General features: G+C 35.4%; 4 protein-coding genes and 3 long non-coding RNA genes across 8 annotated transcripts in view; 2 read left to right on the top strand and 5 right to left on the bottom strand.

Moving 5' to 3' along the window:
• The window catches only part of LOC114285599 (polygalacturonase At1g48100-like), a 5,922-nt gene extending 1,582 nt beyond the window's left edge, over positions 1 to 4,340 (bottom strand). Inside the window, exons 1-4 of one of the 2 annotated variants that reach the window (XR_014327709.1) lie at positions 3,451 to 4,340; positions 3,038 to 3,147; positions 2,523 to 2,610; positions 480 to 647 (exon numbers count right to left, since the gene is read on the bottom strand). Coding sequence is in view for 1 of the 2 variants with exons in the window: in XM_082866617.1 (XP_082722743.1) it covers positions 480 to 647; positions 744 to 851 (276 nt within the window). In the remaining variant the exon portion in view is untranslated. Of the gene's footprint in view, positions 1 to 479; positions 648 to 743; positions 1,077 to 2,522; positions 2,611 to 3,037; positions 3,148 to 3,450 lie in introns of those variants that run through there. The other variant, XM_082866617.1, reaches the window with a different exon arrangement.
• An 11,635-nt stretch (positions 4,341 to 15,975) lies between these two features.
• Positions 15,976 to 21,091, bottom strand: LOC145788633 (protein NEN1-like). The gene is made up of 6 exons (XM_028228641.2): positions 20,532 to 21,091; positions 19,805 to 19,962; positions 19,054 to 19,100; positions 18,315 to 18,378; positions 17,308 to 18,032; positions 15,976 to 16,385 (listed from the first exon to the last, which is right to left on the bottom strand). Exons 1-6 carry the CDS (start codon positions 20,809 to 20,811, stop codon positions 16,151 to 16,153), a joined length of 1,509 nt encoding a protein of 502 aa, XP_028084442.2. The 5' UTR covers positions 20,812 to 21,091; the 3' UTR covers positions 15,976 to 16,150.
• Positions 21,092 to 23,077: 1,986 nt separating this feature from the next.
• Positions 23,078 to 26,106, bottom strand: LOC114285585 (uncharacterized). The gene is made up of 3 exons (XR_003637274.2): positions 24,003 to 26,106; positions 23,830 to 23,890; positions 23,078 to 23,717 (listed from the first exon to the last, which is right to left on the bottom strand). It is a non-coding gene; the product is annotated as an uncharacterized LOC114285585 (long non-coding RNA).
• Positions 26,107 to 29,430: 3,324 nt separating this feature from the next.
• Positions 29,431 to 31,381, bottom strand: LOC114285627 (pentatricopeptide repeat-containing protein At5g66520). The gene has a single exon (XM_028228694.2). It carries the CDS (start codon positions 31,322 to 31,324, stop codon positions 29,666 to 29,668), a length of 1,659 nt encoding a protein of 552 aa, XP_028084495.1. The 5' UTR covers positions 31,325 to 31,381; the 3' UTR covers positions 29,431 to 29,665.
• Positions 31,382 to 36,206: 4,825 nt separating this feature from the next.
• Positions 36,207 to 38,840, top strand: LOC145824145 (uncharacterized). Its single transcript, XM_082923752.1, has 3 exons — positions 36,207 to 38,071; positions 38,192 to 38,558; positions 38,652 to 38,840. The coding sequence occupies exons 1-3, from the start codon at positions 36,207 to 36,209 to the stop codon at positions 38,838 to 38,840; spliced, it is 2,421 nt and encodes an 806-aa protein (XP_082779878.1).
• An 11,785-nt stretch (positions 38,841 to 50,625) lies between these two features.
• On the bottom strand, positions 50,626 to 55,780 carry LOC145789606 (uncharacterized). The gene is made up of 2 exons (XR_014327704.1): positions 53,364 to 55,780; positions 50,626 to 52,048 (listed from the first exon to the last, which is right to left on the bottom strand). It is a non-coding gene; the product is annotated as an uncharacterized LOC145789606 (long non-coding RNA).
• Positions 55,501 to 56,359, top strand: LOC114315121 (uncharacterized). Its single transcript, XR_003647665.2, has 2 exons — positions 55,501 to 55,721; positions 55,773 to 56,359. It is a non-coding gene; the product is annotated as an uncharacterized LOC114315121 (long non-coding RNA).
• Positions 56,360 to 72,089: the final 15,730 nt, after the last annotated feature.

Below are 72,089 nucleotides of genomic sequence, written 5' to 3'. Positions count from 1 at the left end.
ACTTTTCAATTAAGTGTGATTATATATATACATTTTTTAATCACACTTTTTAATTAACATGTGATATATTTATTTTTTATGTCACTTTTCAATTAAGTGTCATTATATATATAAAAAATATATATGTGATTATATATATATTTGAATATATTTATTTATATAAAAATATATCCAAAATTGGCGCCTTTTCCTCTTCTACTACTCTATAGCAGACATAACTTCCTCCATTAATTTCCAAACATATATCAGACTCTTCCTTTTCCAATTCGTTTTGCCTCTCTTTTTGATTCAAGAGCCCTAATTTGGTTTGCAACTCCAGATAAATCAGGTAGAGATATTAAGCAAAGTGACTCACTTACAATTGGACTATAAGATGGTCCTGACAATGTGGTTCTGTTAGCTCCCTGTGTGCACATATAGCGGATTAGTGAAGTTCTTTTAACAACGAAATCATTCGTTAATAAACTGAACAGTAATACCTTGTGGGGTTTGCAGGGAAGATCCCCCCATTTCTTTCCTCTCCCATCTATTAGACCGCCTCCTTGCAGTGATATTTCATTGATTCTGTAGAAGATAAGCCATTGGTGCTTACTGTTACTATCTAGCCACAAATCAGGTCCATCTGGTGGCATAAGAGTGCCATCAACCTATAAAAGAATGTAAGTACCAAAAGACATTAGTCTTTTTTACCATTGGAGTCCTGAAGAAAGTTTCAAGAGGAATAGAATGACAACATTAATTACTTGGAACACAAAACCACTCTGACAAGGACCAGTGAAAATTGTGGATTGAATCATAAAGGAATAACGGTAGGGAACAAGGAGGACCCCTGACTCAAATAAGCAGCCCATGTCCCACGCTGTTTTGAATGCCTCTGTGTCATTTGTTATTCTATCCCCCACAGCACCAAATTTTCATACATAAAAAATGCCAGTACTTGAATTGTAAGAAGTCCCACCAGTAGTTGGGTCGGAAGGTTCAGGTGGAGGAGAAGGGGGTTGTGAAATTTGGGATAGTGGGGGAGAATGGTGTTTGCGTTTCAATCTAGTTTGGCTGCTGATACTGAACAACCAAAAGAAATGTAAAGAACTAGAAACGACACAGTGTAATGAACCATTATCAGCTTAACTATGCTCAAACAGCTAATCTAGAACAAGTTGATATTGAACAAAGAGAAATCAATCAATAGTACCAGAAATGTACTTTCAATTGTAGCTTGAGAATATAAACAGTTGAAACAGCTTTGTCACTATCAATAAGTGGATGAAATGATTGAGAATTGAGTACATCCCATGTTTAATGGATGAAAAAAATCCTTTTGCTCTCCACATTATGAGCATTTTTTTTAAATATTATTTTTTGATCTTGGAGTGCAATGACCACAGTTGTTTGTTTGTATTAATTTGGACTGACTAATATTATTTTGCGTTAGATTGTGGCTGATTCTTACTAATCTCTCATGTTGAAATTGTGGAGATTTTAGGTATATAGACATCTCTCAACCACATTGCCCGAAGCAATCTCTCCTGTTTGAGGATCAATCATCTGATTTCGCATTTTAGATTTCTCTCTCTCTCTCTCTCTCTCTCTCTCTCTCTCTCTCTCTCTGCATTAACATTTTCATCATTTGAAGCTGGTTCTCTGTTTTTTACTTCATTTTTCTGTGCTTCTTATCTCTCAATTGTCTGGTTTTTACCGATCTATTCATATGTTTTTGGTTTATTGATTTATTTCCATGTCTTAGAATCTCTCCATCTATTCCTCAGAAATGCCATACATTTGTATAGGTGAATTTGTTTTATTAGTTGGGGGGGGGGGAGGGGACTCTAAAAACTCTAAAAACTAACAGTTTAACAGTTTTGCTTTTGTTAAGAGTATATTTGACATGAATCATGTAGTAGTGAAGAGAATATTGATCCTTGCATTAGTGGTAGGCATCAAGGAAAAAAAAATTCATTGAGGAAAACAAAAGGCTCAGAACCATACTGCTATTCTAATCAAAATCACCCAAGGCTAACAAATCAATAGACACAAAAAGCACATTGCAGCAGATCAAGAACCAAGTCCAGACCAGAAGAAATACTGCTCCTGCTGCTCTTCCAGAACAAGGTCAATACCCAAACACACCAGACACCAAGCACACTGCTGCTGCTCTGCTATCTTTAATGACTATATGCACACCAATCCCATTTGATTTAAATAATAAAAAAAGATCCCAAAAATGCTATTTTCTTCAAATTAGCTTCAATTTTTGCTACAAATCTCTCTGAACAGCTCCATGGTTTCATCATACCTCCAAACATGTAAACATAATAACCATTGATGCTTCTATTCTTGTAATACTACTTTGTTACATGTTTTACCCTCCAATGATTTAATTTCCTTTTGCAAGAGCTTCAAACCAATCAAGTTCATTAAAATATTTGTAAGTAGTAAAACAATAGAGCAATTGACTTGTTTATGTTAAATAAAAATAAACAAATAATAATAATTGAAAACTGACCAAGTGAAGAGAAACATACCTTAAAGCCTTTAATAATTTTAAAAATGCACTAGAAGCAACAATTCCAAATAGTCAATTACTCTTTGGTTATTCTAATACCAGTATTCCTGCAACACCAGATAAATCCATTTCAGACAGTTATTTTCAGTACCCAAGAATGTTTAAAACAAAAAATAGGATCACCATATATGCATTATAAATATGGTCCCCTGTCTGGATCTGGTTTGATGTAAATTTCTTGTTCCCAAGCATCCACAAATAAAGATCACTTCCACTACAAATTGATTGAGAGAATCAATAGAATTCACTTCCATTTCCCAAGAAATCATGAAATAGAAAACAAAATCACCATACATGATAGTGATGAGTAAAGAAATGTTTTTGGGGCAAAAGAAAATTTTATTAATAAGTAATACAGGGGTCCCAACTTGGAAACAAAATTCTTTATAAAAAAAATTATAAGAAATCATTGCAAAACTTTCTTGATACCTCTAAATTAATCTCAAAACCAAATTACAATTTATACTTCCTTACCAGATCTATGTAAGTAATAAAGTTGTTAATTGAGTACTCCTTTATCTCCTTATAGTCCTTCACCCGGTGCATTTTTCTCACTAGGATAATGTCTACAACTTCCTTTCATTCTGCAATTTCATTGTTAGAAACAGAGTTATTGCACTGAATCAAAAGACTGATTAAAAACTGTGTAGAATAGTGACTCCCTAATTAATTTCTTTAATCCATTCATTTTAAATCCAAATCACCGTCTCATCAACGTTTTCAAATCAACAAGACATATTAATAATAACCCCACCATTTTAAACAAAAACTCCAAACCTTCATGAAATGGACATAAAAGCTATTTCTCGTAATTAACAAATCACAAGCAACAAAAAACTTGGACTTTAGATGGAATGAAGGATTTCCAAATGAGTTTGAATACTAACCTTGAGAGACCTTATGAAGCTTGATGATGACTAAAAAATGAAGCTACACAATATTAACCATTACATTCCCAAGTCCATAACATTTTATCCTTTGCCTCTAATCTGGGGCCAAAATTAGAAATTAATGTCTTTGTCATCATTCTCCCTTTCCCAAGTAAAAAGATCCCTTCAATATTCTAATCTCAAAACCCAACCATCATAACCACGAAAATGCATGCAAGAATATAAAAATTTAATTACGAGAACAAAACATGGATTTATAAATGATGAAAAATAAAGGACGGGATCTGGGCATATTGTTATTTAAAAAAAAAAAATCTAAATTCATATAGAGGGAAGCTTGAAAGCATAAACAAAGTGCCCAATGTATCATGAAACTTAGTTGTACAAGCAACACAAGCATACATCACCTAACTAGTTCTTTTGGGGGGAAACAAAAGAGTCAGTACCTGCTCGATCTGTAGTTGGTTTCTAACATTTAAACTTTTTTCCCTGAGTTTTCCCGAAAATGTAAATAGGAAACAAAAACAAAATCAAACAAGAGCAACCATCTTTTTTATATCTGCCACAGGGAAATTTGCTTGTGAATAAATGAGAAATCAAGTACTCTAATGTTCTAGATGTTGCAACCTTACGAATTTCTAATATGGCCTCCATAAGAAGAAGAATTGAAACTAACAATAACAAATCCTCATCTCTAATAGATATGATTGATTGTAAACCTGCAACCATAGATGATCCAATCTAGTCCACATCAAAATTGGCTATCACTCTAGTAGACATCGTGACAAACTTGATTGGGTTTTGGCTTCAAGGTATTTATTTATTTAGCATAGGCCTCTCAACAGATTGATCCATTACTCAAAGGTATTTATTTATTTAGCATAAGCCTCACAGATCGCGCTAGATGCTGCGAAGGGTATTGAATATATTCACGATCACACTAAAAAAAAAAACAATTTTATGAGAATATATTGGATGACCTTCGAAAAAAAAGAAGGTACAGATTTTGATGATCAAGACTATACATACCTTGTTTGCCCACATAAGCCCACATGCCTTGCAGAGTGTCCTTGGTCCAACTGGGCCACGACGCATTGCAGGAGTAGAATTTTCACCAACACCACAATGTTGACATCTTCGAACACTGGACAATATTGCAGAAAATGATATTCACTGTAAAGATTAATTAGGAGGAAGATAGTGAAGTATCGGTCTATATATTTAAAACAACAATTTGAGATTCAGGTTGCCACTCACACAGTTTCTGGACGAGGTGTGCCATCTCCTTGAAGGCAACTCTTAGTAGAATCCCAACTAGAAGAGGCTGAATTTTCTTTCAATAAAGCAAACTGACCATTCTTCTGATGCATCATATTAGGATAATACATACAGAAGGAAAAGTTATACTCACAAACGGTAACACCTCTTACATCAGAATAATCTTTTCTATTTTCTTTTTCTTTTTTTTCTTTTTTTCTTTTTTTTTTGGGTTGTTATTGTTGTTGCTAGTTACACTAAAATAATCATTTCACATTCAAATTTCGAACCACTAAAAATCCTATCAAAATAATTGTAACCAGGGGCAAATTGAATGTTGTAAGGATTTTACCAAAATGATTGGGATTGAGGGTTTTGGAAGAAAAGTTCTTCTCATACCAAATATAACCCTACTAAATAGAGGGTTTGCTCATATATTTATGTTTATCCTTAACTTGGAGTATCTAAATCTCCCAAATTTCTTATATATTCCAAATTATTTTGACCAAAATGCACTAACCAATATATAGAACATTTTATGGGACCACAAAAATATGACCTATAGAAGGTAAAAAGTTCTACAGATGTAAAAGGATATGATAATACAATGGCATAAACAGTGTAACCTAACTAGCTAAAGCAACAATCTCAATTCCATATAAACATGAAAACTAACAAATCTATGAGTACATACATACACATACATAACCATGAATATACCCAAAATAAAAAATAAAATAAAAATTAGGCATTCGGCGCTGCAGCCCAGCGATGCTATGCCGTTGGCATTCGGCGGCGCGAGAAAGCAAGAGGGAGAGGGAGAGGGAGAGGGACTACATTCAGAACATCAGAGATAGAGAAGAGAACAGAGCAGTGATCCAAAAAGAGGGTCCCGATTTGCTGCCGCCCAGTGTTGCTGCTGTCGAGCACTGCTGTGCCTTTCGTATTCAGCGGCGCGAGAGAGTAAGAGGAAGAGGGAGAGAGAGAAGAAGAAGAGGAGAAGATGAGAAGAAGAAGAGAAGAAGTACATACCTGATCTGTGTTGTGCCGTTTCAAATGGATGAGAAAATGTGAAGAAGTTAGGTCAATTGTTTGTTTATTCCCTTGTCAACAATTTTTGGCAATAAAAAATTAGGGTAAAGACAAATAATTTATTGGCAACCAAATTAATTTGGTTGCCATAAATGTTATTTAGATTTTTAGGCGACCAAGTAATGTTTGTCGCCAGACAAATATAATTGGCGACTAAATTTTCCGTTGCTATAAATTAATTTGGTCGCTGAAAAGTTTTTTGCGCTCCCGCGTCAGAAATTCACTTGGCGCCAAAATTAATAGTGACCAAAATCATAAATTCGTCGCCAAAAGTTTATTTTTTAGTGACCACAAATATTCTGTTGCCAATTATGTATCTTTGGCAACTAAATTTTTGTCTGGTTACTAAAAGTGTCGCCAAAAATGCTTTTTGTTGTAGTGAAAGCCTCAGTCAGACTGAGCCCTTCAAGTCTCAGCAAGACTGAGCCTAAAGAGCTCAACCAGACTAAGCCTAGCAAGCCTTAGCCAGAGTGAGCCTAAAAAGCTCTGCCAGAGTGAGCCTAGCAAGCCTCAGCCAGATTGAACCCTCCAAGCCTCAGCAAGACCGAGCCCAAAAAGCTTAGCCAGACTGAGCCTAGCAAGCCTCAGCCAAACTAAGCCTAAGGAGCTCAGCCAGACTGACCCAAGCAATTCCTAATTAAGTCACAATCAAAATTAAGTCTACTATGTCTTCCGATTATTGCATGATGTATATACAATGACAATCACCTGTTTATTTGGGCAATCTTCCCATTCACAAATTTATTTTTTATACAAATCACATCTTTTTATTACAAAGATTGCTTTCATAGTCCCTAAAAATCAATCTTTGTTCTTTCAAATAAAACAACAGACAAAACAGTTCATTTTTACAAAAGACAACAAAAACAAAAACAATTTATTAATCCACCAACTAACAGACCAAGCCTTTATAATTCGACACAAAACTTCATACAAACTCTAAAAATTCTTTACACAAGCACAAGTTAAATATTTACAAAAGAAAATTATAACCAAACAAAGTCTATACGACTGTTTGACAACATAGCTACGTCTTCACTCCTCTGCACCTCTATTTCCTTCTTCCCCACTGGATACTAAATCTTCTTCCTTAATACCCTCATCCAGGGGAGTCTGCGTGATATCTCCATCTCCTGGCCTCAAAAGCTTGGCGTTGATGTCTGGGAAGAGCTCTGTCACTCTCCGTTGACAACTTACCCACCCACTATCCCAGTACATGCTTATAATAGTCTGACCGTTGAATGCTCTCGATTATTTCTCCTTTGGTCTTCCCCTCTACCAGATCGACAACACCCATGTTCGACGGCCTAACACCACCTTCCCCCCTTTCTGGCTAAGCTCCTTACCACGGCTGCGTCAGCTGCCATTTGAAACTCAGCGGATAGCTTAAACTGTTCTACCATAGCAGTGCACAGATCTGGGTAAGCAGCCCTCTCTGATGCCATCATCCTACCTAATTTTGCTGACTTTGCCCTTTTTTCCTCCAAGGCCTTCACCAACTCTGCCACCTGTGCGTCCACCTCTCCCGTCTCCTTCAGAGACGCCTCACGCAGCTCTTCATTGTTGAGTAAGGAATCTTCTAATCTCTCATTTGCAGTTTCACAAGTTGCCTGGCTTTATTGGGCTTGTCTCCGCTCTACAACTAACTCCGCTGCCTTCTCGCCCAACTGTGCCCTGGCCTCTGCCAGCTGTACCTTGGCTTCGTCCTCCCCTTCCTTGGTGCGTTCTGCTACGAAGCCCTGAACTACTGCCAACACCTCAATCTTCTTGGCCTTTGCACATGCTTTAACCCTTGGTAGCAAACACTTCGCGCCGCTTTCTTCCAGCACACGCACTCCACATTCTTCCTCCCCAACTCAGCCTGGGCTTTTCCCAACTGCGCTTTGAGTGGGTCTATCTCCATCTTTGATCCCACGCCCTTTCTTACCAACGCGGCTGTTAATGTCAACAAATTCATTTTGGCCAAACAGAATGCTCTCATCAGGTCAGCCTCCCCAAACCTGGAGACGTCTCTGACTACTGTATCTTCTATCGTTCCCAACAAGTGTTCTGCTACCACTCGTGTATTACTCAACACGTTGGTAGGCTCCTCTCCCCCTGTTGGCGGCAACCCAACTACTGCTCTTAAATAACGAGCAGTCGTTCTCCTGACTCCAGCCATTATGCTTGGTTGGGCAGGGCTCTTCTCTCTGACCTTCCTCTCTGTTATACTCTTTTTCTCTCTCATTCCCTCTAATGCCAAAACATTGCCAGTCTGTTCCTCCTCCTGCCCTTTCTTCATCCTTTGCACCTCCACCATCTCTGTAATCGGGGGTTCAGATTCTTCCTCAACCACCATCTCTTGCCTAGACCCCACTTTCGCTACTCCGCTCGCCACCACCTTCGTTTCTCTACTTTTCTTCCGAGTGGCACCTTTCTCTCCATCCTTTGTCCCTATCTTTCTTTTTTTCCTTAACATCTTCTCTACCTACACCTTACTCATCTCTTTCAACGGGTCCACAAGCACTTTCAATGGCTCAAAAGTACTCAGGTCCTTGCCTACTAACGACTTAGGCCTTGGGCGTGCCACCCTTTCTACCACCCCCTTCGGCGCTGGTCCCAATTTCTTTTCCTTGTACTTCTTTACTGCCACCAGGATCGTCTTATCCTCTGTCTCCTGACCCATCCTTCTCGTCTCCACCTCTTCAGGCGTTGGATCTTCCTTCGCAGGCTCTACACCCAAGCCCAGAGCACATAGAGCAAAGGGTTTCACCAAGTCATCCCACTTCACCTCCTCCTTCTCCCTTCACTGCCTCACCTACTTTACCCTATCCTCCGCTGCAGCGTCCAACTTCAATTCCAGCGAGTTGGTCGGGACTTTTCACATTGTTTATATTCTCCTCCCTCGTTCTTCGATACAAAAAACCACTTCGTCCGCCACCCTTTGACCGACGAAGGCAACCCCGCAACCAACTCTCTACCCGTCACTGTTTGCCAAGTTACCCACGTCTCATGCTGACCAGACGCCTTGTAACAAGAGAATAACTCCTCCACCAACATCGTTCCCCCCTCGGTCGCCCGAGGCCAGGAGATCACACATTCCATCAAAATCTTCCGTGCATTGGACATCAACTGGCCAAGCGCCACATCTAGTCGATTTATCACATCCATGACAATTTGGGGAATTGGCAACCTCAAACCCCCACAAAGTGCCTCTTCATACAGCGTAAACACTTGGGGCCTCACGTCTGACGCCTTCTCTATCACCAACGCCACTCTCAATTCCACATTTGCGAGAATCTGATACTTAATCCGCAATCCCTCAAGATCCCCCACTGTTAGCATCGACCTATCCGCCTTGGTATGCTAATAGTCGGGGGCCATTTGGCTCAACGGTTGGATGGCTGATATCATTGTGGCCATGACAGGCCATGGCGGCCTTTCCTCCCTTCTCCCCTCTACCCTTTCTATCCTATACTTCTTCACTAACGCAATCCCATCATCTTCGTCTAAAGCGTCTGGCATCAAGGTAGGGGCTCTCTTTTGTGCCATCTCTCTCACGTTCTTATAAATTGCCTCAGTCGTGGGAAGCAATAAGCTTGAAATATGAAACAAGGGAGAATCACACACGATGAATGAAGAAAAGTCTAGGATCTATCGATTTCTCACAATTAGATACGTAAATCGCACAAGCCCAAATGCTCACGGTTTGCCTATGTTCCATGAATCGTGATTGAACTTTGCCAGTTTGAAACCCAACAACCAAGATAAAACCTCCACTTTTTTGAAATCCTCTGCTATAAAAAAACTCTTCAGCTATCCATCGCCTGTACCATATCTTAATTAACGGAACAGATTACTCCACGCGTATACACGTGCTACGCCACCACCATTAATGTCATCCTGACGATTAGCCACCCTTCTCGGTCGGTCGTTCACCACGCTCGGCCATTCGCTAGGTCAGCCAGTCTGACGATCGACCACCCTTCTTAGTCGATCGCTCAACACACTCGATCATCTCCTAGGTCTACCAGCCTGACGATCGCCCACCCTTGTCGGTCGGCTGTCTATCACGCTCGGTTCCCTTCTAGGTCGGCTAGTCTGACGATCGACCACCCTTCTCGGTCAGTCGTTTACCACGCTCAGCCACCTCCTAAGTTGGCCAGCCTGACGATCGCCCACCCTTCTCGGTCAGTCATTCCTCATGCTCGGCCATCCCCACTCTCCCAGAAGTGCCTCTCCCCTCTACCCCTAACCCCTTTCCGGTCTTGGGGGATTACCTCCAGTATTCTTATTTCCTTCTTTGGACTAAAGCTGTATTTGGGAATGGAAAACTACTGATATTGACGGGCACCTAAGAGGGCCCAGTTCACGGATCAGGGCCCAACTCATGGACCAGGTATTAAAGCCCAGTAGCTTTGAGATATCAATGCTCGGTGAGGACCAATAACATTCAAACACTTGTCAGACAGAGAATTAGCCACTTAAGCAAACAAAGATCCTGCAAAGTTATTGCACTCATGCATCAGCCATTTAATGAGGCCCTCGTAGCATTAAATATGATAAACCCTTCACGCCGGAGGAGGCAGACTCACCATGAACAATGTCAACTAGGCTATAGACTTTCGGCCAACAAGACAGCTTGAAATGGACAAAGAAATGATGAGCAAAGGATACAAGAAAGCTTTCAAGATACGTCGAGGTTAAGTTTTTACCCTCTTTACGTCTCTCTCTCTCTCTCTCTAAAATCAATTTACCCTAACCTAACTTGATCGTTGGAGTGTTCGTTGGGGGACTATCTCCCCCTTTAGACCTTTTTACAGGCACGCTTTGAGGACACCAAGGTCAGCAGACCCGTTGGAATCGTGGATCAGTCCGACCCATCCTCCATTGCATTAGCAGGTTACATTGCTAGCATCATGAGTACTCCTCTTTATTTGGATAAGCCTAATTTCAAGAGAAGTAGACTGTTTGCAAGAATATATATTGAAGTGCCAACAAATAAAGAGATCCCTGAGTCTTTTAAAGTAAATCTTGGTTATGGTAACCCATATGAGATTCAAGTTGAAGTTCAATGAAAGCCTCAAAGGTGTGATGTTTGTAAGATTTTTTGTCATACTACTAATTTATGCCCTCAAAAGCCAAAGACTTTGAACCCTCCCTCTTTCAAACAAGAGTGGAGAGTCAAGGAGACTAAAATTCAAATTTCGATTAAATGGGAAGTGGTGAAGAAAAATAGAAGAAATGGTGGGCAAAGTTCAACGATAGTGATAAACAAAAGAGAGAGACGAAGGTAGCGTTTGGTAGGGTTTTCTAAATATGATTTGAGAATAGAGTTGTATTTTGAGTTTGTAAATTTTAGAATTATGATTTGAGTGTAGAAAATTTGTTTGGTTATGAATTTTGAAAAGAGTTTTGAATTAAGTTTTGAGTTAAGTGTTGAATTAAGTTTTTAATGTTTGATGTGACATTTTAATGTTTGATGTGACATGTAAAATAAGAAAATTTGTTTGGTTATGAATTTTGAAAAGAGTTTTCAAAATTTAATTCAAATTGTTATAACTCATAACCAAACACATTACTTAAAACTCTATTGAAAATTCTGAACTACACTTATAAGCAAATTATTTTTAAAATTCAATTAAAAATTAATTATTAACAAAAAATAACATTAATCAATTTTTCTAATTGAAAATATTACAAAGAAAATATATATTTTTTCAAAATAAATATTTAATTACTACTTTAAAATAATTTTTAATTGTATATTTAAAAGGTTTTAATAGTTGATACGTTTAAATCTAATATTACTCTTCACAATTTTCCCAATTTATGTATATATGGTCTTCACATCAAAACCCCCAATCCACTGCAATTTAAATATGATTGAATCCTCTTCATCGTGTTACTTATATAGACATATATATATATATATATATAGAGAGAGAGAGAGAGAGAACATTTCATCCTGGTGAAGAGCGATCCAAACATGGATCTTGTCCATGGACTGCCAGAAGACAAAGGCACCGAGTGTCATCGTGAAGTAAGTCGTCACTTTCACCATCTTCTTCTTCTTCAATGAGAAAGCTCAAGGTTTCTGCCCTTATTTTCACTGGTGATGATGACGATGAAGATCGATATCGATCGCAAAATCGTAACTACGAAAGTGAGGACCAATCTGCTTCGACGCTGGCGGTCGATTTGCTCCATCCTGGTCCTCAACATGGCCGACTGCCTCTCCTACGTCACCAAAAAAAAAAATGTAGTGGTCAACCAGCCGGACATTCGGGAGGATGTTCGGGGGACAATTGGTAGACTAAAAAATTCAAAAATTGTATGAAAAAGTGAGAGCTTCGCTTGAAAGTTTGTTTTGAAAGTACCTCAGCCAAACATGAAACAGAAATGTATTTTGAAATGTGTAGTGGAATTAATTTTTGAAAATCCCATCCAAATGCGTTGCTCACTTGAAGGGGTGGAATTGTGATTGGAAAACTAATCCAAACACAGTCGCAGTCTTTTGCCTCCTCAATATCTAATACCTTTAATGTCCTTGAATCGTGTGATATGGGAGAGTTAGGGAATGGAGAATTAAGTCAAGAGTTGTTGTGCCAAATGAAGAGCCTAAAAAATAAATGGAATCCATCTCCAAGTGATCCTAGTAATGGGAGACTACAAAGGAGGATAACAGAAGAAAACTCAAAGCAAAACTTCATAACTTGAAGAGTGCTAGAGGAAAATTTTGAATCTTTTTTGTTGTGAATGTTGTGTTTGTCTTCTATAGGCTTAGTTTTGTTTCTTTTGATGGAGTAGTTTGTTTTTGTTCATTTTTGTTCTCCCTACAAAAAATGTGTATTGAACTCTATTGTATATCTTTCTTTTTTGGTTATAATATGACTTACTCATCCAAAAAAAAAAAAAATTGCCCATGCAAATAGTAAGAAAGGGAGAAAGAAAATAATAAATAGATGAGAGAATCTAAATACAAATAATAAATTTATAAAAAGTATTAAGAAAGTACATGCGACGAGTCCATCAAATGTATCATCTTTCATGATCATTACTTTCAGTAAAAGTAAGGCCATTATTGTTTTTCCATAATTATATAAAAAGAGTGTATTTAAATAAGAACAACTTGAAATACTTATACCTTTATGGAGATGCAAATGAGTATGTGATTGGTGTACGTGAAAATTGTCACATGATAAACAATTGTCGCTTGCTCCGAATTGCACATTCACAAAAGTATAATTATTTTAAGTTGTTCTCCCTTACATGAAATTTTTTTGTATATGTAAACCTACTCAAAATTAAAAGACAACAATACCCCTGATAAGAACATTTTTGAAGAAGTGTAAAAATTTCTTGACAACTTTGAAGATTGTTGTCACACAGCAAAACCCTAACTTTGCTGCGAATCCAACCTTCGCTCATTACAAAGCTCTTGCTTTTATCTATTGCATGTAATGCATGCATACAAAACTCAGAGGGACCTGTTTAATTAACCTTAGTATTAGCATACAATAATACATATCTTTAGCAGTTAAACCTTAGTTTATAAAGCTACTCACGATGTCTTCCATGTCCTAATGGAAATATCTTCACTCAATAAAGCCAATATGTGGTTGAGATTCATCTACTATATGATGGAATCCACATATTGAATTTAGACAATAAATTATATTCTTAATATCATTGTTGATCTTCATTAGATATGTGATAGCTACATGTTAGAACATAACAATACTATAACCATGTGTTTCCAATTGAGAGGGAAGTTTTGTGCCGAGCAAAAAGGGTCCGGCTGTCCATGTGATGGGCTGAGCTAACCCACCGCTTTGTGGTTAGCTGGGCCAAATTGAAGATGGACTTCAGTCTCTTCCTAACAGAGTTGATCGAGCTCTCTCATCTCGGTCGAGACACTATCCATATGGACCGAGCTAAATCTACTAATTTGTGATACCGAGCAGAATTGGGCCCTTATTGGAGGACAATGGCGAAAGATGCTTGCGTGTCTCTAACCAAGCTGATAGCTCAGTTGGGCTCTAAGTGATAGCACGACGCAAGACTCGTGGGTGAAGGCTATGGTCTTAACCGAGCTACTGCTATCTCGGCCAAGGGTGGCTCGGTTGGGTGCTTCTCGCACCCCAATGGTTTATGGGGGACAAACTGTGACTTGTCCAAGTTATTGCTGCTTGTCAAGTTGTTTACTTCTGACAAATACATGCGTGTAAGGGAATAAGAGAACAAAATGTCTGTGTCCCAAGACAATGGGAATAATGTGCACTACCTAGAGAAATGGGACAAGTTGTCTATATAAGACCTACGAATTCATTCTTAAGGGTAAGCAATCTTGAGTCAGAAAACTCTTTCATTCGCCTATATTCTCTAAAGGTGCTAACTAGAAGATCAAAGGGGTTTTCTAGCGAGACACCCACCGGGTAGCTCACCTTCATTGTATTTGCAGGAGAAACGGCGCCGTTTGGAGTGAGACGAATACGGAGGCAAGGAGTACAGAAATGAAGAATATTTACTCCCCATACACCAATATACCCTATGTGTTCTTTTAGAAATTAATTCACATGTGACAACAGAAAATTATTAGGTAATTTTGAAGTACCATATAACATTATGTACGTGGTACTTTCAGTGAATTAACCAATCGCAACATATACAAGGTGAGTCATCATCTTTTTTCTCTCAATTGCATACAAAGATCGGCAAGTACAAGTCTACTTGTAAAATATATATATATATATATATATTATGTCATTGGTTAGGAATGTTATGTAATATTTTGTGACTATTGAATAATCACTAATGACAAATTCAATATCCTAGCATAGCTAGCTAGCTCTCTTTTTCTAAGAGTGTGTATGTGTTAGGTTTGACCTAATTGTTAGCAAATTAACCATACATGAGTTTGGCCTACCAATTCGTTTTGTAAGTTTGACCTAATTGTGGTACACTTGTTTGTTGAGATTTTTTTTATTGAGTAAAATTATATAAACTACTAAATCTTATAATTTTTTTAAATAGAGGAATAGGAATTCACACATGGGCCAGACCTGTCAAATAACTCAAAAGTGGGGCTCTGTGCAGCCCAATACTTTTGGAAATCTGAGGTGAAATTTCAAAAGGAAAATTTTTATTTAAATGTTTGAATATACTTATTATTTTTTATACAATTTTTTAAGAGAAATTAATTAATTTTCTTGCATATCTATTCTTGTAAGTAAGATTGGTTTACAACTTCTATTATTGAGATCCTTTGGACAATGAGTATTTTTCTTTTGTTGAGTCTCTAGAAATGGAGATTTGTTTTCTTATATTACCTTTGGACAAAAAAAGATTTTATTCATCCTTTGCTATTGGGGATATATGGATAAGGATTAATTTTATTTTGTTGGGTTATTTTATTTTGGGATAGTCCTTCATTTTTATTTTTTAAAAAACAAGGAACCTTTTATAAAAATTTTAGAGGCCTTTAAGATGAGAAGAATTTTTTTGTTCTTTGAGCCCATTTGACAAAGATCAAATAGCGAAAAGATATGAGGGTTTAGGAAAATTGGGAGCTTTAGGCGAATGCCTAAATGGGCTAAAGAAAGTGTCGGATCGAGACAGTAAAACAGACTGTGCTATTCGCATTTAACTGTTTGTTAAAATCTAATTTCATATGGTATTATTATGTGAAAAGTTAAACTTAAACTCATTTTTAAACTGATTAAAAAATGAATAAAAAATACTTGAGTTTGGTTCAATTGAAACTCTATTGAGATCTAAACATTTTAAAACTCATTAAATTTTCAATCCAAACTCAAATTCATAGCTAATTTCGGCTCGTTTACATATAAAATACTAACTAACAAATATTGCTAATTTTTTTCTTAGGGAATTACACTAAGACCGCTTCAATTATTAACTAATATCACTTTACTCCTCTTATTTATAATCTCATATATTTTGATCTCTTAACTATAAAAATGTTTCACTTTTACTCTCTCCAGACCATCTCCACAAGGGGTGTATTTGTAAAATTTTCATAGTTAAGGAGGTCAATATGTATAAATTTATAAATGAGAGAAGTAAAGTGACACTCATTAATAGTTGAAAACACCTTAGTGTAATTAACATTTTTCTTGTTCACAATTTAGGCAAGAAAGTGCTTATAAAAGAAACCACAAGTGTAGAAACACGTTTGTTCACATCAAGTCAATTTCTGCATAAAAAATCACACTGACTAAACAAATTTTCTGTTACAATTACATGTCATCATTTACAGCATCGACCTCCATTCCAATTAACCTTGCAAAACACAAAAGTCAAATTTTGACAGTCAAACTTGGTACAAATTCACGTGGCAAATGACCAATCAGTTAGAATGCATGATCAACTTTTTTGCCACCAATCGAATACCAGCGTTCTGTTGATAGTCGTATGGGTCCAAGGAGAAGTATGCATCCACATAAGTTCCTGGAGTGAACAATGCATCAAGTTCTGCAATGTCAAATCTACTAAACACAAGCTTTTTTGGGGAGGTAGAAAATTCTCTCTCGTGTATTTCTGTGACCCATCTGGTAACACTCCCATCTGTGACGGTAGGTATGCTGGAGAAATTGCAGAGCAAAAGGTGCATTTTCAGTAACAGAAAGTATGAGAGTCTGGCAATTTTTTTGGGTGAATAAGAGTCTTGCAATTAACCACCAGCAATTTGTTTTCTTGTGAATACAATAGAGAGAACCAACAAAGATTTGGATCATAACTATTTTCCACCTTAAAATTGCCATAAGATTCAAAATTTCTTCACATTTTCCTCATAAACAAGATAAAGCATGAAAACAAACAAGCCTTGGCCACAAATTTTTTTTTTTTTTTGGGGGGGGGGGGGGGGGAGATATTTGATTAATAAAAGAAAAATGATTTGCAAACAGAGAGTTTGTATAGAAAATACATCCAAAAAATTATGCTTCAATGGCATTTATAAATTTATGAGGACAATAGTTAGTGTTTTGATTGGAAATGAAGGGACTATAGAAGCCACATCATCCTGTATAAAAAGTTCTATATGTTATATGTATATCATTACTCTCTAATATAGAGAAAGTTCTATTAAAACAAACAAACAATGCATTAAGGCCTCGTTTGGGAACATGCTTTTTTAGTAACTTTTTAACTTTTTGGCTAAATCGGTTGCTTCCTACAGACAAGTGTGAACATTATGTATGTAGCCAAAAAAAGCATGAGCTTACGCATCAGCAAGCATGTAGAGAATATGTCAGCCTCCTACAGACAAGTGTTCTAATTATCTCTTTCCATTTTGTAATGCATACAGTAAATAAATTATGCTAGAAAAAAAAATACATACCACATCTGTTAAAAATGAGATACGACAAGACAAATCTGTTACTTAACATTTCAAGTTTGTATCGGATATGATGGAACAAAGCTGTACTTGACATGTTTATGTTATGCATTTTGAGCCAGCTATTATAGTAAGTACATGTAGAGCAAAAAGAAAGACAAACTTACTGCAATCGGACAGTAGGTGAGTTCAAGAAACCAGCCTTTCTGGTCACCAGAGGTCTCCACTCAGAACTGCTACCAGAATCTACGGACAATCTCTGTGCAAGACTATCGCATGCATCCAAAACCCGACAAAGGTTTGGAGTTGCATCCACAACAAAATTCAATCGCGGCCGGCCAGCATAATCGACGAATTTCGTACTTATTCCAAAACGCACTTTCAAGTGAGAACAGCAAAGCTGCAGTGTAAAATCTTTGTGCATGATGTGTATTCTTTGAGTTCCACGATAAAATGGGGCAAGAGATACATTGATAGAAGGTATAGAAACTTCATCAGGGTCTATGAAATTGGCAGAGCCATTAGAGCCCTCAGATCTAACTGTGGTAGAAGAATCTGGATCTGAACCAGATTCTTCTTTCATGGTGTCATCTGATTGCTTCCTCTGCACTGCATCACTAAGTGGACCCATGTTAAAAGGGTCTGGAGAAGCTGTATTGGGTTCAACGTCTTCCCCTATGTTGGGAGTCATAAGAGATAGTATTGGATGGTTTTCCTCTATTCTTAGATTTGTAAGGGATGATTTGTGATTTTCAATTTTGGCACTTGATGAGGATGTATGTGTGTTCATGACCATCCCATCCGGAGAAGCTTTCCCGTTACTACGACTTCTTGTCATAGCATTAGGAGAAACCCAACTGTTTGCTGTAAATATGTCTGGGAGGCTTGACTCCTACACATAGAACAGATTTTAGTGATTTGCTAAATCATCAATCAAGCAATGTAGTCATATGAATCAACTCTGCATAATTCCCAACCAACATAACCAGGAAGTTATGATATAATAAACATAGCAAGCAATTGTGCAATGAACTAGGGGCTCAGTCAGACATGTTAGTTTACAAATTACAAGGTCCAACAACATCGTCTATTCAGCAATAAACATTATCAAATTGGAGTGTGGTGCTTGTTTTGGTAAAAAGGAAGCTTTAAACTTGAATAGGTAAATGTTTACCAAGAATAGAACTGTTGCACAATACTTGAGAACTTCGAGATTCATCCGAACATCATCTAAGCTCCTGAGAGATCATCACAGAGAAGAAACATCAAACCTTAATGTTAAGACTTGACAAGAGTAAAAGACTAACATTTTTCACAGGCTTGCAATTCCTCGGAACAAACATCATTCAGCCCATCATTGCATGTTTATTTTATAGGTCATTCTGAAAAGATAAAATACTGACATTCCAAATCTGTTACACACAGACATATCTAGACTAGAGCATAGCATCACACAGATGCAACCAATTTGAGACTTAGAAATTCCGAGTGGAGCACCGTTTTTAAGTGAACACCAAGAAAGCTTCAAGAAAACTCAGACACCCACCCACCAAAGGGAGAAGGGAAAAAAAAAAACAACAAAAAAAAAACCCAAACTTTAAACAGAGAAGGCTTTAAATCAGACAATATCAAAGGCTGTAGATAATTTACATACTGAAATACAGGACCAGTCTCCATTTGAAAACTCAAACATGTGACTTGACTCTTGAGATATGAAAAAAAAAAACCCTCCCAAAAAAAAAATAAAAAATAAAATAATAATGAACGAAAAAACAAAAACAAAAGAGAAGGAACAACAACATGAAGCTGGTATAATAGTCAATAAGAATTTAAAATATTCAACTTAAATTCTGTTAAATATAGCTGAATAGGAAATGGTGGAGATATGTTTAAGGGGGAGGGAAGGCATGTACCTATGTGTTTGCTGTCCAAGCCCAAAGTAAGTTGCAAGTGTGGCCATCTGCATACAAGAACACAGTTGTATCAGCATTCAAAAGTTTTGACCAACCAAATTTATGCCATTATCATAAACTGTTGTAGGCCATTATCATAAATTGTAGTATTTTCATAAGCCTACCACGTTGCATTATCATACTCATGGATTAGCTATGGAAAATATCATTTAGAGAAAAGAAAAAAACAAAAACAAAAACAAAAATAAAAACAAAGGAAGCAACATGTGATTAGAACCCATCTTGATAGAGCCTTAGACCCAACCCTTGGTCCATCCATACAATAGAATAGATTATAGAAATCAGAGAAGATTAATCAAACCAAATTAAGCTTTGTGTCCCAATTAGGTGGGGTCAGCTACATCAACAATTTTTTACAATTCATTTCAATCAAGGGCTATATGTCCAATTAAATTAAATAATAGGACTGCAAAGATGAGAATACAATGCAGAGTCTCAATTTCAGTAACTGAAAGTGCAAAAGATAATGTACAGAAACACCACAGACAGATTGCTATTTTCCCAGTTTCTACAATTGGCAATTTCACATTGTGTAAGTGTAATTCACACTTTTAGCCCAATTGCCAAATTTACAACCCTTCTTTTTTCTTTTTCTTTTTTAATTTACCCTTCCTCTATATTGTTCCAAAGTTTTGAATTGTTTCACTGCTAATATCTAATTCACCACAAAAATGCACAATAGAGTCTATACCTTCATGTCACCAGCTCTCCTCCCAAACCTCTGAGTCAACAGAGCCAATGAATCAATAGTGCCCTTCGGCTCCGGTGGTGGCCGTTTAATTTCCGCAAACGCCTCCCGAATCCGAGCACAATCAAACCTCAGTATATTGTGACCTGCCCATATCCGCCCTATAAAAAAAAAAAAAAAAAATTAATTTTAAATTTCAATACACATCTACGCATTCTTATACATATTTAAATGTCTATATGAGTAGCATTATAAAAACCAAAAAGATTGTACAAAATTATTATACAAAATGTTGTGATAGCATCACTTAAAAACACAAAAGCCATCATTATAAACAGAAATTATTCTAGAAGTGAATTGCATATAAAAATTCTGGTGAAATATCATTTTCCTTTCCATATACTTTCCACTTATTTCAATACATTTTTTACGCAAGAAATGCTAAAAATAAATCTTTTGTCTCCAACTTCACCCACAATACAATGGCATGGCAAGGAATTTGCGACAAATCAAAACTTAACACATTGTCCTTCAAATTAGAATAGACTTTTTACAACTCTCAAAGATTTTCCCTTTTTTTGCACATACACCATTAATGAAGCGATTAACATTTTTCAACCCAAAATTACAACCAGAAAAAAAACCCAAAACCCCAAAAACATTTTCATGCTCATAAACATATATATATATATATATATGTATGTATAGAGAGAGAGAGAGAGAGAGATACCCTGGAGAATGTCGTAGACCTTGTCGGCGATCTGGGCGAAAGTGGGGGAGGAAATGACGGCGTCCTTGTTGATGCCGTTGCAGCGGACCGACAATGTGGAGATGAGAGAGAGATCAAGGGGTCGGAGCAAGGTGGAGTAGCTCTCCAGCTCAACCAGCTTCCTAGGGCATACCAGTATGGCTCCGAATTCGATAATGCCGAATCCCTGGCCGGGTCGGGTCGGAACGGTGGTCTCAATGTCGAAGAATACTATCTCCGATCGATCACTACTCGAAACCATATCACTTAGCAACTCCGAAGAGAGAGAGCGAGAGAGAGAGAGGTTAGGGTTAATGGCGGAGAAGAAGATGATTTCAATAGGATGTGTGTATTGTATATAATGGAGGACAGAGAGAGAGAGAGAGAGAGAGAGAGAAGGGTTGCTTGCTTGCTTGCTTGGGAAGTTGGGAATGGAGGCTTGTGAATGGTGGTGATACTGAAACAGACGCAATGGAGAAAATGAAAAACATTGCCAAATGAATGATGCACACGTAATTCGAAGGCGTGTTGTATGCTACTTCTGTGCCCCCATTAGGATATTCAACACAATTCAACTAGTTTTTTCTTTTTTATTTTTTTGGTAATTCTTTGGTTGAAAATCTCTAATGAATATTGACTGGGTTATTTGGGGTGTTCGTGCATTTTTTATCTTTTTGGACTAAAAAATTGAAGAAGAAAATATAGATGTTTGTGTTAACTTTTTGATTTTTTATGAAAAAATGTGTAATAAAAAATTATAAAAATTGATTTGTAGGAAAAAATTAAGATTGAAAGTTATGCAGTCGTAATTATTAACTTTTGATGAATAGTGTTAACTTTTTAATTTTTTGAATAACTTTTTAACTTTTTAACTTTTTTACAATACGCGAAACTTGGCCTAATCCATTCTTCCCACTCTAAACTTGCAAAATGGAAATAGCTCATAGGTTCTATTTGTCTGTTCGGATTGAATGAATATAAGAGATTATTTGATACTTTCAAACTATAATTATTTTATTTTTTTTCTCATTATTAATTTAGTCATTTTTTTTATTATTATTTTAATCTAGTTAAAAAAGTTTTATTTTAGGATGGACTTCTATTTTTTTTTTTAAAAAAAAAAATAATGATTATAATTAGAATGTGACATTTTATTTTATTGATTTTTTAATTTATTTTATCTTTTAATTAATCCCAAACCATCTTACCAAATGAGACCTTGAGTAAATAGATAGGATAGGAGATAGATTGATTATTTTTTACCGTTAAAAGAATGATAACTCACATTGTATGATGAAGGGAGTGTTATTGCATATCCTATATATTTATTATTTAGGGCATGTTTGGTAATTATTTTATTTTTAATTTTTAATTTATATTTATAAAAATTTAAAAAATTATCATAAAAATTTGTTTAATAATTTTTTTGGTTTATAAATGATTGTCTTAATGTATAAATTTGAGAAAAAAACGTAAACTCAAAAAATGAGTTTACGTTTTCAGTTTTCAAATTTTTTTTTTCAATTAATTTTTTTTTTCAAATAATTTATTTTCAAATTTTCTTTTTCAATTAATTTTTTTTTTCAATTATTTTTTTTCAATTAATTTCTTTTTTCAAATATTTTTTTTCCAATTATTTTTTTAATTAATTTGTTTTCATTTTTTTCAATTATTTTTTTTTCAATTATTTTTAATTTTTTTTTTCCAATTATAATGTGTGTGATCTCATTGTCATAAATAATAAAAATAAATATTAATATTAATATTTTAGGCCTGAATAAACATATTTTTAAGTTTATATTTTTAAATTTTTTTTAACATTTTGTTCAAACCAAACGCATTTGTAATTTATGTTTTTCTAAAAATAAACAAAAATCAATTTATAAAATTTTTGTAAACATAAACAAAAAACGTAAATATTACCAAATGCTACCTTATATATCTCTAGATTCAAACAACGAATATATAAAAAAATGAGACATGTTTTTCTGTCCCTTGTATACGATTATATATGTATATATATCCTCATTATATCTATATTATATATAAAGTGAATGCTCCTTAGGGTGTCTTGAAGCGAGTTAGGATCTTCTCCTTGAGTTTTCTCCTTGACTTCCTACTTGCTGACTCATTGGGCCTACTTTTAGGTCCAATTTCAATGATCCAAACCATTCACATTTTAAAATTTGTTAAGTATATCATACCTGTAAAAAATCAAGTTAATCGGATATCAGAACGTATGTGTTTTGAAAACTGTATATTAAATTTTTTTAAAAAATAGTTTTTAGTTCAATGATCCGAACACATGTTAACTGATATCTGATTAACTTGATTTTTTATATGTATGATATACTCAACGAATGTTAAAATGTAACGGTTCGGATCATCAAAATTAGACCTAAAAGTGGGCCCCAATAACCTAGCAAGTAAGAAATCAAGGAGGAAACTCAAAGAAAAGATCTTGATTTGTCTTGAAGCCATGGTTTCTTACAGTACCATGTGTCTATTTTTTTATTTAAAAAAAAATAGATAGATAAAAGAAGAAGACTTAAACCTTGGACTTATGTCAAATAAAGAAGGCTTTTACCATTTAACTAGTATACTATATATAATAAATATCTTATTTTATTTTTACTTATTTGAATTACACATGCATTGCGTGTGCGAACCATTAATACCCCAATTAAACAAGGGCTTAACCCAACTTTTGTTAAACAGTTGGGAGGTAATGATAACGTACCTAATCTGTTTTTGCGATACGGTAGAGTCCAGGATTGTCATTTTTCCTAAGATGGAAGCAAACGGTTTGATTTTTAGTGAAGTTTAAATAATAAGCAAAAAAGTATATTCGTTGCCTAATAACTTGTGTATATTCCAACCATGAACCAGCAACAAAGACAATTAGAATAACATACGCTAGCCATTATTATTCGTTGCCTTCTGCTTTGGATATCCGACCAAAGCTTCCGATACTTTATTCTTCATTATGTTTACATTAAAAATTAAAATGACACAAAATTTATATTTTAGGAATTAAAAATGTAATTAACTGTATAAACAAAAAGGGAGGGGAGGAGGGGGGTATGCACTATGCACTATCTATATATTATGTTCCTGTTTATTGTCACACATATATATCCAAAAACCATCATTAAGCAGTGAAGTTATCTGCAAGAAACAACCAACAACAAAACAAAAAACAAAAACAAAATCAACTTAGTTTTGAACCTGTACCATGTAAATAAAATCTAAAATCTAAAGTGAAGTTATCTACACTAACTTTATGTTCTTGCGACTTGTGTCACACTGAGTAGGCATTGAAGGGCTCCCTCTTGGAATATCTTGAATTGCAAACCAGAGTTAGTACATAAATTGCAAACCAAAATTAGTACATAAATAATTTTGTCAAAAAAAAAAAAAAATGCAAAGGCAAAGAAAACAAAAGATGCTTACATGTGTATTCTCCAGCTGAAATACCTCTTCCAGATGAAGTTCTGCCTCAGCTTCTTCAAGATGAAGTGTTGCCTCCTCTGCCAACAGATCTGCCTCCTCTGTCAGATGAAGAACCTCTGCCTTTGCCTCCTCTGTCAGATGAAGAACTCATGCCTCTGCCTCTGTCTCCTTCTCCTTTGTCAGATAAAGAACCCATGCCTCTGCCAGATAAAGTGTTGCCTCATCTTTCATCCCTCATTGGACCTCTCTTTCATGTCCTCTTATTGTGCCCAAATTCCTTACACCAATTGCATTTCAAAGTAGAAGACCTCTTGGCCTAACTTGTGCCTACTGGAGGCTCATGAGCAACCATTTTGCTGGAATTCTTTGGTCTTCCTACCAATCTTTTCAGAGGTGGTGGTTGTAAAGGCTACTCATCTATCAGTGTCCACATATTGTGGTCTGATATTGAATGTATAATCCCACCATTGGCCATCAAATATTTTTGCTTTGAGTAATAGGGGTGAACAAAGTGTTCTACATTCATTCTGCTGTGTGAGATAACAGCCGTAGCATGTGTGCATGGAATCCTAAAGATCTCTCACTCTCTATAGGAACAACTCATCCTACCTAGATGCACAATGTGTCTCACTCCCTCATTGTCCCTAACATTTTTCACAATATTGAACAAAATCTATCAACATTGAACAAAATCTAACAAACATTCTTATACTCTAAATCTAACAAGTAATAGTGTTGAATAATCCAAAAAATTACAATATTTCATTAAAAACCACAAAAACCCTAAATACCAAAAAATACAACTCTAAAACCATAAAAATTAGTTCAAAATTACACTAACAAAACTCCCAAAACTCTAAAAATCCCTTCATTCGTAAACCCTAAACCCACGTATTGCATAATGTTTTTCAGAAATTTTAATATTGAACAAATTCGTTAGAGAACTTACTGGGAAGCCGTAAATAACAAAACAAATCAATTAAAATCTTTCACACTTTGCACAGTGAAAGATAATCGGAGCAGATCTTCAACAAAATCCCTAAGCCATCATCTTCTCTTCCATTCCTTCGTTGCTCACTCTTCTCCTCCCTCCGATTTTCTGATCGTGAACTCTAGGAAGAAGAATGAATGAGAGGGATTTTTTACATTAAGGGTCACTTGTGTCTTTTCACAATATGGTTCAAGGATATTATGGTCAATCCACCCTATTAGTTAACGTCATTCATACTCTTTTAACGGAAAGGGAGAATCTGTGTATTATTTTCAAAAGTAGGGAAGGTCAGTGTTATTTTTAAAACTACAGGAGAAGTCCCTGTAATTAAGGTAAATTTAAGGGAGGTCAATGTAATTTATTCCAAAAAAATTTAAGGAAAACACAGAATTTTCCATCATTACCTGAATAGTGAAAAGTATTAGAAAGTGAGCAATTCTATCAAGTCAGACAATGCAGAACCAAAAAGAAAGAAAAAGAAAAAAAGGTTGATATAGTGATCAGTGAAATCATTTGGTCATAAAGTATAAGGAATCCCAAGCAAACAGAACATTTCATTCTTTTCTCTTCTTTTCTTTTCTTTTTTCTTTAAGCATCTGAAAACCGGTAGATTTTGACTCATCACATGTTATATAGACTGCCCAAAATGATAATAAGAAGTTGATACCATAATAACTCTTTGTAATGCTTCACCACTTTCCATGCTTACCTATGAAGCACGGATACTTCAAATAGGGTGACGTATTCATATCATATCTGTGTCGGATACCGATACTTCTTGAATATTAGCGGATATATATTAGATACTTATTAAAAGTATCAGATACTTCTTAATTATCTTTTTATTAATTTTAGAGTATCGGATACTTAATTTTGAAGTATCGGATACTCCAAGTCATGTTTACTTGTTTTATGAAATTAGAATTGTAACATTTCTTGCATAGTAATATAATATAATATAATTGCAAGTATAAATATAAGAATATTTTTCTAAAACTTTGTTAAGTTCTTCGATAAGAGGAGCATAGTGAGTTAAATAATAGAATTTATCAAATTGATGTATCCTAATTATTTCATGCACGTCCCCTATAACTACATAGAAAGTAAGAATTAACAAAAACATATAACAATGGTAAAATTAAATATCAATAAATAAATAAATAAGCAAGTAAACTTGAATACAATATTTTTCTCTAGTGTCAAGGGAAAAAACATAGAGACAAGTTGTGAATTATTTTATTATTGTAATATAAATATGTTAAACTTGATATTGAAATGAAATATTTACAAGACTTATTAAAAATTTAAAAATTAAACAAGCTACTAGCTTAAATTAATACAAAATTCTTAAAGGTTAGTATTTTGTATTATAAAATTACATTGTGATTTCTCAACGCTCTTTAGCTTATTTATAACTCACTATTAATAATTTTAAAAAATATATTTTTCACAGACGTATCCTACCCGTACTGGTATCCTATTTTTTTAGGTTTTGTCGTATCATCGTATCTGTATCGTATTCGTATCTCGTATCCGTATCTATGCTTCCTAGATGCTTACTATCCAAATTTTCAATGCCTAAGCAAGAAATTAACGACGGAGCCTTTAACTCTCTCTCTCTCTCTCTCTCTCTCTCTCTCTCTCTCTATTTTAGCCAGTAGGAGCTTTTCTTAAGTTTGATTTTGAGAACTGAAAAAAAAAAATTATGAGTGTGGCCTTTAACTACTTTTTACTGATATACATGGTTTTTGGTTTCTTCTCAAATGTTAGTATTATTAGTGTAATATTAATGTAATACAGCTGCACTATCTAGCTGTCCCACTCATGTTGTTGTATAACTAATGTTGTATCTTTATGCTTTCGGTGGGTTAGCATCTAATGTATCCTATTTACTCTCTATAAATGAGAGTGTTGTAAATCACTGAAGAACACATCAATCATAATACATACAATTTATTCTCTCTTTCTCTATAAATTAATTCTAACATGGTATCAGAGCTATAAGATTTAGGCCTATATTTCTTTCTCGCCAGCGGACAGTCGGCCAGCAATCTTGCCTTCGCTGCCCGTTGGAATTTTCTACACATACTCACTTGACGATCTGCGTTGATTCATGATCAGACAGTCCAATTTTGTTGCTACCCCTTTGTTTCTGCCGCCACCGAGCTTGCCGGAGAACTCCGCCGTGCTGCTCTCGCTCAGTCACCGGAGAACTCTTCTGCTCAATCCTTGATGGTGTTGTCATAGCTACACGAGACCAACACATCCATTGACGGATGCCACTGGACCATTTCAACATCTTGTGTATGCCCTTGCAACACTGACACGCACTCAAACTCATTCCCAGGCAGTACTTCCCAAATCCAAACAGACTGGTGTACCAGATGCATTCTAGGACACACTTTTGACTTCACTTTCATGACCCTCCAAAGTGGGCACACATTTAAAATCATTCCCAATTTGTTCCCAAATAGCAGTGGTGGCAGCTTCACAACTTGTTCGCCGGAGGCCAAGTTCTCCAGCTCCGGCATCCCCACGGCAGCTCCAGCTCCAGAGGGACTTATTCAACTCTGAGAAAGTATATTTTTCGTTTGCAACTCTTGGTACGATCTTTTTGTACCGTGGCCACACACAGCGGCAGAAGTCGCCTACAACGGCTACAATCGGTGCCACTATGGTCTGCTCCGCCGCAAACTCTGACCAAATTCTGACCAGAATCTCTGAGTTCGGCCTCTCCGCCTTGCCGGAAAACCAGCTCCACCGCGAGATGCTCCAAACCGCCTGCTGAACTCCGGCATACACCTCCCCGGAAGCCTTCCGTCGCGGCGGCTACGACAGCGCAAAGGCCGACGCCTGGTCTTGCGGTGTAATCCTCTTCCTCTTCCTCGCTGGAAACCTCATTCCCCACTGATTTTATATTTTATTTTATTTTATCCCATTCCCCCACATTATTTCCTTTTTCACCCCCACATCATTATTATTTTCAACCCACAGCTCCAGGAACCCGCAGTCTGATCCCACTACCCTTAACTTTATTTATTTTATTTTATTTTATTTTATCTTCCTTTCTCCATTCATAAAAAAAACATAAAATAAAATAAAATCATCCATTTTCTCTCTCGAGGTTTCCTTATTTTAACACTCCGTTGGTGAGCTTTTCAAATTCCTGATCCCACTACCTTCCTTTTATTTTATTTTATTTTTTCTATCTTTCTTTTTTATCAATATTTCATTATTATACATCTCAGTTGGTGAGCATCATCCATTTTTCCATTATCTTATTATTATTATTATTTTTCCACCACAAAAAAAACAAAACAAAACGCACCAAAAAAAAAAAAAAAAACCTTTCTACCATTTTCTATTTTTTTAAACATCTTCACTCGGTGTTGAGTTGTTCCGCTCCACTTTATCAATCCATTTGTTTCAACCTCCAATAGGTTTCTATCTTCAAACCTATTTGAGTTTAAGGGAAGGTATTCTGCATATATCATGGTGAGCATGGTTACACACCATGCGAACCACCAAAGCTGGTAAGCATGGTTATACACCATGGGAACCACCCAAGCCACCCCATGGCGCACTCCTTAAGTTGCCACCTTGGTACACCACTAAATTCTTCTACACCGGTCCGGCATGACCCCGTAAACTGTCCCGACATTGATTCCGGTTAGCTTCTACATAAGTCCGGCATGACCTCGTAAACTATCCCGACATTGATTCCGTTTAGCTTCTACAATGGTTCGACACGACCATACAGTGTCTTCTACATCGGTCTGACACAAGCCATACAGTGTCTTCTACACCAGTCTGCTACAACCATACAATGTCTTCTACAACGGTCTGACACGACCATGCAGTGTCTCCTATCCTATTTTATTTTTGTTAGTTTATTTTCCTATTTTGTTACTCTCTCCAAACTCAAGTTGGTTTGTGCCTATCCTCCTTGAGTTTGAGGGGGGCTGTTAGTATTATTAGTGTAATATTAATGTAATACAGCTGCACTATCTAGCTGTCCCACTCATGTTGTTGTATAACTAATGTTGTATCTTTATGCTTTCGGTGGGTTAGCATCTAATGTATCCTATTTACTCTCTATAAATGAGAGTGTTGTAAATCACTGAAGAACACATCAATCATAATACATACAATTTATTCTCTCTTCTCTATAAATTAATTCTAACATCAAAATTGAAAGCTGTTCTGATTCACAGCAAGTAAGCAATCATCATATAGAAAAAGAGTTGCCTATAATTACAGATACTTACCAAAATGGAGAAGGTTAATCATGTCAAAGGGTCGTTACATTGTTTCTTCAAGCATTCATCAGTTAGTATATCAATCTACAATTCCCGCCGCGGGGGGGGGGGGGGGGTTGTGATTGTATACATCTCTTATCTAGAATATAAAATGACAATTCTGTTAGAGCTCACCTTCCAAGAGCCAAAAATGGTTCTTCATATCCACAAAATTCTGAGGATAAACCTCTGGACCAGTTGAGAGGGTTGATATGAATACACAGCCTTTTACACCATCATCAGAAATACTTTAGGACTCAAAACCCCTGATACCCATATGTGAAGAACCTCATATAAATTTTGCACATTGGAGAAGATCACATATAGAGATCACAGAGGAAGCCAGAAGCAAAAACCAACTTTTGTTAACCACCCTAGTTATCAATGTCCAAAAGAACGTCTAAATTGTCTGGCTCATATCGTTCCGATTTGGTTAGTGCGGTGATCTCTCCAAGCACCTCGTAGATTGAATATGCACAACTGTGGGTCCTATCTCCTGCCACGAAGTCATGAATGATTCCATCGATCTGGACCCAACTCCTGCCTGGAGGCTTCTTCACACCCATCTCAACCATCTTCCGTCTCACAATTGCAACGTCGTGCCACCTCTTACTAGTAGCATACACATTTGACAAAAGCACAAGATAGCCAGCAGCTCGGTCAGGGTCAAGTTCGACAGCCAACTTTTGAGCAACTTGGGAAGCGAGTTCCACATTCTTGTGAATTCTACAACCACCAAGTATTGCCCCCCAAACAGCATCATTTGGCTTCATGGGCATTGTCTCAACAAGCCTGTATGCTTCGTCCAACAAACCAGCACGGCTTAAGAGATCAACTATGCAACCATAATGTTCAATCCTAGGCTCAATGCCCCAAGCTTGATTCATCCACTTGAGAAAATGTCGACCCTCATCAACAAAACCAGCATGGCTGCAAGCACACAAGACCCCGATGAAGGTTATCGCATCGGGCCTTGCTTCACTGGCTCCAGAGCATTGCATCCAGTGGAAGACGCGAAGAGCTTCTTCTCCTCGCCCTTGTTTTGCAAAACCCGTGATCATGCTTGTCCAAGAAATAGACGTTCTCCGTGGCATCTCAAGGAATACTCTATATGCTTCCTCAACCACACCACAACTCGCGTACATGTGTATGAGTGCATTGTTTAATGACACTAGCACGGGTTGGTTTCTAAAACAAAAAGTCGCACCGACGTATGAGTGAATCCACTTCCCCAATTTTAAGTTTCCTAATTCAGCACAAGCCGATAGTGCTGCAACCATTGACACCTGGTCCAATTCTATCTTCTCTCTCATCATCTCGCGAAATAAAAACAGTGCTTGCTTAGACCTCCCATTTTGAGCACAACCCGCAACCATGGTGGTCCATGAAATAACATTCCTCTCTGGCATTTCACCAAAAATTCTCTGCGCCTTGTCAATATCTTTACTCCTAAGATAACCCGCAAGCAAGGAATTCCACGTGACAACATTTCTCTCAGACATTTCATCGAACACGCGACACGCATTCGCAACACCAACTTTCTCACCAGCCTTAGCATACAAATTAACCAAATTGGTTTGAACAAACACATTGGAGCAAAACCCATTCGAAATTACTTTCCCATGAATCTGCTCTCCCTCTCTCAACAACCCAGACCTCGAACAAGCACTAATTACAAAAGAATAAGTGAACCCATCAGGCAAGGCCTGAGTTCTTTGCATTCGATTGTAGAGCTCGATTGATTTACACGGTGTTTCGCTCCGAGCGTGGCTTCTTAAGATTTGATTCCAAACGGTAGTGCTTGGGTTTTCAATCTGTTGGAAAATTCGTTGGGCGTTTGAGATATAACCTGAAGATATGTATAGATAGATGAGCTTTACAAGAATGAAATTTTTCTGGGAAAGGCCGTTGATGAGTATTTGGGTGTGGATTTGGGTGAGGTTTTTGACGGTGTTGCTGGTTTGCAAGAGAGAGAAGAGGTACTGTTGGAGAGCTCTGAAGCTTGTTGGAACGGCTGATCCTACAACTAACATTTCACAAATTTTTTGAACACAACTGATGACAATATGGCCTCCAAAACAAAATTAAAAATTATTACCAAATATAAGTTAAATTTTTTTTTTTTTTAACAAATTTTTACTTAAATCTCAGATCGCCCAAATATAAATCAATTTTTATAACAAAAAAAGAAAATAAATAAAGTGATTGAAGTAGAAATTAAATTATTATTTTTCTTACTCCACAAATCTATCTATTCGTCTATCTATCTATCTATATATTATTATAAATAAAAGAGAGTTTATAACAATGAGAGCTCTAAGAGTTTCAAAATCCCAACTTGATTATATTGATTTTTGATTTTTTTTAAATAGAAAAAAACATCAATTGACTATTAAAAATTAAAATTTAAAATTATAGTCAATAAAGAATCTATTAAATTCACCTATAATTTACGGATTTAAATTTTAAAATACACTTGATTTCAGGGCATAGAGGGATGCTGCTGTGAGGGTTCATGAGAGTTTATCCCGGGCCTATTTTGATAATCCAAACCGTTAATTCGTCGAATAAATTATTTATAAAAAATCAGATTAATTGGATATGTGTAACCCTACATCAAAAGCACATTTGGTTTTTAAAATAATAAACAGTTAATATGGTTTTAATAATTTTTTTTAAAAAAAATTAGGAGTTGATCTGTGAAAACCCATCTTTTAATTATTCTTTAAGGAAAAGTAATTAATTAATTAATTAATTAATTTTGTCTACAGTCTATCTGAATTATATGTTAGTGTAAAAGTTAGTTTTAAATTGACTCAATTCAATCACTAACAAGACATTATTAAGAATAATAATTTTGTGGGTGTTCAATATTTGCTGTTTATAAATTATTTTAATTAGGATTCAATATAATAACTATTCTTACTAAATACATTAGTTAAAAATCTTAGTGTGTCAATTTTCAGAAACCCACACAAAAAAAAATAAAAAATAAAAAAAAATAATACAAACAAACAAACCGTGGACAAACAACCCACAGCTCCTACCAAACCCACCATCCTTTATAAAATTTAGGAAAGAATTTATAAAAATTAGAGAAAGTTTGCTCTTAGAAATTGGAGAAAGGGAATGGAATGTTTTTGAGGAAATAAAATAATGGAAAGAATAAGAGGGAGAGAGAGATGTTTTCAATTTATATATATGCATGCAAGCCTTCCTTGTGCATGCAAGCATTCGGTGAAAAAAAAAAAAAAAAAAAAAAAAAAAAAAAAAGAGAAATCCCCAAAGCAACCAAAAGGAGAAGAAGAGAAGAAGGTTTAGGAAGCAAATTCTTCTATCATTTCATCACCCATTTCAATCCTACAACTAAGTAAGGAAACCCTCTCAATCCTCTCATTTTTTTACATAATTGAAATTTTCAGATTGTGTACATATGATACATTGTCTAAATTGTGTTGAAGATAATCTATGTTGAATCTGCCAGCATATTGCCCGAATTTTTAGACAATTTTATACTCAAAATTTCGAGATAATTTCTTCTACAAAATTGTTGATAATGATGTCTAGTTTATCCAGAAATTTTTGGAAATAATTTTTGAGCCTTCTACGAATTTATACAAATTTTTAACTAAATCTGAAACTGTGTTGAGAAATCTGTCTTGAATCTGCCAGCATGTTACCCGAATTTTTAGACAATTTTATACTCAGAATTTCGAGATGATTTCTTCTACAAAGTTGTTGATAATGATGTCTAGTTTATCCAGAAATTTTTGGAAATAATTTTTGAGCCTTCTACGAATTTATACAAATTTTTAACTAAATCTGAAACTGTGTTGAGAAATCTGTCTTGAATCTGCCAGCATGTTACCCTAATTTTTAGACAATTTTATACTCATAATTTCGAGATGATTTCTTCTACAAAGTTGTTTATAATGATGTATAGTTTATTCAAAAAATTTTGGAAATAATTTTTGAGCCTTCTACGAATTTATACAAATTTTCAACTAAATCTGAAACTGTGTGGAGAAATCTGTCTTGAATCTGCCAGCATGTTACCCGAATTTTTAGACAATTTTATACTCAGAATTTCGAGATGATTTCTTCTACAAAGTTGTTGATAATGATGTCTAGTTTATCCAGAAATTTTTGGAAACAATTTTCTAGCTTTCTACGAATTTATACAAATTTCTAACTAAATCTGAAATTGTGAGACAGATTTTACCATGTATTTGAAAATTTATTTAAAATTCTGTACTAAGCCAAATCTGGTAATTTCTAACTAGAAGATGAAATTTGAGAAGTCTAGTTGCATAATAAATTTTTAGATTATGGGTTTGATCTATAAATTTAAGCATGGAATTAATGTAAGGAAATGTGACAAATCTGTGTCATAAACACCCTTGGAATTTGTTTAGAATTATTTATAAGTTATTTTTGGAAAAAGCTTTCTGAAAAATAACCATAACATGTTTATTGAGTATCCTGTAGATTGATATGAATTTTAGAGTTGTATAAGTAATGTATTTATAATTTTAATTGCAAGATATATACTCTGAAAATTTTTCTGGACAAAATAAAATCACCACTTTAATATTATGCTAGTCTAATTTTGTAAATCAAAAATTTGTGCATGTGTGTGTTTAGGGTTTAATTCTTGTATCTAAGTTATTATTTCATACCATGGTTTAAATAAATTGTTTATTTAAATTCTGTACTTTTATTTAGTATTGTGTGACACATGCAATATTTTATGATTGAGAATTTTAATGAGTTAGTATAACATTATTTGTGATAAAAAAAAAATTGGAATTATTTGTGATTAATATCAAAATTAACTGAAATGATTAACGGCATATACAAAGTTAACAATTGACAGCTAATACCAGTTGTTCGGGGTGAGTCTTAGTTTAAAGACTTTACGGAATTAAGGGCTGACGGTTAACACCGGTTGTTCAGGGTGAGCCCTGGTTTTGAGAATTCTCACGTAAATCGTGTTGCGAAACTCTAAGATGGCACGGGACTTATTTGAACCCTTTTCGGTATTCGGTTTTGGAATAAGGGTGGATGTGCAGGTGGCACACAGGGAGGTTGCTTACCCCTGGCAGACCGTTTCCTTGGGGCAGACCACGGATGCCACTACTTGGGTATATAACTCCGGACGTGGGCATCCCTGGTAGTTACGGTTGGTAACACTTAAATATTTGACCAAGGGAGGGTTTCAAATTAACCGTTGCCATGCTTAGTGGTTGGTAAGTTAAATCTCTTTGGCGAGATTTCGAGTGTCACCTAATTTATTAAAATTACTGAAACTATTCTAATGGTTGTAATTTCTCTGTATAATTATATTGTCATCTCATGTTTAGAATATTATTATTTGTCTCTTAAAAAAAGAATGGTAGGTTGGTTACGTTTTCTTACTGTGTTGCAAAACTCATGGCATATATTTTGTTGCCCTGGCGTTTCATGCCAGATTATGTTGAAGAAGGGATTGAGGCTGAAATTGGAGCTGCTGCCAATATCGAACCTTGGCTGACTTAGAGTCAAGATTTTGTCAGAATAAAATCCTGTTATCCCTTGTATTAGGATTAAACTATGTTGTGACGTTGTGTGTGAACTTGTAATTTTATTTTGTCGTTGGACTTTGGCTTTGTAAGAACTTAAAAGTTCCTAACTAGTAGTTAAAATTTTATCTAGCAAGTTATTGTTATTTAAAATCTTATGACGTTTCAAAAAAAAAAATTTTTTTTGGGCGTCACAGCGTGGTATCAGAGCCTAGGTTTGAACCTTTGGGCCATGGGTAGTAGTTTATTATTTTTACAATTAAGAAAACCTTAAGTTAATTTGTAATTCTCGATGACCTAACTAAGTTAGAACCTTTTTATTTGTAGGATGCCAGGGTCATCAGACATTAACTCTAACGAGAAAAATTCGGTGGAAAACTATGACATAGAATCTGACCCAAGTGAAGACGTGGAAATGCCTATAGAAGACTATGAATCTAAGCCTGAGCTTGACCCTGAACCTGATCCTGAACTTGAGCCTGAACCTGAGTCCGAAGAAGTTGAAGAAGTTGTACCAATATACAACCCTCCGGAGGTTATTGTGATTGAGTCAGACACTGAGGATGAGTCTATGGAAGGCAATACCGAGGGGAACCCTGGAGATATAGGAGCCACGTTTGAGGGTTGGGATGTGCAAAACGGGTTGCAAATTGGCTCTTTTGTATATGTCAGACTTTATCCCCTCGGAGGTTGTGCTTGGAAAAATGAGAGTTGGGTGGGCACCTATATCAGACCTATCCAGATTCTAAGACAAGAGACTCCCTGGGTATATCAATTAGGCCCTTTCCCGAATGGTTTCACTGAAAGAGTGGGCGACCTTTTTGACTTTTGGAGCCTTCAATATATCATGCCCGACCCAAGCAGAATTGTGAGGAGAGATGGGTCAATGGACTTCAGAGACTAGAGGACCTATCGGGAGGAGCCGGTGCTGCTGCTAGGGCATCGTGTGTGCGAAACTGCTATCTTCGTAAGGGTGCTATGGCGATTCATGGGACTTTTCCAAGCCACATGGGAGCCGGAAGCCCTGGTGTGGAGAGACTTTCCTTAGCTATTTTAAGGGGTCTTAAGGGAATTATAAGCTAGGCTAACTGATTGTTTTGTATGCTCACATGTAAAAATTGCCTAGTTTAGAATTGTGAGTGTAGGAGTTAACTCGGATTGTAGGGGCTATCTCTTGCCCGTAGTATGTTATTTAATCTTTTCCTTTGTTCTATTTGTATTTTGCTAATTGTAGCTTATCTAATCTAATTAATGAAGTCTTTTTTTTTTTTTTAAACTGTTCTTGCACATAAGCATAATAATAATACTGATAATAAATAAGTGAATAAATCACAAGAAAATCCCATCATGCAGAATGGCTGGACGAACAAGAAATAATAATAACGGTAATGGCGATGGCGTGCCTGATGGCGATGTCGCTCGAATTATACGCGCGATTGCTAATAGGGTAGGCAATATACCACCCCGAAACCAAGATCAAAACAAATCGGAGATGATAGCAAAGTTTGAAAAGCTACGTCCCCACAAATTCCTTGGTGGATCAAACCCCCATGAAGTTGAAGCTTGGTTAAGACAAATTAAGAAGTTGCTAGATACTTCCGACATCCGAAATGAACAAGATAGAGTGACCATGGCGGCATTTCAAATGGAAGGGGAAGCAGATCATTGGTGGGAAATGATCAAAAGTACTCGACAAGTAGAGACATTAACTTGGAGACAGTTCGAAGACCTGTTCATGGAAAAATATTTTCCTAACTCGCTAAGACAAGAAATGATTCAAGAGTTCCTTCAACTGAAACAAGGAAAAATGTCAGTCGCTCAATATGCGAACCGTTTTGAAGCTCTTTCACGGTATGCTGCAGCCATAGTAGCAAATGAAGGGGATAAGGTTAGGCAATTTGAATGGGGTTTGGACACAGACATTAGAGGAAAATTGATCGCAGTACAACTCTCCACTTATGCCCAGATGGTGGATCGAGCTTTAATTGTGGAACGAGAGTTAGCAGATTCTGAACGCATTCGAAATCAGCCATCAAAGAACAACAACCAACCACGCGGAGGAGGCCCAGTCCGCAACACCAGAAACCATCCCGCGCCAGCACCTTATGCCGGAGGAATGCAACAGCAACAAAGACAGAATCGAGGAAACCAGCAAGGAGGAAACTTTGTAAGTGAGTGGAAAGGAAGATGTTTCAGATGTGGTCAACAGGGGCATCGTCGAAGTGAGTGTCCTCAAGGTGGGAAGTATTTTATGGATCAGCGAGGGGCACAACAATACAACAAATACCAACCTGGGCAAGGTTCTAAGCCTACTCAAAATACTCAGACCAACAAGGGGCAGCCACAAGCCTCTAGGAATGCAGGCCGACCAAGGACACAACCACAAGGAACTGGAAATGGGAAGAAACCAGGAGAGACTAACCAACAAGCAGTAGGGAGAATGTATGCTCTCCAAGAAGAAGAAGATGTTGATAACCCATCAGTGATTCAAGGTATGTTAATCCTTATGAATTCTTGGGTTAAAGTATTGTTTGATTCTGGAGCTTCGCATTCTTTTATATCCATTGCATGTGTGACAAGTTTGGGTTTAAAGCCAGAAGCGTTAGAGATAGCTATGAGTGTCGCTTCACCCTTAGGAGGTCAAACCCGAGTAGTATGTAAATCTTGCGAGCTAGAAATCTCCGGTTCACATTTGATCTGTGATCTAAGAGTTATGGATATGTCGGATTTTGACGTCATCCTAGGAATGGACTGGTTGTCAGTTCATCGAGCCATTATTGATTGTTACTGTAAGACAGTGACAGCATCCTCCCTTAACGGCACGAAAGTCCAATTTAAAGGGGATATACAAGATTCTCTAACTCCAACGTGTCGCAAGTCGCGATGGCATGATCAACTAACTGGATGGTTGGCGAGCCTAATTTTGGAAGATGAAAATCGAGAGGATCCAGGATTACCCCATGTGGTGTGCGAGTACGCTGACGTTTTCCCTGACGAATTACCAGGATTACCTCCAAAACGAGATGTAGATTTCATGATTGAGCTTCAACCTGGGACTTCACCGATTTCAATAGCACCACATCGTATGGCGCCAGCTGAACTTCGAGAATTGAAGGAACAGTTGCAAGAACTGTTGAATAAAAAGTTCATCAGACCAAGCACGTCCCCTTGGGGAGCGCCAGCATTATTCGCAAAGAAGAAGGATGGAACCTTAAGATTGTGCATCGATTATCGACAACTAAATCGAGCCACCATTAAAAATCGATATCCCTTACCCAGAATTGATGACTTGTTTGATCAATTAAGAGGTTCAAAATGTTTTTCCAAAATTGACCTTAGGTCGGGATATCACCAACTTCGTGTTAGAGGAGAAGATATACCCAAAACCGCGTTTCGAATCCGTTATGGCCACTATGAGTTTGTGGTAATGCCATTTGGTTTGACGAATGCTCCTGGGATATTCATGAGTTTAATGAACAAAATCTTTACCCCCTATTTGGACCAATTTGTGGTAGTATTCATTGACGATATTTTGATATACTCACGATCGGAGGAAGATCACGAGCAACAACTGAGGACCGTTTTGCAAATTCTAAGAGAAAACCAATTGTATGCTAAAGCTAGCAAATGTGAATTTTGGCCAAAGGAAGTAAAGTTCTTAGGTCATGTTGTATCTGAATCAGGGATATCAGTGGATCCTGCTAAAGTAGAAACAGTGATGGGGTGGAAACAACCTAAGAATACGTTTGAGATTCGTAGTTTCTTGGGATTAGCAGGTTATTATAGGAGATTCATTCAGGATTTCTCCAAATTAGCCAAGCCGATGACACGCCTAACGCAAAAAGGAGTAAAGTTTGAATGGAACGAAGCGTGTGAACAGTCATTTCAAGAACTCAAGAAGAGACTGACAAGCGCTCCTATATTAGTCATACCCGAACGTGACGTTGGGTACACTGTTTATTGTGTGATGCCTCTAAGGAAGGGTTAGGTAGTGTGTTAATGCAAAACGGGAAGGTAGTAGCTTACGGATCAAGACAATTGAAGAATCATGAGAAAAATTATCCTACTCACGATCTGGAGTTAGCGGCTGTGGTCTATGCACTTAAGACTTGGCGACATTACCTTTATGGCGAAAAATTTGAGATATTTACCGATCACAAAAGCTTGAAGTACTTGTTCACACAAAGAGATTTGAACATGAGGCAGAGACGCTGGATGGAGTACCTTGAAGATTACCAATTTACCTTGTCTTATCATCCCGGAAATGCTAATGTTGTAGCAGATGCACTAAGTCGAAAGACAAGAGAGATTGTAGCCAACATATCAATTAAAGAATGGGAAATGGTAAGCACTGTGAATGGGTTTAAGTTACAACCAGAGACTCAGAATGGGAAGGGTAGGTTGTTTACAATAGTTACAACACCCCAACTTCTTACCAAAGTGTTGGAAGCCCAAGGGTTTGATCAGGAGACCGACTTCATCAAGGCCCGATTAGTGACCGAGGAATCTTCACCGGATTGGACACTCCATCAAGATGGTAGTTTAAGGTATTTAGGTAGAATTTTTGTGCCAAACATCGAACAATTAAGAGAGGAAGTACTTAAAGAATTTCACCATTCGATTTTTGCGGTTCATCCGGAAGGAAATAAGATGTACCAGGATCTTAAGCGGCAGTATTGGTGTAGTGGAATGAAGAATGATGTTGCTCAATTCGTATCTAAGTGTTTGACATGTCAGCAAGTGAAGGCAGAACATCAAAAGCTGGCAGGGAAACTCCAACCTTTGCCAATACCTAAGTGGAAATGGGAACACATAACAATGGATTTTGTAACAGGATTACCCCGGTCGCCGCAAGGCCATGATGCCATTTGGGTGGTGGTTGATCGATTAACTAAGACGGCACATTTCCTACCAATAGGACCAGCAGGCACACTCGAATCTTTAAGCCGATTATTTATTCGAGAAATCATTAGATTGCACGGAGTACCAGTCTCAATAGTGTCAGATCGTGATTCTCGTTTTACGTCACAGTTTTGGCAAAGTCTGCAAAAGGCCTTGGGTACAGAGTTGTGTTTTAGTACAGCTTTTCACCCTCAAACTGACGGTCAATCGGAAAGAACAATTCAGACTTTAGAAGACATGCTTCGAGCTTGTGTGATGGACTTTAAAGGTAGTTGGGAGAAATATTTACCACTAGTCGAATTCTCTTACAATAACAGTTTTCAAGCAAGTATTGGTATGGCACCGTATGAAGCTTTGTACGGACGGCCTTGCCGATCACCAATATGTTGGACAGAAGTCGGAGAAGCACCTCTTTTAGGGCCAGAGTTAGTTCAAGAAACTACCGAGAAGGTGAAACTAATTAGGCAAACGCTTGAGAGCGCTCAGAGTAGGTAGAAAAGCTATGCAGATTAAAGGAGAAGACCTTTAGCATTTAAAGTTGGAGATCATATGTTTCTGAAAATACAGCCTCGTCGAGGAGTTGTTCGTTTCGGAAAGAAGGGAAAGTTGTCACCTCGCTTCATTGGACCTTTTGAAATTTTGGACAAATTAGGAGAAGTGGCGTACCGTTTGGCTCTACCGCCTCAACTGGCTGGAGTACATAATGTTTTCCACGTCTCTATGCTACGGAAATGCGAGCCACACCCTTCTCACATCATCAATTGGGAGGAGATTAATCTTGATGAAGACGTGACATTTGAAGAAAAGCCTGTCAAGATTTTAGATCATCGCGAGAAGAAATTACGAGGCAAAACTATACCATTGGTTCGAGTTCTCTGGAGACATCGTGGGACGGAAGAGTCAACGTGGGAGCGAGAAGATGTGATACGTGTCAATTACCCTCAACTATTCGAGTCTAAAGGTACAAATTAATTTCGAGGACGAAATTCTCTTTTAGGAGGGTAGATTGTGAAAACCCATCTTTTAATTATTCTTTAAAGAAAATTAATTAATTAATTAATTAATTAATTTTGTCTACAGTCTATCTGAATTATATATTAGTGTAAAAGTTAGTTTTAAATTGACTCAATTCAATCACTAACAAGACATTATTAAGAATAATAATTTTGTGGGTGTTCAATATTTGCTGTTTATAAATTATTTTAATTAGGATTCAATATAATAACTATTCTTACTAAATACCTTAGTTAAAAATCTTAGTGTGTCAATTTTCAGAAACCCACACAAAAAAAATAAAAAATAAAAAAAATAATACAAACAAACAAACCGTGGGCAAACAACCCACAGCTCCTACCAAACCCACCATCCTTTATAAAATTTAGGGAAGAACTTATAAAAATTAGAGAAGGTTTGCTCTTAGAAATTGGAGAAAGGGAATGGAATGTTTTTGAGGAAATAAAATAATGGAAAGAATAAGAGGGAGAGAGAGATGTTTTCAATTTATATATATGCATGCAAGCCTTCCTTGTGCATGCAAGCATTCGGTGAAAAAAAAAAAAAAAAAAAAAAAAAAAAAAAAGAGAAATCCCCAAAGCAACCAAAAGGAGAAGAAGAGAAGAAGGTTTAGGAAGCAAATTCTTCTATCATTTCATCACCCATTTCAATCCTACAACTAAGTAAGGAAACCCTCTCAATCCTCTCATTTTTTTACATAATTGAAATTTTCAGATTGTGTACATATGATACATTGTCTAAATTGTGTTGAAGATAATCTATGTTGAATCTGCCAGCATATTGCCCGAATTTTTAGACAATTTTATACTCAAAATTTCGAGATAATTTCTTCTACAAAATTGTTGATAATGATGTCTAGTTTATCCAGAAATTTTTGGAAATAATTTTTGAGCCTTCTACGAATTTATACAAATTTTTAACTAAATCTGAAACTGTGTTGAGAAATCTGTCTTGAATCTGCCAGCATGTTACCCGAATTTTTAGACAATTTTATACTCAGAATTTCGAGATGATTTCTTCTACAAAGTTGTTGATAATGATGTCTAGTTTATCCAGAAATTTTTGGAAATAATTTTTGAGCCTTCTACGAATTTATACAAATTTTTAACTAAATCTGAAACTGTGTTGAGAAATCTGTCTTGAATCTGCCAGCATGTTACCCTAATTTTTAGACAATTTTATACTCATAATTTCGAGATGATTTCTTCTACAAAGTTGTTTATAATGATGTATAGTTTATTCAAAAAATTTTGGAAATAATTTTTGAGCCTTCTACGAATTTATACAAATTTTCAACTAAATCTGAAACTGTGTGGAGAAATCTGTCTTGAATCTGCCAGCATGTTACCCGAATTTTTAGACAATTTTATACTCAGAATTTCGAGATGATTTCTTCTACAAAGTTGTTGATAATGATGTCTAGTTTATCCAGAAATTTTTGGAAACAATTTTCTAGCTTTCTACGAATTTATACAAATTTCTAACTAAATCTGAAATTGTGAGACAGATTTTACCATGTATTTGAAAATTTATTTAAAATTCTGTACTAAGCCAAATCTGGTAATTTCTAACTAGAAGATGAAATTTGAGAAGTCTAGTTGCATAATAAATTTTTAGATTATGGGTTTGATCTATAAATTTAAGCATGGAATTAATGTAAGGAAATGTGACAAATCTGTGTCATAAACACCCTTGGAATTTGTTTAGAATTATTTATAAGTTATTTTTGGAAAAAGCTTTCTGAAAAATAACCATAACATGTTTATTGAGTATCCTGTAGATTGATATGAATTTTAGAGTTGTATAAGTAATGTATTTATAATTTTAATTGCAAGATATATACTCTGAAAATTTTTCTGGACAAAATAAAATCACCACTTTAATATTATGCTAGTCTAATTTTGTAAATCAAAAATTTGTGCATGTGTGTGTTTAGGGTTTAATTCTTGTATCTAAGTTATTATTTCATACCATGGTTTAAATAAATTGTTTATTTAAATTCTGTACTTTTATTTAGTATTGTGTGACACATGCAATATTTTATGATTGAGAATTTTAATGAGTTAGTATAACATTATTTGTGATAAAAAAAAAATTGGAATTATTTGTGATTAATATCAAAATTAACTGAAATGATTAACGGCATATACAAAGTTAACAATTGACAGCTAATACCAGTTGTTCGGGGTGAGTCTTAGTTTAAAGACTTTACGGAATTAAGGGCTGACGGTTAACACCGGTTGTTCAGGGTGAGCCCTGGTTTTGAGAATTCTCACGTAAATCGTGTTGCGAAACTCTAAGATGGCACGGGACTTATTTGAACCCTTTTCGGTATTCGGTTTTGGAATAAGGGTGGATGTGCAGGTGGCACACAGGGAGGTTGCTTACCCCTGGCAGACCGTTTCCTTGGGGCAGACCACGGATGCCACTACTTGGGTATATAACTCCGGACGTGGGCATCCCTGGTAGTTACGGTTGGTAACACTTAAATATTTGACCAAGGAAGGGTTTCAAATTAACCGTTGCCATGCTTAGTAGTTGGTAAGTTAAATCTCTTTGGCGAGATTTCGAGTGTCACCTAATTTATTAAAATTACTGAAACTATTCTAATGGTTGTAATTTCTGTGTATAATTATATTGTCATCTCATGTTTAGAATATTATTATTTGTCTCTTAAAAAAAGAATGGTAGGTTGGTTACGTTTTCTTACTGTGTTGCAAAACTCATGGCATATATTTTGTTGCCCTGGCGTTTCATGCCAGATTATGTTGAAGAATGGACTGAGGCTGAAATTGGAGCTGCTGCCAATATCGAACCTTGGCTGACTTAGAGTCAAGATTTTGTCAGAATAAAATCCTGTTATCCCTTGTATTAGGATTAAACTATGTTGTGACGTTGTGTGTGAACTTGTAATTTTATTTCGTCGTTGGATTTTGGCTTTGTAAGAACTTAAAAGTTCTTAACTAGTAGTTAAAATTTTATCTAGCAAGTTATTGTTATTTAAAATCTTATGACGTTTCAAAAATTTTTTTTTTTTTGGGGCGTCACATGATCCATGGCTATGAACGTTCGATTAACTTAATTTTTTGCAATGACGATATACTTGACGAACTCTACAATATTAATGGTTTCGATCATCAAAATAGGCCTGATATAAACTCCCACAAACCCTCACAACAGGGTTGTTGTGCCTTTAGGCACAGCAGTAACCTTGTTCCCGAATTAAGAAATTTTTTTCCATAATAAAGATAAAATATATATTTTACCTAACTAATTAATTTTTCTTTCAGCAGAAATTTACTATTAAAAAAAATTACACAAGAAACATCTTTCATTACTTTCATGTATAATCTTCTTCATTGCTTCATCTCTACCAAAATAAATATTTTTTACACTTCTCTTTCATTTTCAACATGGTGATTGTTAAGGTTTCATTTGGTGTTTAAATTTTTTTTTATTTTTATTTTTTCCTTTTATTCAGGCTTAATCTCCACATCCGTCCGGCCTCTATTAGCAACGAAACAATAATAGACCATACCCATATGCAAAAGATGATCATGAATGCCTCTTTCAAATTAAAAGGTAAACTACAAACAATTGTTGGCCTCAATACTAATATTAGGCGTGAGATTTTTTTGCATATGTTTGTTATTTACTAGTGGTTAGGCACGTGCGTTGCGCGTAACACGTGATTTTTCATCAATTGTTAGTACTGTAATAAGCTAGCTTTTAACCCAGTTGCCAAAAGAGTATGGAGACTTTATGTGTAAATTGATCTGTATCTAAAATACAACTAAACAATAAATGAATACATACTCGACTAAATAATTTAAATAAAAAAACAGTGATTTGATCCATGATGGACAATTACAAATATTATGTATATCAGTATAGAAGTAGACACAGAAAATAAGAAAGGGTATTTGTTTTTTGTTTTTCAATTAGCATCAATGTAAAAAATAAAGAGACGACTTTTTTTTCTCTTAATTATAAAAAGGGAGACAGTTTGTTTATATTTATATAGGACTCTTGAAAACATATATTGTTTTTGAGTGTTCAACTCTAAAACTAAAGAAATAGTTGGTTTATATAAAACTCTTCATGACTTTTGTAAAATATAATAAATTTGAGAGGGTAAAATTAGAATTTAAAAAAAGCAAAAAACATGATAGACTTTTCATGCTTTTAAAATAGCAGTAGATAAGACTTGTAACGTATTAATGTGTCATATATAGTCTTTTAAATTGTGATTGATTATAGCTCTATCAAATAGATTATAAATAAAATAAAAAAGAATTTTATTTTTTATTTATTTTACATATAATCTTTAAAAGCCAATAATTATATTTTTCATAATTTTTAGTTTCAATTCAATTCAGTGAATATTTAATTTATCAATTAATGTTTCTATTATTTTAAATATTAAAAAAATATTTATATATAGAAAGTCAAATAAATAAATTTAATTATCCCTAAGCCAAATCTAATTTGATATTTGAAAATCCTTAAATTTAATTTTAGTATTAATTTAAAATTATAATAATATTTACTTCAAAATATTATTCATTTTTCTAATATTTGAAACTAAAAAATAAATATAATTCAAAACTATTGATTTATCTCACCATATCTAATTTTTTAAACTATTGAAATTAAAAATTAAAATATTTGTTGAGGACTCATTCCCAATCTAAATTCCAACATATTTGTTGAGGACTCATTTTCTTAGGAAATTCAACGAATTCACACAATCCAAGGCTCTACATTTGCAAAAGTGATCATGATAACATGACTAGTAATATTATTCGTATCATTTCATATGTTAATATTGTATTAAATTAAAGAAAAAATTATTGAAAACTTCCATTTTGGAGAGTTGTAGTCTACTAGGTCCTTTTTAAAAATTAATACATGTCTAAGTCCTATTTTTTTGGTAATGTGATTCGAAAGATCCCATTATGTAATTATAGAATGGTTTTTGTGACTAATGTACTATTTTCTGTGTGGTTGGAAACGGGTTTTGGAAGGGTGTTTGAATTATTTTGATTACATTAATTTCGGTGTGCACTATGGGAAGATCAAGTGTGGCCAGATTTTTAGGAATGACAAGGGTCATGAGTATTTGAATGCTGTGTGGTGGGGGGGAGAGGTTAAGGTGTGTGAGTTTGTGTGGTGGTGTACTCAGTCGTCTGCTTCGACGTTGTTGGCCGTGGCGTTGGGTTCTTCGATTGCGGCCACAACAATGTTGTTGGGTATTTGCTATGTGTGTTAATGGCGTTATTTTGGGGGTGTAAACGTTGTCACGATGTTCGCAATGTTGGCGGTGTGTAAACACATGTATCATTTTCCGATGTTTACATCTCACAAATAATCGATGTGTTCGATTGGTGTTTGCGGGAAGCATAATGGTTGAATGTTTTTACATTTTCCGATTTGTTACATCTCACAACTAATCGATGTGTTTGATTGGTGTTTGCGGAAAGCATAATGGTTGAATGTTTGTATAGTTTGTTGGGGGTGTAGGGGAACAATGGTGGGTGGTGTGTTATGTTTGTTAGTGTTATCGGTATGAGCTCTGTGAACGTTGTTGTTGGCGAGGGGCGTTTGTCGTTGTAATGTTCGTGCGGTGCATGAGTGTGTTATATGCATAATATTCATTAGGTGGCATATGCATAATATTTTGAAAAAAATTGGATGTGTGACATTCGCAGGTTGTTGTTGTTGTTGTGTATGTACGTTATTTTGATGATTGTTCGTAATGTGGGGCTCCAGAGATTGGGCTTCTGTTATGATGTAGACCATCCAAATGTGGTTTACGAAGTTGATGTGGGCATCAATTTCTGTTTCATCAACTTGATGTGGTCCACCGAAGTGTGGTTTTTGCAAAATGATGGGTTGTGTTCAAATGTGGGCTTCAAAAAATGATGTGGGCCACCAACCTGTGGGTCATAAATAACATGGATTCCCCTACATATACTACTAAACCCAAAAAGAACTATAGTAAGCTTTTTCCAAACGTTACATATACCCAAATCATTCAAACATAATATCACCAAACCAAAAATAATACGTTCATGGGCAAAATTATCCACCCCCAAATAATGGGACCTCTGGGTGTGCAAAATTAAATATGGGACTGATTATATTACAATTCCACCTTTTAGGATTTATGGGTCAATTCCCCAAAATTAAACTACATTAATATTAATATAAGAGTAAAATACAACAAATTTTTTTAAATTGACTCATTTGTATTTTGTTTTCTTGAACTTCAAAACTTAATGTATTTGATTTTCTGATTTAATTTTTTAGGTGTCGTTTGATAACATTTACGTTTTCAGTTTTCTGTTTATATTTACAAAAATTTAAAAAACTCAAATAAAAACTTGTTTGGTAAAATTTTTGATTTATAAATCAGTGGTCTCAGTTTATAAATTTGGCCAAAAAATAAAAACATAAAAAATGCGTTTCCATTTTGAGTTTTCAATTTTCTTTTTTTTACCACCCAACACTAGCCACCACCCGTCACCATTTTCCACCACCGTCTTTCGCCACCACCACCCACCATCCACTACCACCTCCCATCACCACTCACCAGCCACCTGCCACCACCACCCACCACCCGCCACCACCCGCCACCAGCCACCTGTCACTCACTCGCCACCACCACCCACTCCTTGCCACCACCACTACCCACCTGCCATCTACCCGCCACCCGCCGCTTGCCACTACCATCCACAGCCCGCCACCACCACTCACTACCCCACTTGCCACCACCATCCACCACCTGCCACCCACCACCACCAGCTACCTGCCACCCACTCGCCACCACCACCCACCCACTCGTTACCACCTACCACCCGCCACTGTCACCCACCCACCCACCACCTGCCACCACCCGCAATCCGCCACCCACCTGCCACCACCACCCATCACCTGTCACCATTCACCACTCGCCACCGTCGCCCACCCACCCACCATCACCACCCACCCGCCACCACCCACCACCACCCGCCACCTGCCACCACCACCACCCACTACCCACAACCACCACCCACTCGCTACCACCTACCACCGTCACCCACCCACCCACCACCACCACCACCACCACCCGCCATCTACCCGCCATCCGCCACCCACCTGTCACCACCACCCGCCACCACTACCACCCACTCGCTACCACCCACCACCCGCCACCGTCACCCGCTACCGTTACCCACCCACCTACCACCACCTGCCACCACCAGCTACCTACCACCTACCGTCACCACTTTCAACCACCGTCTTTCGCCGCCACTTGCCACCACTTGTCATTTCTCATTCTTTTTTATATTTTTAAATTGTTTTAAACATATTGGCAATTACCAAACGCATTTGTAGTTTATGTTTTTCTAAAAATAAACAAAAAATAAACAAAAACCAGTTTATAAAATTTTTGTAAATATAAACTGAAAATGTAAACGTTACCAAACACACCCTTAGAAATTGAGTTTTTTGTTTTTTGTATTTTTTTTATTTTTAATGAATATTTTTAAAATTTTAAACAATTTTTTTACTTTTTTAGATGCACCTTACTTATATATATCTAAAAAGTAAAATATTTATAAAAAAAATATTTTAAAAAGTTAATAAATACAAAAAAATTACGAAAAATATACTGAATTCTCATATTTTTTTATTTTATATTTTTGGTATTTATTGAATTTTCCTTTTCACAAATTTTATACTTTTTAAGTGTATTTATGTTAGGTGTATCTAAAAATTAAAAAAATTATTTAGAATATTAAAAAAATTTAACGAAAACAAGAAAAACAAAAAAATTTAATTTTTTGAAAAGTGAATTCTGAAAATCCAAACCAAACAATTTTTTTTTTTTTTTTTTTTTTGAGAAACAGGAAATAATATTAAGCTTTGAAATTGTTTACACCATGAGCCAGTCTACGCACTAGTTGAATACCAATCTACTTTAGAAACAACTAGAAATAGGAATGAGCTTCTAAAGGATTTTTATGTCCGTTACAACAGTGTCCATGGTCCAATCAGTTTTCATTTGGTGATTAGTCTTGAAAGAGATAAGAATCAAATGGGTCATAAATGCGAAATCTTAAGGTTAGTCAAAATATGATGTCTACAGTTATCCTTCTTTGAGAGGTAGACTAATAACATCTTGATGCACCAACCGTTGATCCTCATCAAAACAAACCCAAGCACATCCTCTGCTTGGTGAGTTCCTTGCCTCCATGATCCATCAATAACCATAGTTCAAATCTTAAAAGTGAGATTGCTAGTAAGAGAATTGGCCAAAATAAAACAATTCCCAGTGCTGTCATTATGTCTGCATATGATGGTCATGCGAAGAAAATGCATTAGAATGATTTCCCACATGTCAATGGCATCATAAAGTCCCCTGAAAAACCACCTGATTTCTCTGAAGCCATATTGCCCACAAGATGGAAATAGGACCGAATTATGATCTCCTCATCCTCTCCCAATGAATTCCACGTTAAAAACCATGAAGCAAAACAAATTGGATTTCCTTGTGAGAAGTCCAACCCCAATGATGTCCCTCTCCAAATCCGGTAAGAAACAGGACAAATGAAGAAAACATGCTCAATGGTTTCAATACCACCCAAACAACTCAATTGGCACACCCCTTTTTTCCAAATCCAACAGACAGGCAAAATGTTATGAAGGCATTTTCAAAGAAACATAACCCATTTTGGAGGGATTTTCCAATGCTAGTCTCTTCCACAAGGGATTCAAATCATTAGCATGGTTGGAGGGGTTAATGTGGTTTCTCTGTAAAGCCTTATAGTAGCCAGATTTAACCGTAAATTCACCATGTTTAGTATGTGTCCATGTTGTCTTATCTTCTCTATTTTCTCTAGGTAAATGATTGAGAGATTTGGTGATAGATCCCTCACTGTCTAATTTATCTTTTAAAAGGACAAGAATTATATAGGTACTTTCGAAACCTCTTAATATTTTAAAACTTGTTTCTTTTACTATATTACCCTCATATCTATCAGCTCTCCTATTAAGCCATCCTCACAGTGTATTTCAAAGTAAAATTTTATTTTGAATGATAATAAACTTTACTTTGATTTAGAGTAAAATTTTACTCCAAATCAGAGTAAAATTTACTATGATTCAAGGTAAAATTTTATATCGTTAAGCAAATCAACATGTTTTTAACCAGAGTAAAATTTTACTTTGAATCATAGTAAACTTTACTCTGATTCAGAGTATTAACCAGAGTCAAATTTTACTTTGAATCATAGTAAACTTTACTCTGATTCAGAGTAAAAAAACTCTGAATCAGAGTAAATTTTACTATGATTCAAAGTAAAATTTTATATCGTTAAGCAAATCAACATGTTTTTAGCCCAAGTAAAATTTTATTTTGAATAAGAGTAAGTATGATTTAAAGTAAAATTTTACTCTGAAAGTACAATTTTACTATCATTATATAATTCAAATCTACAATGAATTGATAGTAAAATTTTAGTGTCACTAGGAGTCCAAAAACAAATAACAGAGGCACACAATAACAGAGTAAAAGCTTACTATCATTGTATAAAAAAATAATAAAAAATAGAACAGATGACACCAAAGTAAAAATTTACTCTTATTTTATCAAACAAAAATAGAGCACATACCAGAGTTAAATTTTACTCTAATTTTATCAAACAAAAACAGAGCACAAACCAGAGTAAAATTTTACTCTCATTTTGCCAAGTAAAAGCAGAGTACAAACCAGAGTAAAATTTTACTTTTATTCTGTCAAACAAAAACAGAGCACAAACCAAAGTAAAATTTTACTCTCATTTTGCCAAGCAAAAACAGAGCACAAACCAGAGTAAAATTTTACCGTCATTCTGTCAAACAAAAACAGAGCACAAACCAGAGTAAAATTTTACTCTCATTCTGTCAAACAAAACTTAGAACACACACCTGATTGAACTTGGCAAATCAACAAAAATAAATCAAAAACAAAAACAAAAAAACTAATCAACATATGTCGAAGATCAAATAGTTATTGCGTCTTCTATCATTATTGTGTCATCTCTCTCTCTCTCTCTCTCTCTCTCTCTCTCTCTCTCTCACACACACACACACACACACACACAACTCTCTCCCACAAATCTTCACCATATTCGCATATCATCTCTCATACCTCCACCATCTCCATCGTCAATTGGTGTTGCTCATCGTCATAATCATCCGAAGAGAAAGTTACGAGTGATGATTTTTTCAGATCTTGGGACAGAGAGCTTAATCCTTAGGTGCAAACAACGAAGCCATTGATTGAGGATGAACTTTTACTATTTTGATCCCGATCTCCTTTGAAACCCTAGCCATGGCGTCATTGTCTATGTAAAAGCAATAGTTGTATCAGACGAAGCTTGAGAGATTGAGATGGTGATTAGGAAAGATTTAGTTGAGGGTATAATAGTCTAATAAAATATTTAAATAATAAATTTTATCTTTTATACAAGACTTTATAATTATGAGGGGATTTTAAAAGTATAATTCTTTTTTTAGTCATTTTAACAATAACAGGAAGATAAGAGGAGTTTATAGCCAAATTTCCCATAAATGAATACCCAAAATATGGGGAAGGCTGTCAGGTGGAAAGAATACTCAGTAGACTCTCCCTCCAAATGTGGCTCTCCTCATCAATTAAGTGTGACAAGGATAAAGACCGAAAAAACCTACTGAGATTTTGTCCACTAAGGGGATTTCAAATTGAGGGGATCCATTGATCTTCAGTCAGGTTTATATTGGTGCCATCCCCAACCACCCATTTGAGGCCCTTGATAAGGAGATCCCGACCCCATAAAATGCTTCTCCAACCCCAAGTGGAATATGGCATCAGCCGAACAGACAAGTAGGAATTCTTTTGACAATATTTCCCCACCAAGACTCTGGCCTACAAAGAGTTAGGAAACTTCAGAATACGCCGAGCCACTTTTGCTAACAAAGCTTGATTGAAGCACTGAGATCCCTAATCCCGAGACCGCCCAAAGATTTGGAAAAACACAAGTGATCCCATCTTTTCCGTGTAATGCTTTTTTCCTTATGAGAGTGCCACAGACCTTGCATTTTCTTGATGACGTTGCCAGGGATTTTAAAGACCGAAAAAATGTAGATGAGAATAGCTTGAAGAACATGCTTGACAAGAACGCACCTCCCAGCAAAATATAAAAATTGGAATTTCCAACTTTGAAGTTTGTGTTGAATTCGTGCCAGGATATGTCCACACCATTTTGATTTTTTCTGAAAAGAGAAATCCATCATGGCTCTTAAATAAATGCCAAACTGATTGACTACTTTAACCGTAAAGACAGTTAAAAACAGATCTAGCCTTAATGGACATGTTTGGCCTTAAGTATGCCTCTGATTCTCGTAAATTAATTCTAAGGCCAGATTGAGAACAAAAAGCATTGAGAAACCATTGTAGGCACCATATCTCCTCCGAGAATTCATAAAAATAAAAATATCATCTGCAAACAAAAGGTGAGACATTGGCTATGTTGCATGGACTCGGGCATGAGTGTCGGGTGCGGGTATGTATCTATATGTAACTTACCATGTCAAAATGATATTTATAGCAATTATACAATAATATGTACATATAATAATAGTGTTATATACAATTTTATAAGAAATATATGTTGAAAAGTGTCCGACACGTATCCCATACCCTTGTCCGAGTGTTGGGTGTCCGACGCGAGTATTTGATTTATTTTGAAGAGTCTGTGTAACATTAGACACTGGAGGGGAGCGACGACTAATAGCTATCCCATGGCAAATTCCTTCATTGTGCATATGAAGAAAACCATCCAAATGAATTTGCATAATCAGAATAAATAGACAGGGAGAAAGCGGCTCACCCTGACAGAGGCCCCTTTGAGGTTTAAAGAAACGCGTGGGAATGCCATTAACAAGCACAGAGAACGACACAGATATAACACATTGCATCAAAAGGTGAATCCAATGATCCGGAAACCCCAATTTGTGCAAGCAAGCCTCTACGAAAGGCCAACTAACATGGTCATAGGCTTTGTTAGTTCAAGGCCACAGAAAGATTGCTGCCCTTTAAGTACGATGTCAAATAAATTGAATCAGTTCATGGGCCAAGGGAACATTATCTGATATCAATCGCCCCATCAAAAAAGCATTTTGATTTTCAGAAATTAAACTAGGTAGTACCATCTGCAATCTATTGGCCAAAGCTTTGGCCCCAATTTTATAAATTACATTGCACAAACTGATAGGGCGATAATCATTCACTGTGATAGGGTTCCGAATTTTAGGAATTAAACAAATGAAGGTTTGATTGAACTCTTTCAGTAAAAAACCAGTGTAAAACTTTTAGGACAGCAGCTGATACAGACACACAACAATTTTCCAACATTTTTGATAAAAGCCAGCAATAAACCCATAAGGACCCCGTGATTTTAATTTCCCCATTTGAAAAACAGCCATTTTAATTTTATCCTCATTAAAAGGTGCTGAAAGAATACCAATATCTTCCAACTTAAATGAGTTTGAAGGACCGAAAGTAAATCAAAATGAGAAGGGAAGTCACCTGATGGATTGTTGGTGCCTCTGGGGTGTTGCATATGTTCAGATGCCCAAAACAGATTCTGAAAATGGGCTATGAAAGTGTGTTAAATCGTCATCGGATTAGTCACCAAAGTACCATCCTCCAATTGCAAAGATTGAATGCTGTTACACTGTCTCCATGAAGCGATTCGATGGAAAAAAAAAAAAAAAAAGTGTGTTTCGATCCCTACAGCCATCCATCTTTGCATAGACCTTTGCTCCCAATAAACCTCTTGTTTCTGCAAAAGGCCATCTAATTTTTTCCTAAAAGACCAATCTTGTTCAGCCACTGAATTGGTTTTGAGCTGTGCTTGTACCTTTGATAACTCTGCTCTAGTCTCAACAATCTGACCCTGCAAACTGCGATTAGATAAACTGCTCCAGTTTCTCAAATGCTTCATCACTCGATTGAGTTGCTGTTTGGCCACAAATTGGTTAGATCCGACAGTGGGAACTGCCCATGCATTTTGAATAATGGCATAAGAACAGTCATCCATTAACCAAGCTGCTTCAAAACAGTTGACCCCGCCTGCCTTCCATGATTTGGGAACAAGTATCTAACAGAATAGGACTATGATCAGATCTTTGGATGGGCACAAAAGCAAAGCATTTGGAAACTCAGTAAACCAGTCATTTGAAACTAAGGCCCTATCCAGCCTTTCATAAATTACTTGTTGATCTGCACGGTTGTTACGCCAGGTGAAACAAACCCCTTTGTTAGGCAAATCCACAAGATGATGACTTGATATGAAGTTCAGAGGTAAATGACTTGAGCCCCCTAGCTTGTCTTCCATCCCACAAATCTGATTGAAATCCCCCCCTATGATAACAATTGGATAAGTGATGTTGCGAAATATTAAATCTAAATTACGCCAGGCCGGAACTGTCAGGGTCATGGTCATGTCCTTCACTAATTAATCACATATATGTTTGAACTATACTTCAAGCAACCTCAATCTCCAGAGTTCTTGCATTGAGCATTACGTGCTTCAAGCATGTCACGAACTCGTTGAGAGTAGGTTCATAGGCAAAATAGCAATCCAGGGCAGTCAGATAATCCATAACAGAAATTCTGTTAACATCAACCCCACAAATGTTGAGGATGAGACTCAACACTCTTTCACTGCCATAGATTGTTGATAGCGTTAGCGGTGTTGTCTCTATGTAATGCAATCCACTGATTCCGTGTCTCCTTCCATGCCAAAGGAGTCCCACATTGATATCGTAGCCTGGCACCATTGCTGTGGCACCATTGCCTCAGCAAACACTTCTATGTTGTCTGTCATGCATGAGCATCTCATTTTCACCATGCGCTTATACAGTTCTTCTGACATGAATATAGATATGTATTTCATTTTGGTATGGTGTCCCGGAACACTAGATAATTTTAGCTTCTACAGAGCATCAAAGATATATATAGATATATAACGAATTCTAAACATATCTAGAAGAGACTGCATCACCATTCAACCCCCTAGAGTCAAAATAGAACAAACTTGTCGGGAGATTTTATCCTAAATCAAATAACAGTTACAAAGTCCTATTAAAATTCCTTTAACTCGGGTCTAATCCCAATTGTCAAGATATTTGCGAGCCCTACTATACAACCAATACGACTATACCACTTTTATATTTGGATAAATTACAAATACAATCCTAGGTTTGCTTAAAATAAGAGTTGTCCTTATAGTTTTAAAAATTACATCATACCCCTTGAAAATTCTAATTTCATAACAAATTTTATTAATAAATCATCAAGTCAATCGACAGTTTTTAAAAGAGAGAATTGTTGAAAAGTCCAAATTTAAATAGGACATAAGACATTAGGTTTAGTAGATATTTTTTTTGTTTGTGAGAAGTCCACCATTTGTGAAATAGTTTGGGAAGAAGTCTTTTTATTAGTTTTGGAGGACATTTTATTTCTAATTTTATCTCTTAATTTATCTGTTGACTTTTTTTTGACTATCTATTCAAATTTATATCTATCTATTCAAATTTTTTGACTATCTGTTCAATTTTTTTATCTGTACAAATGTTCTAGCCAAATTTTATCTGTACAAAATTTTCATATTTTGATACAACAATGTGCTTATTTTTTAGACAAATAGAGAGATCTGTGCTTTTCATAATACTTTGAATAGGAATTCTAGATATGTAATCCTTTTTTTATAAATAAATATACTCGAACAACATCTCAAGTTCACAAAAGTGACAAACCAGAGAAATTGATGCATGAACATGACCAACCCACCCTTCTTAAACATGACAGTAAACAAATGGAACGGTGCATCTATGAACTATCATCATCAACCTAAAACCACTATCATCCTTCTCTAAGAAAGTATATGAAATAGACTACATAGAAAAGTAACACATATCAATGAACAAACAGATCAAGAACCGAATCAATATATATAGATATTGATTCAGAGCGAGATTTAAATAGATATTAATGAACAAACAGATCAAAAACCAAGATCTGATTCAACTACCAAACACAAAACACAACATATATATATAGAGAGAGAGAAAGACAGAGACAGAGACGGAGATGACGGAGGGGGTAGATTTGAGGGAAGGGGGTGGCGTAAAACCCTAACCCTAGGTAGATGGGCGCGCACACACAGAGAGCTCGGCAATTGCAACAATGGCGATGACCACCACTCCTCTATATTTCGCCTCTCCAATTCCAAAACAAAACAACTTTGCAAAGCTACACACCTTTTCTTTACTTTCTTCTCGCACATCCAACTCTAAACGCTCGCATTTCCTCTCTTCTCTTCCTCTCTCGCCGAGTCGTGGCTACAACCGTTAGTACAGTCGCGGAAGGTAAGCGGCAAACGGCCATGGCTTCGATCTCCACAGATTGGAACCTGGATACCCTCTTAGTCATATCTTCTCGAATTCGGCGGAGGCCGAGGCGGCGGTGGCAACGATGACCTCTCCGATCGGATCCAGAGAGAAGATGGAGAGAGAGAGGGGGGGTTTGATTTGGGGAAACAAACCGACGCAACATATATTTTGATGGGTATTTTAGTCATTTTGCCTAAACATATCCTTATGGACAAAGTATTCCTGTTTGATTGGGGATATGAAGATTCGGATTGGATATTATATCCGGTGGGATCCATATATCCCATATTTGTAATTTTTTTTTTAAGGGGATATAATATCCGGTGGGATTGTATATCCCCAAAAGTGGAGGATATACAATACCACCCCCCATTATATCATATCCCCTTGGATGGGATATGATGTAAAAAGTCCAATTTACCCTTTTGTCTTTCTAACATAATATAATTTAATATATATTTTTGAATTTAATATAGGGGAAAGCACCAATAAATCCCAAATTTGAAAATGTTAATCTACTTAGTCCCGAATGTTTTTTGTTGGACTAATAGGTCCTATTTCTGTAAAAGCTTACTATAGGCCTTTTTATGTTAAACATTATTCATCAAACATCAAACATTAGTAACGTCAGAAGTATTTATCAAACATCAAACATTACCAATGACAGAATTATTCGTATAATTTCGGTGAAAACGTTATCAACGTTAGAATTATTCATCCAACATCCAACATTATAATCAAACATCAAACACAACTATTAAACATTAAGATTATTCATCAAGCATCAAACATTATTCATCAAACATTAAAACATCAAATTTATTTTTAAAAAAATTGAAATTGAACATCACAACATTATCATCAAAATAACATCAAAAATAATGATTAAACAATTTTTTTTAATAACGATTAAACATCAAAATAACGATTAAAATAACCCTAATGTTTAACGGTGTTCATCCGATGTTTGTGGGTGTTCATCCGGTTATCATCAACATCAGACATTATAATCATCAAACAAACATCAGATTATATACCTTTTTTATGATGTTTCAAACACCCACAAACACAGATGCTAAAACATCGAACACCAAAACAAAAAATTTGATTGTCAGATTATCATCGATGATCATCAAAAATAGAACATTTGATGTTCTGCTGTTTATCAAGTGGGTTAGGACCAAACATGCTGAACAAAGAATCTGATGTTCAACTAAATGTAAAGACATTAGTAAATGGGTTAACACCCACCACCATCATCAAATAATCATCAAACATTTTTGATGATGTTAGGACCTATTGAGTGTTCTTGATTTGATGATGTTTTGATAATCTGATCATCGTGAAACACCCACAAACATCATCAAAATATCAGCATTAACATCATCAAACAAACACTAAAAATCATCCGTCAAACTAAACAATTTTTTCTGATCAAACATCATGATCATAACAATTTTTTTTTTCGATCTAACATCATCGTAACAATTTTTTTGTTCAAACATCATCATAACATCCGGTTCAAAAAAAAAAAAACATCATCATAACATCAAAAACATCTCAAATCGAAACCCGGCTCTGATTCGGAACACATCTCAGATCGAAACCCAGATCTGATTCGAAACACATCTCAAAAACCCACATCTCAGATCGGCTCTGTGAGAAATAGAGAGAGGGAGATGGGTTCGGAACCCAGATCTGATTCATGGAGTAGGGATGAGGCCTCGTACTCCACCGCCTTCATAATCGAGAAGGCTGAGGGCGGCGGAGGAGAGAGGAGTTTGTCGGAGGTGTTGAGAATGTGTTGCCGGAGGATGGATTCGAAGGGATTGGTGAGGTTTCTGTTGGCGAAGAGGAAAGAGTCGGTGGCGCTAAGGGCGGAGATCGCGGCGGCGGCGGAGGAATCGATGGACGTGATGAGGCTGGTGCTGGATACGGTGGAGGAGTTTGTGGAGATGAAGGTGGAGGGGAAGGTTGGGATGGTGGACAGGAGGTAGGCTTGAAGCAGATTAAACATCATTGAATAATATCTATGTGTAACACCATTAAAATCGAACCTGGGTTTCTCTGGATACGGTTGATTTTTTATGATGTTTTTTAGTGACGTTGGTGATATAGTTGATGTTTGTTGATGGTGATGATGTAGTTGATGTTGTTGATGTTCGGAAGGAAGAGAAATCATAAACAGGACTAAATGGTTTAATAAAAAACATTCAGGACTAACCAGAGCAATATTTATCAAAATGGGATTTATGAGTAATTTCTCCTTTAATATAATATAATTATTGAATTTAATTTAATATTATTGAATTTAATATAATATAAATATTATTGAATTTAATATAATATAATATAATATTATTTAATTTAATTTAATATAATATAATATAATTTAATACAAATTTTGAATTTAATATAATATAATACTATTGAATTTAATTTAATTTAATATAATATAATATTATTGAATTTAATATAATATAATATAATTTAATATAAAATTTTGAATTTAATATAATATTATTTAATATAAATTTTGAATTTAATATAATATAATTATTTAATTTAATTTAATATAAATATTATTGAATTTAATTTAATATAATATAATTATTTAATTTAATTTAATATAAATATTATTGAATTTAATTTAATATAAATATTATTGAATTTAATTTAATATAAATATTATTTAATTTAATTTAATTTAATTTAATATAATTATTGAATTTAATTTAATATAAATATTATTGAATTGAATTGAATTTAATATAATATAATATTATTGAATTTAATTGAATATAATATAATTTAATATAAATTTTGAATTTAATATAATATAATATTATTTAATTTAATTTAATATAATATAATATTATGAGGGCAATCTTGAAAATTACTTGTTATATCCCACAATATATTTTGTAAAACAAACATGCATAACATATATCCAATCTTATATATCAAGTCAACAAACATGACTTGGGGGATATACTATCCAATACCTATATCCTATTCATTATATATCCTGACTAAATCCCACATCATATTATATCCTCCATTTTATATCCAGTGAAACAAACGGGGCCAGGGCATGAACTTTTGGCCAAACAAAATTTAAATTTAGATATATTGACCGCTTGCCCTTTTTAAAATTACATCCTACCCCTTGAAATTCTAGTTTCATTACAAATGACTCATTTTATTAATAAATTATCAAGTTAATTAATAATTTTTAATAATGTCAAAATTTTATTTCAATTAATAATTTAAGTAATTTTATCATTGTATAGAAGAGTAGTTAGAGAAAAATGATCAAAAATAAAGAAAAAAATAAACCAAAGAATTGTAGGACAAGAATAAATATGAGAACAAAACATTATAAAAACATTTAGCAAACAACCACATTAAAAAATCATAACTCGTAAGAATGCCAAAATTAAGGAAATAGAAAATTAAGAGTTAAGATTATAAATCCAATTGCCAAGAAATCCAAGAAGGAACTTTGTCCAAATCGAGATTGCGAGAAAGAAGTCCGTTTTATTAACGTTAAGCATTGAGACCTAAATACAATATATTTTGTTCCAAGGATGCAACGCCCTGAAAAAAAAAAAAAAAAAGGGCAGGATATATTTATTTATACAATAAACCCACCTGATAGACAAACACATATATAGAGCTAACTATTCCATACATCCATTTCCATTTAATCCTAAATGCCAAATACATACCGTTCACATCTCAATGACCCAGTTCCAATCCCAAGCATGCATTTTACAACAAGTATGAAATGAAAGCCAAACAAATAATAAGTGCTCTACAGGCTTACAAATTTATCTAAGAACATTCTTGGTTATACAAAATGGAGTTTCAACTCAACACAAATATAGCTATGGGCTTACATTAATAAATAACCATAAAACAAAAATGGAGCCTCAGCTCCGAGTCCTCCTGTAGACGTCCCCGAACATCCCGGGAGGGAAATCCCATTTTGTTCATTAGGCTTACTACAGTTCGGACTCAAAAGTCACGGTCCTGTATCTAATCTCGCAGAGTGCAATGCAAGACCGATGAATCATCAAAGAGTCCAAATCCGGCGAATCGTTTTGAAAAATTGATTTTTAGAAAGAAGTGCCAAACATGGACTGCTTTGCCAGATACAAAGTCGCCACCTAAATATTTTATTTTGGGGGAATTTAAGAAACCTTGACTCGTGCCTAAAGCCACGTGTCCGTTATCACCAAAGTTGCCTCAGCTCGGGAACTTAGGTACGATTGGAGAAGGTCACTTCGTGAGCATCCCCGCTCGCCCGATCAAAGATCGACCTCTACTAACCATGATATCGAGTTTTGAAAACATTATGTGCTCTTATTCCGGTTATTAGCCTAGATTTACTACGTGATGCGCACAGCATACAAGTATAGACTGGTATCGCCTGAATTGGAACAACACATCTCATGTTTGTTTATTTTGAAAATGGTTTGATGGTGCTACTCGCAAGTAGGCTAAGACGTGGATTTGCCACCCTCGAGTGGGCTTAGAAAACGTGATGGTTTGCCACTCTCAAGTGGGCTTAAAACTCACAGTCAATGCATTATTCCAATTCAGATAATCCAACCTTCACCCACAAGCATTCAGGCAAGTATATCACATAAGCACATAGCCTCATGGTAAACATGCTATCATGGCAGTCACTCACGCACATGCAAGGATGCTAAAGTATAAACACTTACCGAGTACTCCAAGCCAAAACAGAAGCTATGTTAGAAATCCATGTATGATCCTAACTATGCTGAAATGCCTAATGCAACACATGTAGGAATGCAACTACAATAGGCTCGGCTATTCTAAAGATGGCATGTGAAATACTACAACTAACAAATATTCAACTCGGAATTGAAATACAATGCAGTTAGTATGATGCGCCGAGCCTGGTGCATACAAGACAGATGAATGAATGCAAACATGCTATCATAAGTATGCTAATTGAAACATGTCCTAAACTAACCATCATAAGCTGATAAATAAAAGGGAGAAAGACGTGGGGTTGGAAGACATACATCACACACACGCACACTTATTACAACAATTGGCCCTCTCTCGGAGGGTCTGAAAGAATATTACACAACCAAAATAAAAAAACGAATTATTACACAATACTAATTACTTAACAAATGAATTAGGTAAGCAAAGTAAACTAGCATGCTATGCTACGTGCAACGGCCTGCCTTAGCTCTGTTTCGAATGATGAAGGATGCATGCATACTCGGGTCGCCTTGTCGGGAAATTCCATCGCGACGCCTCGCCTCGCCTCGCCTTTGTTTGCAATTGATCTCAGAAACTTGCACAAAGCTCCAGAAAGCTAAAACTCCACCTTGGAAAGGCCACCGACCAGTTATTAGCATGGGAGACCACCTTCCGACCACCCTTTGTGGTGGAGACCAAAGAGGGTGGTCGGCCTGCCAGAAAATCTGGTCAGCCGACCAGTTTCCACCTCTGGTTTCTGATTTTTCTACAACAAAGGCAAAAGAGAGAAAAGGCAATGTATTTTCAACAAATGTGTGCATGACCACTCTCCTCGTCCTTGCACAAGCTCAAGGGAGTGTAGTCCTCGATCCTCATGCCACCAATCATGCATCTCGATGCATAATGGCCGAGAAGTCGAATTGCACGACTCAATATGAAATGAATGCACATATAAGCAAGTAAAGCCAACAACTCTATCATGGACAGTCAAGAGTGTCGGCGACCGAGAATCGAGGCACGTTTCGTCACTTGGAGTACGAAACGTCCCTCGTTTCCCGTGTTCGAACTAATCTCTACTCCAAACACAAAGCAATGAGATGGCATACACAATCCGACTAATATGCAACCTAGCATACGCAATGCTATGGGCTAAAATGGCATACACAATGCACGTGACATAACATGGCATACACAATGCACTTATGAAGACTATCATGCGCACATGAACTAAATGGCATATACAAATGCAAGATGGACTTATACCAATATGAGTGGACCTCAGCCACACTCACATCAGTGGCCATATGATGGAAATGAGACAACCGAAATACATGCAAACATGCACGGATGCAAAGGACCGATCCTAAGGTGCAACATGCAACTCTAACTAAGCATGGTAAAGGATGAAGTATGGCATGCAAACACACATTTTTCAGCTCTGAAATATAATGTACAATGGTCCCGAATCATGCAAATATGTCACACAATGCATGCAAGATGGCTCGAATACCGAAACTAGTGAAGCGGGTTACACTAGAGGTACACAAAGCAATGTATAAATGGCAAAACCAGCCCCAAACAGACCCTAGGCAGGTCTGAAACAGTGGAAAAATGGCTCAAAATGATGACTCAACATGCAAAGAAACGAAACTCATGCAATGGTCCGAAAACGAGACGTTTATGTACAACTCTCAAACACGTTTAAAGAGTGGAAATCATGGGAATATGGCATTCATATAAGCTCTGAAATATGATGTATAATGACCCCAAAGCATGAAAACACCTCAGTATATGCATGCAATAGACCTCAAATCTCAAAGCTAGGCATGGATATTGAACTACAAGCATGCAAAACAAGCATCATTCGACCATGAGACCCAAAAATAGAGTTAAGGTAGTCTAAAACATGCACAAAATCAATTTAAGGCATGGCCAAAAAGTGCTAACATGAAGGGCCAAAACAACATGCAACATAGGCTAGTAAGCATGGTTTACACTACATGTATATGAAGCACATGAGGGGCCACCAAGCCAGCCAAAAACAGAAACATGGCATGCCAAAATATGACCAAAAACCCACTGAAACTCAGTCAACACATGTTAGAATGAAGTGTTCCTTTGAAAGGCCAATGAGAGGGTTGTTCTACACATGTATGATGGACACACAAAATGGAAAAAATACCTCTGGACAGAGGTTATGAGGGCTCTAAAACTCACTAAAAAGGGCCTGAAATGAGTCTAGGAAGCATGCAAGTAAAGGCCCCTTTGGAAGGCCTTGAAGAGGATTACTCTACACATGCATAATAGACATTCAACATGGCAAAAAAGGCTCTGGATAGAGCCTATGCAGGTCACAAAACTCACAAAAAGTGGCCTGAAACATGGCTTTGAAACATGCAAATAGGGGCTCCTTTGTAAGGCCAACAAAGCTAGTAAACAAAACAAGGGGTGAGAGGGTCACCCTTCTCTGATTTTGAGGCTCAAAAACACATGTTAGCCACTGAAAATTTGCTGGATTTTAGTGGCTAAAAGGCCAAACCAAGGCCAACACAAATGCTCTAATGCATAGCTCAAAACAAGAGGAAATGAAGCATGCAAGGGGGTAGATGACCCCTAACAGAAAAATGGCCTTAACCAAACATGTTTAGAAGCTCAAAAAAAGACTTTTTTCAGTTTATGACAAAGCCTAAATATGCTTGCAAATAGAACTAAACTATGAAGCAAAATAAGGCTACAAAGAGGGAAATAGAGACTTACCCTTGTAGAGAAGAAGGCCAGCAGCTTCTGGACCAAAATAGGAACTCTTCAACCTCTGAAAATGAGATCCTATGTGCTTAGGTTGACCATGGAGGTGTTGTGCTTGGAGGTGTAGTGCAATGGGGCCAAGAACTAGGAGTTTTGGACACCAAAAGAGAATGATAGAGAGAGAGAGAGGTGTATGCCTTAGCCAAAATTTCTTAACCCTTGCAAGTGGAGAGGAGGGTTTCTCTTATAGAAGAAGAGGTCCAAGGCTTCTCTTACAAGCTTGGAGCAAATGGGTCAAGCTTCTTAAGGAAGCTAAACCACAAGGGTCAAGCTTCTTGAGGAAGCTAGACCAAAGGGGTCAAGCTTCCTCAAGAAGCTCAACAAAAGGTCCAGCTTCTCTTAGAAGCTAAGAAAAAGGGATCAAGCTTCTTTAAGAAGCCAAAACAAGAGGGTCAATCCTTGAAGGATGGGGCAAATGCCTCTCAGCTGGCACAGTTGGATAGCACTCAAAGAGACAAAAAAACAAAAGGCTGGCCGACTAGTTCAAGTGGTCGGCCAACCACTTGTCCTGGTCAGCCGACCAGGGGTCAAAAGGTTCAAGCTTGAAAGGTGGTCGGCCAGCCCATATTAGTGGTCTCCTAGGTGAATGCAACTCAGTGGTGGTATGGGAGACTAGAAATTGTGGCCCAGAAGTGAAGGAGAGCTACCTGACAAGAAAGCCGGCTGCACGGAAGAAAAGTGGTCTCCAAGGAGAAAATGTGGTCTCCCACCCTTGTACCACTTTCCAAACAATGAAAATAGGGTCCACGCCAAAAATGAACCAAGACGGATGCAAAACGAGGGTTCGGGGGCCAAAACGCGCAGCCGGGTGCCCCGAAAACTGACTGTTAAGCATCAAAGGTGGCGTGCGACCACAAAGGTGGTCTCCCGGGCTACAGTGTCCCTTTAAAGAGAGGAAACAAGGTGTGTGCCAAAAATCGGAGCAAACGGAGGAAGTTAAGCGGTCCCGAACCGAGGCGCACGGCCGACGGCTCCGAAAACCAAAAATTGGTCTCCAAACAGGAAAAATGGCATACGACCATGAAACGTAGCCTACGGCCACTGAGAGATGGTCTACGAGACCTCTCCCTCTCTTTAGGAAGAGAAAACAAAGAAAACAGGACCTAGTTCGCAAACCGAGGCAAGGCACGAAAAGGTTTCGAAGCCCGGAGACAAGGCTCTCAGTCGAGACTTTGTAACCTCAAAACGAGCACAATATGCAACATCACCGAGCGCTCAATTGGTGACATCTGAGTCTTAAGGTTGGTCAAAAATGGGGTGTCTACACCTCCCAAGTCAGTGCTTTGGCGGAGGTATAACATATGTACCTTAAATGATTTCCCTTATAGGGTGAACCACAGCCCAATAGAGATATACTACACAACATATGGACCATGACAAGACTAAAGAGGAGTATGCTCATGCCATGCTCATGATAAAACAGTTTATCTCTCTTTTTATAAAGCATGCAATGCTGAGATGCAACAACAGATATAAAACCATTTCTATTTTAAACCATATTTGTTACATGAATACAGGCTCTATGAATCTCTAGGTGAGTGTCTGCAAGTAAGCTCTAATGTACTACCACTGTCAGTTTTACCAGTAACCTAGAAGGCTCGACACCTAACTGCGCGGTTCTGCACCCCTATCCAGATTCACCAAGTATTCATCTTTTCGCAAACAGATACATTTCTAAACATTTCTAAAAAATAGATACATTTCTAATAAAATGAATGTAATGCAATGTCCAATGCAACAAATGAGGAATGTGGTTGAATATACCTAAGTCTCATGCATTTCTACAACAATGATGGCTATCCTCCAGTGATAGTCCAAAATAGATATTTTTAAACATATATTTAAACAATTAAATTTCAAAAATTCAGATAAATACAATCTATTCCACATCTCATCAAATATAAACAACTACACTAGTTTTTATATCACAATTACGTCCGGTAACCTCTCAAGGTCCATTTCTAACCGTGTCGGTTTTATTCCAACAGATACATTAAGCAAAATAATACCGTTAATGCCCAAGAAAACATTATTTTCTTTCCAAACTCATTCTCCAGGAATTATTCAACTATGACATCCTATTTTAATCAAAAGCCCCAGAAGTTAAACATAATTCCTTTGTTTTCTTTAAAAATGCTCTTTTGGTCGCAAACCGGTAAAAATTTCAAAACCGATCGACTCGGAGTCCGTTTTTGTTCAAATTTAACACATAGCTCTTTCATAACCTTACAAACATATTCCAAGTTTACACTTTTGCAATTTGGGCATCAACTCGTTATTTTTCTCAAAATTTCTCTTTTAAGCAAATAAATCACAAAATTTTCAAAATTTCTAATTAAATTATGTACAACTCTAAGTTTCATATAATCAAGTAAAAGTGCATAAAGAAGTGTAGGAAAAATTCCTACCTCAAGCCAAGAAGCTTTCAATTTTTTCGGCAATAGAAATTAAATATGTTCGGAGCCAAACGACGTCTTTTTCGCCCTCTACGTTTTGATCCAAAGCACTAGGGGTCAAAAATGACTTACACTAGATCAAACCCAAGAAAAACCAACTTGGAGCCCTTTTTCTTTCTTTCCTCACAGCAAGAACCCAAAAGTTGAACAAAATATCTATTTGATTACTATTTATAGATATTTTCTTTTTTTGTTGTTTTGTTTTTAACTAAACAATTATCTAACCATGTACATATATACTTATATATATATATATATATATAAATTAAAAATACATTTCAACATCTTTAATGACAAAAGTAAATATAATATTTTCTCACCACAAAATATATTTCGTTTAATGGTGCACACCATAAATATTCACAATTCTTTTATGGAAATCAAATAATAATAATAAAATCACAACAATATTACATGGTTACTAAGGGGTCACGATTCAATCAATTGGGTCCAAAATGAATGGAACTTAATAATTTAAAATAAATCCCCAACTGAAATTAAAGTATAAATTCAATTTAATTCAACTCGTTACAAAGGATTTCTTGGCAAACAAATTAATAAATACCGTAAAATCAAATAATAAATAATATTTATTTATCAAGAAGAAAACCAAATAATTAGAGAAAAATTATCAACAATAAAGAAAATATCAAACAAAAAATTATAAGACAAGAATAATTACTATGAAAACAAAACATTATAACAATAATTGCCAAGCAATCAAATTAAAAAACCATAACTTATAAAAATATCAAAATTAAGGAAAACGAGAAAATAATATTTAAGATTATAAACTCGATGGCCAAGAAATTTGAGAAGAAACTTTGTTCTCAATGGAGATTGTGAGCAAAATGCCCGTTTTTTTAACATCAACCATTCAGACCCAAATGCAACGTGTTTTGTTCCCAGGATTTCTTGGCAAACAAACCAATACATAAAGCAAAATCAAGCAAAAAACAATATATATTTATAAAACATAAAACAAAAAATTGAATAATAATTAGAGAAGAAATATCAAAAATAAAGAAAACATGAACCAAAGAATTGTAAGACAAGAATCAGAACAATGAAAACAAAACATTATAAAAAAGAATTCCCAAGCAACCAACTTAAAAAACTATAACTCATAAAAATCTCAAAATAAAGGAAACCGAGAAATTGAGAGTTAAGATTATAAATTTGAATGACAAAAAATCTAAGAAGGAACTTAAGTCTCAATAGAGAATGCGAGAAAGAAGTCCGTTTTTTTAACTTCAACAACATTGAGAGCCAAAAGCAATGTCAGTTCCAAGGATTTCTTGGCATGCAAACTACAGTAAAATCAACAAATAAATAATATATTTATCAAGAAGAAAACCAAATAATTATAGAAAAATTACAAAAAAATAAAGAAAATATTAAACAACGAATTATAAGACAAGAATAATTACTATCAAAACAAAACATTATAACAACAATTAACAAGCAACCAAATTAAAAAATCAGAAGACACAAAAATTTCAAAATTAAGAAAACCAAAAAATAAGGAGTTAAGATTATAAATTCGATTGCGAAGAAATCTGAGAAGTAACTTGATGTCAACACAGATTGCAAGAAAGATGAACTTTTTTTTTAACATCAAGTATTGAGACCCAAAAGCAGTGTATTTTGTTCAAAGAATTTCTTGGCAAAAAAACTAATAGATAAAGTCAACTCAAGAAATATATATTTATCAAGAATAAAACGAAACAATTAAAGAAAAATTATCAATAATAAAGAAACTATTAAACAAAAAATTATCATAAGACAAGAATAAGAACTATAAAAACAAAGCATTATAAAAATAATTACCATATGACAAATTAAAAAATCATAATTCATAAAAATGTCATAATTAGAAAAACTGGGAAATTAGGTGCTAAGATTATAAATTTGATTGCCAAGAAATCTAAGAAGGGAGAAAGAAGTCCTTTTTTCTAACATCAAGCATTAAGACCCAAAAGCAATGTAATTTGTTCTCAGGATTTATTGGCAAATGAACTAATAGATAAAGTAAAATCAAACAAATAAATAATATATTTAACACACACAAAAAAAAACCAAATAATTAGGAAAAAATTATCAAAAATAAGGAAATTATTAAACAAAAAATCACAAGACAAGAATACGAGCTATGAAACCAAAACATTATAAAAATAATTACCAAGTAACCAAACTAAAAAACAGTAACTCGTAAGAATGTCATTATTAGTGAAACCGGGAAATTGAGAGTTAAGGTTATAAATTTGATTGCCAAGAATTCGGAGTTTCAATGGAGATTGCGAGAAAGATGTCCTTTTTTTTTTTTTTTGTGATGACCAGTTCCTTGTTCCCTTTATTTTCCTTCTTCCTCCATTCTCCTTTTATCTTCGTTGGACTTGAAACATCCAAAGTTGGTTCTCTAGATTAGAGTTCTCGTTCTTGTTTGGTTCGGTGGCAATTTTCGCTTGTTCCGGTGAGCGTGAGGTCAAGTTTGGAGTGCCCAAGGGTTGAGCCATAAACTTTTCTGGGCTGGTTGGTTAGCCACACGTGCAGGAGAGGGGCCGCGCGTGCGGGAGGCTAGGCCGCACATGCAGAATTCAGGGGTGATGGAGGCTGCACACTGCCTAAAAGGCACGTGCGGAAGGAGGTGCGGGAGAGGGCCACCGCAGGTGCGGGGATGAAGGCCGCATGTGCGGGAAGGGGTGCTCCGTACTTGCGGGGAGGGGCGCCGCACCTGCGGCAGACTGTCAGTCCGAAACTCTATTTTTTTTTTTTTATGTTTTTGGTCTGAATGTATTACTCATTTTACACTGAAAGTTAGGATTATAAATTTGATTCCCAATAAATTTGAGAAGGAACTTAGCCACAATAAAGATTGCGAGAAAGAAGTTCATTATTTTGACATCAAGCATTGATACCCAAAGGTAATTTGTTCCCAAGACTTCTTATCAAACAAACCAGTAGATAAAGTAAAATCAAGCAATAAATAATATATATTTAGCAAAAACAAATCTAGATACAAAAAAAATATTTATCAAAAATAAAGAAAATATTAAACAAATAATTATAACACAAGAATAAGAACTACAAAACCAAACACTATAAAAATAATTACCACGTAATCAAATAAAAAACCATAATTCATAAAAATGCCATAATTGAGAAAACCGTGAAATTGAGGGCTAAGACTATAAATTTGATTGCCGAAAATCTGAGACACAACTTTGTCCCAATGGAGATTGCGAGAAAAATGTCAAAGAAATGTATTTTGTTCCAATGATTTCTTGACAAACAAACTGATACATAAAGTAAAATCAACCAATAAATAACATATAATTTTCAAAGAAAAAAATCAAATAATTAAAGAAAAATTATCAAAAACAAAGAAAATAATAACCGAAGAATTATAAGACAGGAATAAAACACAAAACATTGTTAAAATAATTACCATGTAACCAAATTAAAAAACAATAACTCATAAAAATGTCATAATTAGTGAAATTGGGAAATTGAGAGTTAAGATTATAAATTCGATTGCTAAGAAATCTGAGAAGGAACTTAGTCACAATGCAGAATGCGAGAAAGTTCTTTTTTTAACATCAAGTATTGAGACCCAAAAGCAATGTAATTTGTTCCCATGATTTTTTGGCAAACAAACTAATAGATAATGTAAAATCAAGCAATAAATAATATATATTTAGCAAGAAGAAAACCAAATAATTTGAGAAAAATTATCAAAAAGAAAGAAAATATTAAACAAAAAATTGTAAAACAAGAATAAGAACTATGAAGGCAAAACATTATAAAAAATAATTACCAAATAACCAACTTAAAAAACATTAACCAAAGCAAACATTAACAAAAGAATCATAACAAAAGAATACGAACTATGAAAACAAAACATTATAAAAATAATTACTTACTGTGTAACCAAATTAAATGTCATAACTAAGGAAACCGAGAATTTAAAAGTTAAGATTACAAATTTGATTGCCAAGAATCACAATGCCGATTGCAAGAAACAAGTCCATTTTTCAACATCAAGCATTGACACCCAAAAGCAATGTCATTTGTTCCTGAGTTCCTGCGTCAACAGGGTTTTGATTTGGAACATGAACTTAGTCTGAATGGAGATTGTGAAAAATAAGTCGGTTTTTTTAACATCAAGAATTGAGACCCAAAATAAAATGTCATTTGTTCCCAAGTTCCTGCATCAGCAGTGTTTGATTTGGAATATTTTGTAGAAACAAATATATAAAGTAAAATCATGCAATAAACAATATATAGTTAGGGAAAAATCATCAAAAATAATAAAAATATAAAAAATATATATTATAAGACAAGAATAAGAACTATGTAATCAAAACATTATAAAACTTACTAAAATGTTACCAAATTTAAAAAAAAAAAAAAAACATAACTCATAAAAATGTCACAATTAAGGAAGTTGGTTAATTGGGAGTATAGAACATAAATTTCATAGCCAAGAAATCTGAGAAGGAACATAGTCGCAATTGAGATGATTGCAAAATATATGTCCCTTTTTTTTAACATCTAGCATTGAGACCCAAAAGCATTGTATTTTGTTCCCGGGATTTCTTCGCAAACAAACTAATATATAAAGTAAAATGAAACAATAAATAATATATATTTATCAGGAAGAAAACCAAATAATTAGAGAAAAATTATTAAAAGCAAAGATAATAGTAAACAAAAAATTATCATAGGACAAGATTGAGAACTATGAAAACAAAAAATTATAAAAATAATTAACATGTAACCAAATTAAAAAAAAACATAACTCAAAAATGTTGTAATTAGAGAGTCTAGGAAATTGAAAGCTAACATTAAAAATTTGATTGCCAAAAAATCTGAAAAGGAACTTAGTCACAATCGAGATTCCAAGAAAGAAATCCGTTTGTTTAACATCAAACATTGAGACCCAAAAGCAATGTAATTTGTTCCTAGGAATTCTTAGCAAACAAACTAATAGATAAAGTAAAATCAAGCAATAAACAATATATAATTAAAAAAATTATAAAAAATAAAGAAAAAGTTGAACAAAAAATTAAAAGAGAAGAATAAGAACTGTGAAAGCAAAAAATTATAAAAATGTAAGCAAATTATAAAATCATAACTCATAAGAATATCATAATTAAGGAAGCCGGTTAATTAGGAGTTAAGAATAAATTTCATTGCCAAGAAATCTGAGAAGGAACTTAGTCTCAATAGAAGATGATTGCAAGAAAAATGTCCGATTTTTTAACATCAAAGCATTGAGGACCAGAAGCATTGTATTTTGTTCCCAAGATTTCTTGGCAAACAAACAAATACATGAAGTAAAATCAAGCAATAAATAATATATATTTAGTAAAAAGAATACAAAATAATTAGGGAAAAATTATTAAAAATAAAGAAAATCTAAACAAAAAATTGTAAGACAAAAATAAGAACTTTGAAACCAAAACATTATAAAAATAAATACCATGTAACCAAATTTAAAAAAAAATACAAATACAAATAAAAACATAACTCATAAAAATATCATAATTAAGGCAATCGGTTAATTGGGATTTAAGAATATAAATTTAATTGCCAAGAAATTTGATAAGGAGTCTCAATGGAGATTGCAAAAAAGATGTTCATTTTTCTAAAATAAGCAAGGAGACCCAAAAGCATTGTATAGTAAACAAAGAATTATCATAAAACAAGAATAACTATAAAAACAAAGCATTATAAACATAATTCATGTAACCAAATTTAAAAACCATAACTCATAAAAATGTCATAATTAAGAGAAACCGGGAAATTTGCTAAGATTATAATTTTGATTGCCAAGAAATCTAACA

Source organism: Camellia sinensis, chromosome 4 (assembly GCF_055761805.1).
Source record: "Camellia sinensis isolate YWXY chromosome 4, ASM5576180v1, whole genome shotgun sequence".
NCBI lineage: Eukaryota > Viridiplantae > Streptophyta > Magnoliopsida > Ericales > Theaceae > Camellia > Camellia sinensis.
Note: the sequence above shows the minus strand (reverse complement) of the source record. Positions and strands in the feature narration are given on the sequence as shown.

Bases quoted from the DNA above. Each gene is read 5' to 3' on its own strand.
- LOC145788633 (XM_028228641.2), bottom strand. From the start codon at position 20,811: ATGGTTTCGAGTAGTGATCGATCGGAGATAGTATTCTTCGACATTGAG. The intron at 19,101-19,804 runs GTATAGACTCTA...TCTTGTATGCAG, and splicing joins GGAGAGCTGGTGACATGAAG to ATGGCCACACTTGCAACTTA. The intron at 16,386-17,307 runs GTAAGTTTGTCT...CAATTTCTCCAG, and splicing joins TCACCTACTGTCCGATTGCA to CATACCTACCGTCACAGATG.
- LOC114285627 (XM_028228694.2), bottom strand. From the start codon at position 31,324: ATGTTAGTTGTAGGATCAGCCGTTCCAACAAGCTTCAGAGCTCTCCAA.
- LOC145824145 (XM_082923752.1), top strand. From the start codon at position 36,207: ATGGCTGGACGAACAAGAAATAATAATAACGGTAATGGCGATGGCGTG. The intron at 38,072-38,191 runs GTGCATCGATTA...AATTGACCTTAG, and splicing joins AAGGATGGAACCTTAAGATT to GTCGGGATATCACCAACTTC. The intron at 38,559-38,651 runs GTAGAAACAGTG...AGATTCATTCAG, and splicing joins TATCAGTGGATCCTGCTAAA to GATTTCTCCAAATTAGCCAA.